Source organism: Ursus americanus, chromosome 4 (genome assembly GCF_024610735.1).
Source record: "Ursus americanus isolate L20-20 chromosome 4, mUrsAme1.1.p, whole genome shotgun sequence".
In the NCBI taxonomy this organism is placed as follows: Eukaryota; Metazoa; Chordata; class Mammalia; order Carnivora; family Ursidae; genus Ursus; species Ursus americanus.
In genome coordinates, this window is record NC_142130.1 from 5,974,974 (window position 1) to 6,047,062 (window position 72,089).

The window sequence follows — 72,089 nt, forward strand, 5'->3', positions numbered from 1 at the left end:
CTGATAAGAAAACATATTTGTGAAATATTCCCTTATTCTATTTTATTTTTTCCAGTTTCATTGAGATATAATTATTATATAATTTTTTTATTTTAATTTTTTTATTATATTATGTTAGTCACCATACAGTACATCCGTGGTTTCCGATGTAAAGCTCGATGCTTCATTAGTTGCGTATAACACCCAGTACACCATGCAACACGTACCCTCCTCACTACCCATCACCAGTCCATCCCATTCCCCCAGACCCCTCCCCTCTGAAGCCCTCAGTTTGTTTCTCAGGGTCCATGGTCTCTCATGCTTCATTCCCCCTTCTGATTACCCCCCGTTTCTTTATCTGTTTCATCCCCTACTGACCTTCCTAGTTCTTATGTTCCATAGATGAGAGAAATCATATGATAATTTTCTTTGCTTGGATTATTTCACTTAGCATTATCTCCTCCATAGCTGTCCATGTTGCAGCAAATGTTGAGAACTCGTTCTTTCTGATAGCTGAGTAATATTCCATTGTATATATGGACCACAACTTCTTAATCCAGTCATCTGTTGAAGGGCATCTCGGTTGTTTCCACGATTTGGCTATTGTGTACAATGCTGCTATGAACATTAGGGTGCATATGGCCCTTCTCTTCACTACGTCTGTATCTTTGGGGTAAATACCCAGTAGTGCAATGGCTGGGTCATAGGGTAGCTCAATTTTTAACTTTTTAGGGGACCTCCACACTGTTTTCCAGAGTGGCTGTACCAACTTGCATTCCCACCAACAATGTAGGAGGGATTCCCTTTCTCCATATCCTCTCAAGCAATTGTTGTTTCTTGCCTTGTCAATTTTTGCCATTCTAACTGGCGTAAGGTGGTATCTCAATGTGATTTTGATTTGAATTTCCCTGATGGCTAATGATGTTGAACATTTTTTCATGTCTATTGGCCATTTGTATGTCCTCATTGGAAAAGTGTCTGTTCATATCTTCTGCCCATTTTATGATTTGTTTATTTGTTTCTCACGTATTGAGTTGAGAATTTCTTTGTAGATCCTTGGATACCAGTCTTTTATATGTAGCATCATTTGCAAATATATTCTCCCATTCCGTGGGCTGCCTCTTAGTTTTTTTGTCTGTTTCCTTGGCTGTGCAGAAGCTTTTTATCTTGATGAAGTCCCACAAGTTCATTTTATCTTTTGTTTCTCTTGCCTTTGGAGATGTGTCATGAAAAAGGTTGCTGTGTCCGATGTCATAGAGGTTGCTGCCTATGCTCTCCTCTAGGATTTTGATGGATTCCTGTCTCATATCGAGGTCTTTCATCCGTTTGGAGTTTATCTTTGTGTATGGCGTGAGAGAGCAGTCAAGTTTCATTCTTTTGCATGTAGCTGTCCAATTTTCCCAGCACCATTTATTGAAGAGATTGTCTTTTTTCCACCAGATGTTTTTTCCTGCTTTATCAAGGATTAGTTGCCCAAAGAGCCGAGGGTCCATTTCTGGGGTCTCTATTCTGTTGCATTGGTCGATGTGTCTGTTTTTGTGCCAGTACCATGCTGTCTTTGTGATTACAGGTTTGTAGTACAGCTCGAAATCTGGCATTGTGATGCCCCTAGCTTTGTTTTTCGTTTTCAACGATTCTTGGAAATTTGGAGCCTTTTCTGGTTCCATACAAATTTAAGGACTATCTGTTAAAGTTCTTTGAAAAATGTCCTCGGTATTTTGATCGGGATAGCATTGAAAGTGTAGATTGCTCTGGGTAGCATGGACATTTTAACTATGTTAATTCTACCAATCCATGAGCATGGAATATTTTTCCATCTTTTTGTGTCTTCCTCAATGTCTTTCTAGAGTGATTTATAGTTTCTAGAATAAAGATCCTTTGCGTCTCTGGTTAAGTTAATTCCAAGGTAAGGTATGTTTTTTGGTGCTGTTGTAAATGGGATGGATTCCCTAATTTCTCTTTCTTCAGTCTCATTATTTGTGTATAGAAATGCAACTGATGGGGCGTCTGGGTAGCGTAGTTGTTAAAGCATCTGCCTTCGGCTCAGGGCGTGATCCTGGCGTTCTGGGATCGAGTCCCACATCAGGCTCCTCTGCTATGAGCCTGCTCCTTCCTCTCCCACTCCCCCTGCTGTGTTCCCTCTCTCACTGGCTGTCTCTCTGTCACATAAATAAATAAAATCTTAAAAAAAAAAAAAGAAATGCAACTGATTTCTGAGCATTGATTTTCTATCCCGCCACATTACTGAATTGCTCTATAACTTCTAATAGTTTGGGCATGGATTCTTTTGGGTTTTCCACATAGAGTATCATGTCATCTGCGAAGAGAGTCATTTTGATTCTTCGTGGCTGATTTGAATACCTTTTATCCCTTTTTGTTGTCTGATTGCTCTTGCAAGGACTTCTAGTACTATGTTGAATAATAGTGGCGAGAGTGGGCATCCTTGTCGTGTTCCTGATCTAAAGGGAAAGGCTTCGGGCTTTTCCCCATTGAGAATTATATTTGCCGTAGGCTTTTCATAGATGGTTTTTATGAGATTGAGAAAACTACCGTCTATCCCTACACTCTGAAGGGTTTTAATCAGGAAAGGATGCTGTATTTTGTCAAATGATTTTTCTGCATCAATTGAGAGGATCATATGGTTCCTGAGTCTTTTCTTGGTGATATGATGTATCACAATGATCGATATGTGAATGTTGAACCACGCTTCCATCCCAGGTATGAATCCCACTTGGTCATGATGGATAATCCTTTTAATGTACTGTTGGATTCTATTAGCCAAGATCTTGTTGACGATTTTGGCGTCCATATTCATTAGGGAAATCGGTCTGTAATTCTCATTTTTGATGGGGTCTTTGCCTGGTTTGGGGATCAAGGTAATATTGGCCTCATAGAATGAGTTTGGTAGCTTTCCTTCTGTTTTTATTTTTTGAAATAGCTTTAGGAGAATAGGTATTATTTCTTCTTTGAATGTTTGGTAAAATTCCCCAGGAAAACTGTCCGGGCCTGGAGTTTTGTTATTTGGAAGGTTGTTTATCACTGACTCAATCTCTTCATAATTAATTGGCCTGTTTAAGAAATCAATTTCTTCCTGTTTCAGTCTTGGTAGTTTATAGGTTTCCAGGAAGGATTCCATCTCTTCCAGATTGCTTAATTTATTGGCATATAGCTGTTGATAAAAGTTTCTAATAATCCTTCCAATTTCATTGGTGTTTGCTGTGACCCCTCCCTTTTCATTCATAATTTTATTAATTTGGGTCCTTTCTCTATTCTTTGGATAAGTTTTGCCAGCATTATGTCAATTTTAGTGATTCTCTCAAAGAACCAGCTTTTAGTCCTGTCGATCTGCTCTACTGTGCTTCTGGTTTCTGCTTGATTGATTTCAGCTCTAATCTGGTCAGCTGCTTCGTGCGTGGATTAGGCCTGTCCCTCTGTTACTGCTCCAGCTTCTTGAGGTGAGAATATAAAAACTGCATTTTAGATTTTTCTATTCTTTGAGTGAGGCTTGGATGGCTATGTATTTACCCCTTAGGACTGCCTTTGCAGTATCCCATAGGTTTTGGACCGTTGTGTTTTCATTCTCGTTGGTCTCCATAAATTGTTTAAATTGATTTTTGATTTCCTTGTTTATCGAGTCATTCCTGAGCAGGATGGTTCTTAGTCTCCAAGTCTTTGAGTTTCTTCCAAATTTTTCCTTGTGGTTGAGTTCCAATTTCAGAGCGTTGTGGTCTGAGAATATGCAGGGAATAATTTCTGGTTTTTGGTATCAGTTGAGACCTGTTTTGTGACCCAGAACATGGTCTATTCTTGAGAATGTTCCATGGGCATTAGAATAGAATGAGTATTCTTTGGTTCTGGGGTGTAGTGTTCTATATATATATATATGAAGTCCAACTCGTTGAGTATCGCATTCAAAGCTCTTGTTTCTTTGCTGATTTCTTGCTTAGGTGATCTGTCTATTGCTGATAGTGGAGTGTTGAGGTCTCCTACTATTAGTGCATTTTTGTCTATATGTCTCTTTATTGTGGTTAAGAGTTGGCTTGTGTATCTTGCTCCTCCCCTGTTGGGGGCATATGTATTTATAATTGTCATATCCACTTGTTGGATACATCCTTTAAGAATAATATAGTGCCCTTCTGTGTCTCTAACTATAGTCTTATTTTAAAATCCAATCTATCTGATATGAGAATTGCTACCCCAGCTTTCTTTTGAGGTCCATTGGTGTGAAAGATGGTACTCCATCCCTTTACTTTCAGTCTGGATGTATCTTTAGGTTCAAAATGAGTCTCTTGTAGATGGCAAATGAATGGCTCATGTCTTCTTATCCAATCTGCAACCCTGTGGTGTTTTATGGGAGCATTTAGGCCATTTACGTTGAGACTGATTTTTGAGAGATATGATTTTAATGATGCCATGTTGCCAGTAAAGTCTTTGTTTCTATAGATTGTGACTTTCTGTTCTGTATCACTCTTGGGGCCTTTTTACCTTTATAGAACCCCCCTTAATAACTCCTGTAGGGCTGGTTTCACGGTTACAAAATTGGTCAATGACTGGCAATTCTGGAAGGTCTTTATTTCTCCATCCATTCTGAATGACAGCCTTGCTGGATAGAGGATCTTTGGCTGCATGTTTTTCTCTGAAAGAGCTTTAAAAATGCCCCCCAACCCTTTCTCTCATTCCAGGTCTGTGTAGACAGGTCTGATGTAATTCTGATACCTTTGCCTTGGTATATGAGAAATTTCTTTGATCTGGCCACTTTCAATACTGTATCCTTGGATCTAATATTTGCGAATTGCACTATGACGTGACATGGGGTAGGTTTGTTGTGGTTGAGCTTGGGAGGGGTCCTCTCTGCCTCTTGGTCACTAATGTTTGTTTCCCTTGCTAGATTAGGGAAGTTTTCAGCTACAATTTGTTCAAATATCTCTTCTAGACCTCTGTTTTTCTACAGCCCCTCGGGGATGTCGATGATTCTGACATTGGAATGTTTCATTGAATCAGTAATCTCCCATAATGTACATTCCTGAGCGTGGATTTTTTTGAGTCCAGATTCTATTTTACCTTTTTCTTCTACTAACCCATCCTCCAATTTGCTGATACATTCTTCTGCCTCATTCACCCTGGCCATCAGAGCCTCTAGTTTTGACTGCATTTGGCTCATAGCATTTTTAATTTCTGCCAGATTCACTCTCATTTCCGCCCTTAGAGAATCTATATTTTCATTAACATTTTCATTAATACTTTTTTCAAGTCTACACATCATCTTGACCATTGTTACTCTGAATTCCATTTCTGATAATTTGGTTATATTCATATCCATTAGTTCTGTCGCAGAGGGCACAGACTCATTGTCTTTTCTTTGCTGGGGGCAATTACTCCTTCTCGTCATTCTGATGAGGAGAGGTTGCGGGGTTGTCCAGAGGCCAAATGATTGACCGGGACCCAGGCCGTGCACCCTTGTTTTATACGAATCTTAGGGATGTGGTCTTCTTTTCTTCTTCTTCTTTTTTTTTAAGATTTTGTTTATTTACGTGACAGAGAGACAGCCAGGGAGAGAGGGAACACAAGCAGGGGAGTGGGAGAGGAAGAAGCAGGCTCCCAGTGGAGGAGCCCGATGCAGGACTCGATCCCAGAACACCAGGATCCCAGAACACCAGGATCCTGAGCAGAAGGCAGACGCTTAATGACTGCACCACCCAGGAGCCCTGGGATGTGGGCTTCTTGATTTTTCAGCCTGCCTTCTGTGGGAGGAGCCTGCCACGCCGATACTCAGGCAACCCTGTTTGGGTAGAGTCTCCGTGTCCCCTGCGAGGGGGGATGGGGATGGGCACACTGTGAGCCAGTATTTCCAGGATTTTGTTCTCTGGCGACTTTCCCTGGCGGTTTGCTATGCCTCTTCTGAGATTCAGAGCAGCAGTGGCAGAATCTCATCCTGTCTCAGAACAGAGGGATTGCGGACCGTTCTCCACTGATGTTCTGGCCACTCTAACTCTGTTATTGTTGGTGCTGCTCAACCCTGCAGCATCCCGGCATGTGCGCCCCACACCCGGTGTCCCAGCCCTCACTTCCAGGGCTGTCATGTCTCTGTCCTTTGTGTTTCTAATACCTCCAGCTGCCAGCCTCCAGCCACCCCCACGCGCTCGATGCTCTGGCCCTCAGTCTGGTCGCGCGCGTTCCCCCGGCTCACGGTCTCAGTCTCCTCTCTCGCGGGTGCCGGTCCGCGAGTCCGCCCTCTCCCCCGTGCAGGTGGCTACTGCTTCTCAGCGCCTGAACATGGCAGCTTCCTCCCCCTTCTGTTTATCTTCCAATATCTGTGGGCAGTTTCACGGCTCCCTGCTTCATACCTCAATACTCAGTGCTGGAGATGTTCATTTGTAGAGATCCAGATGTATCTTCCTGCATCTCAGGCTGATTCCGTGGATGTTCAGGCTGGTGTGGTACCTATCCAACTCGATTCAGGGGACCGGCTGAAAAAGGGGTCCCCTACTCCTCCGCCATCTTAACTCCTCCCCTAATTATTATATAAATTTAAGTTGTAAAACATAATGATTTGATATATGTATATATGGCAAAATGATTACTACTAAATTTAATTTATAGCCATGACTACACATAGTTACAAAATTTTCTTTCTCTTGTGTTGGAAACTTTTAAGATCTATTTTCTTAGCAACTTTTGAATATGCAATTATAATATATGGTTAAGTATAGTCACCATGCTGTATTTTAGATCCCTAGAGCTTCTTTATCTTATAACTTGGAAGTTTGCATATGTTGACCACCTTTACCCATTTTCTCCATTCTTTATCTCTGATAACCACCAATCTGTTTTGTGTTTTTATGGGTTGAGGTTTTTTGGATTCTACATGTCAGTGAGAACATACAATATTTGTTGTTCTCTGTCTGATTTATTACACTCAGCATAATGCCTTCACTATTCAAGGATGTCACAAATTTCCTCTTCAGTATTTCCTTCTTTTTGATGGCTGAATAATATTCTATAATAATACACATAAAACATGCATAGTAGAATATATAACATGTATTTTAAATATGTTTAAATATATATAATTAATATTACTGTATAATATATATATTTATATATTCTATTACTGCATAACATAAATCCTACATAACCTATTATATATTAGAAACATATATGTGTATATATACACATATATATATTTCACCTACATATATTGATTTGTGTATGTTGAATCTTCCCAGCATCCTGGGGAAAAGTCCCTTGATCATGGTGTATGATTCTTTTAATGTGCTGTTGAATTACATCTGTTAGTATTTTGTTGAGAAAATTTGCTTTTATAGTCATCAAACATATTGGCTTATAGTTTCACAGCAGTTTAAATAGTATTTATCTGGGTTCACATGTATGGGTATTTATTAAGCATTTTATTCCTTGAGATTCTTGGATCTGTCATTTGGTGACTGCTACTAATTTTCAAAAATTTTTGAAATATTTTGGAAAGTCTTCAAATATTTCTTCTTCCTTGAGCAAACAGAATGAGATGACATCCATGGAATGATAACAGAATCCGCAGAAATAAATGGTTGGATGGGTGGTAGTGTTCTAGTTCATATTTCTTTTCAGGTTCGAATATTGACTATTCCACTTTCCTGTCTGGAACAGGGAGAAGAATAAAATAATTTTGAGTCTAAGTCTACTCTTACTATCTTCTGTATCATATTATTGTAAAAAATAATGTTCACCCAAACAGGGAGAGGACCGAGTGGCAGCAAGCCCTGCAAAGTGAAGATGCAGGGCAGCTCACTCTGTCATTGCTAGCTCAAAGAGCAATTATAAGCAGAATGTGAATTCTGTCTTTTTTTTCCTTCTTGGGGAATCATTTTGTAGTTGAGAAGGAGACAGCTCTAGAGTAGTTGTTCCTCCCATTCGGCACCTGCCTCTTCAGGAGACTTGGTCTTAAGAATGATTACTGTGAAGTGTCCCCAGGAAGTCTGTAATTTTGAATAAATTTCCTTTGCTCTAAGTTTCATCATCTTTAAAGTGGTAATAGTGTTTACTTAATATGGTTGAGATGAAGATTAAATGAGTTTATTTCTAAAGCAGATAAATTTATATATAAAGCCTGACATATTTTTAATACAAAGTAAGCATTTCCTATTATTACTGAGAAAGAGAAAAATATAGTGCAGAGAACCAGTGCCTGAGTGCTATACTGTAGTGTTCCCCACTAAGCCTAAGTATCTGCATAAAGTATCAGATAAGGTTACTCCGTGACTATGGTGGATTAAGACTAACCAACATCATTTTGTAATCAGATGTGAAGAGAGACAAAGACAAGGGCCCTCTAAAAACCACAAAAATAACTGAACGTCACCTTCTCCCCACTTGTGTGAGTGACTCCTGCTTCTTTACTGTTGACAACTCCAGTCTTGCTTAATTCCCCCCACCTTCTAGGTAAAAATACCTAAGATGCCAATCACTAAATTGCTCACTTTCTGACAGCAGCTTATCTAAAACAGATTCCCATTTTGGTGAACTTTCCCTCAAATCACATAAAGCTCAAATCTTATAAAACCTCTCCAGGTTCTTACTGAGATGTCCTGTGGTTCATTTGGGATATTCTCCCTTGCTGCAGCAAACTATAAAAATGATTACTACTGCTATCATTATTATCAGTAATATCTTCTTAAGATACACTCATCATCTTTACTGTAGCCTACAAGATCTACATATTCCAGGCTCTGGCTACCTTAATGATCTTATTCTCATTCACTCCAAGCCAGTCGCACAGGAAATGTACCTTGAACATGCTAGTTTTGCTCCACCTTGAGGGTCTATGTGCTAGATATCTTTTTCTGCCTGGAATATTCTTCTTCCAGGTATTCATATATCTTGGTTCCTTGCTTCATTCACTTCTAATCTCCATCTCTTTCAAGGAGACTTATTGATCACCTTGTTTGAAATACACATCAACCGCTTCCCTTTCCTTATTCTATTTTGTTTGTATCACTTAACAGTAAATGGAATTCTGTACCTCTTTATTGTCATTCTCTTGTCCTCTCCAGAGCATAAGCTCTATGAGAACAAAGGTTTTGTCTTGTGCCTTTATTCACTTCTCTATTGCCAACACCTAGAATAATTCCTGGCAAAAAGGAAGACTGTAATAGAAAATTGTCGAAATGGTGAAAGAATTCATTCTTCATGTCTTAGGAGGCAAGAATAAGAATAAAGCATAGAATCTGTTCTCAGCAACAACATGATGAAAACTGTAGGTGAGATTGGTGTAGGGTGACAGCAAAATTAAAGGGATCACCCAAAGTAAAGGGATCATGAGAATGGGTATCTTCATAATTCTCTGGTCACTCTTCCTTAGTTGACACTCTGTTCTCTTATATTGTAGAACTCAAGTGCTTTAAGTTTGCTTTCTGCCTATATTACTATGGGACTGATTCTATTTTTTTATGTCTTCCTTTGAGTTGTTTTCCTAGAATATATGTGCACATATCTTCTGCTTATTTTTCAATATATAACTCAAATGTCATGACCTTTATATTACATTTTATATTCACCCTTACAGGCAGAATTGGCTATGGCTTTGCTTCTATGATATTATTCAAACAGTTTGACTACGTAACATTCAAGTCATTATATAACTCATACTCTTGTACTGTAAGAGGTTAGAAATTTAGAAAGGGACTTCCAGAATGGAAGAGTAAGGGCCTTCAAAAACCCACTCCTTCAAAAAAGCATCAAGCAAGGATTATCAAAACAAGTTTTGTCATAACTCTGGAAAGTAACTAAAGGCTTGCAACAATTCAAGAATATTTTTTTTCAATAAATCAGCTGAATTTTGGTAAGAAGAGTTAAATTTGTGGCATTTTAACTGGCGTTATTCTCACTCTCCCCACTTTCCCAACAGCCTTAAAAGCCAGTAGCCTTAAACCATGGAATCTGTGAAAACCAATAGACTAGCAGCCACTAGAGAGGGAAGAATAGGTTTGGAACTCCTCAAAAAACCCCATCACCAAAGAACTCTCACTGTTTGGCCCATCTTACAGCTCCCTGGAAAAACCCTATGTGTAGTACTCATTATTTGGCTTGAAGCAGAGTTCGATCAGTGGGAAAAGCCCTATCCCAGGATATTTTTTAATATAGTGAAGGTAGTTGTTCAACATTACAGCTGTTTGGAGCAGTGCTATTAGCTGGGACAAATGGGAAGCTGGAAAGGAAAAATAACCTTATAAAGTAGCTCTAGGGACTGAGATGTCTATAGCGATCTTTTAAATATCTCAGTGTATTCCTGGGGATCTAGAAGGTCACACATATGTGAAGGACTATGCACTTTTCCAAAGAAGATTTAAGAAGGCCACAATGTTTTACTTGAGGCTGCATATGAGGCCCCACACAAATAGGAAATGAGAGTTAAAGCAGAGTTATAAACTCCTGGAACACTGAAGTTTTGTCCTCACACAGAGTCCCTCTGCAAAGAGAGGATAACCTTTTGGTTAAAGGCATTAAAGGAAATCTCTGTGCAATTATGATCTGACCACTAAGCTAACCAAACAGAGACTTTAGGAGCTACAAATAACAGGTGATACAGACTTTATAGAATTATCAAAAAGAAAAAGTCATTGAAGAAACAAACAACATCATCAGCTGCAAGAACAACCACATGGAACAAGAGCAACACCTGGAAGAGTGGGGGAAATTTGATTTTCAGAGTTGCCACATTATGTTATTTAAAATATCCAGTTTTAGATGAAAAAAAAAGGACATGCAAAGAAACAGAAAACTATGGCCCATAGATGTGATGAGCACTGGGTGTTATATGCAAATAATGAATCATTGAACATTATACCAAAAACTAATGATGTACTATACATTCAATAATTGAATTTAAACAATAATAATAATAAGAGCAGTCAATAGAAACTATCCCACATGTGGGACTTACTAGGCAAAGAGTTTAAATAAGTTTTTATAAACAACTCCAAGGATTTGAAGAAAATTATATCTAAAGAATTAAAGGGGAGGCACCTGGGTGGCTCAGTCGTTAAGCGTCTGACTTCGGCTCAGGTCGTGATCTTGGGGTCCTGGGATCGAGCCCCGCATCGGGCTCCCTGCTCGGCAGGAGGCCTGCTTCTCCCTCTCCTGCTCCCCCTGCTTGTGTTCCCTCTCTCACTGTGTCTCTGTCAAATAAAGAAAATCTTTAAAAAATTAAAAAAATAAAGAATTAAAGGAAATAATGAGAATGATATCTCACCAAGTAGAGAATATTAAAAAAGATGCAAATTATCAAAAAGAACCAGATGGAAACTCTTTGTTGAAAAGTACAGTGACAAAAATATTTAATAGAGGGGTTCAAAAGAATATTTGAGTATGCAGAAGAAGGAATCAGTAAATTTGAAAATAGATTGAGATTATCCAAACTAGAAATTAAAAGAAAGACAAATGAAGAAAAATGAACAGTTTGAGAGAACTGTAGGGTACTGTTGGGCATACCAACGTCTAATGGGAATCCAAGAACAAGAAAAGAGATAAAAAGGGGGAGGAAAGTACTTGAAGAAATAATATACCCCAAATTTGATGAAAAATATGAATTAACACATAGTAGAAGTTTAATAAATTTCAGCTGGATAAATTCAAAGAGATCCATGTCTAAACACATCAGGGTCAAAATCTTGAAAGAAGAAGACAGAGAAAATTTTGAAAACAGCAAAAGAAAAACAACTCATCACATAGAAGTGATCCTAAATAAGATTAACAGCTGATCTCATTCAAAACCATGGAAAGCAAAATGGACTAAATTGACATTTTCAAATAGACTGAAAGAGAAAGATTGTCAACCAGTAACCTTATATCTAGTAAACCTATATTTTACAGAAGAAGGAAAAAATGAAGACCTCCTCAAACAAAAATGGAGATAATTTGTTGCTAGCAAACTTGCATTACAAACAATACTAAAAGAAGTCCTTTAGGTAGACAAGAAAGGACTAGACTTGAATCTGTGTTAAAAAGTAAAGATAAAGAAGATGTGGTCCATATATACAATGGAATATTACTCAGTCATCAGAAAAGATGAATACCCACCATTTGCATTGACATGGATGGAACTTGAGGGGATTATGCTAAGTGAAATAAGTCAAGCAGAGAGACAATGATCATATAGTTTCACTCCTATGTGAAACATAAGGAAAGATGGGGAGGACCGCAGGGGAAGGGAGGGAAAACTGAAGGGGAAGAAATCAGAGAGGGAGACAAACCATGAAAGACTCTGGACTCCGGGAAACAAACTGAGGGTTACAGAAGGGAGAGGGGTGGGGGATGGGGGTTACACTGATGGGTATTAAGGAGGACATATGTTGGGATGAGTGCTGGGTATTATACACAACTAATGAATCGTTGAACACTACAAAAAGAACTTATGATGTACTATATGCTGGTTAACTGAACATAACAAAAAGTAAAGAACACCAATAAAGATAACAATGAAGGTAAATATAAAATACAGTATAAATGTATTTTACTTGTAACTCTTTTCCTCTTCTGATTCAAAAAACAACTGCATAAAGAAATAATTATAAAACTGTGTCAGTGGGTTTATAATGTATAAAGATGTCATCTGTATGACAACAAAAGCAGAAAGGAGGGAAAGGAGGTACACTGAAGCCAGGTTTTTTTTTTATCCTATTGAAATTAAGTTGAAACTAATCCACATAGATTGTTTTAAGATGGAACCACTGAAAAAATATCTCTAAAAATGCACCAAAAAAAAAACAAAAAAAAAAACGAAAGGGCAATTAAGGTGGTATACTAAGAAATATATATTTAACACAAAAGGAGGTAATAATGGAGGAAGAGAATTTCAAAAATAAAGGAGAGGAAGTCATCTTTCTCACTCATTTTATGAGGCCAGTATTACTCTGAGACCCAAACCAGACAAAGTTGTCACAAGTAAATAGAACTACAGACCAATACCCCTTATGAGCTAGACAAAAAATATGTCAAAAAAATACTAGCAAAACAAATCGAGTAATATATAAGAAGGTTACTATGTCATGACCACATGGAATCTATCACAGGAATGCAAAGTTATTTCACTTTGAAAATCATTTAGTGTTATTTACCATATGAATAGAATAGGGACAAAAATATATGATCATTTCAATAGATACCAAAAAAGCATTTCACAAATTTCAACATTCTTTCATTATAAAAATCCTTAAAAAAAAAAGAAAGAAAGAAAGACCGACTGACCGACCAACCTAGAATAGGAGGGAACTTCCTGAATCTGGTAAAGGGCATCTATAAAATATCCATGACTAACCTTACATTTAATGGTGAAATACTCAAGGCTTACCCACTATCATGAGGAACAAGTCAAGGATAAATGTTCTTGTCGCTTATATTTAACATTGTACTGGAAGTTCTAAGCCTCAGCAACAAAAAGAAATATAAGGCATCCTGATTCTATTTACAATAACATCAAAAAGAATGAAAATCTGACAGATTAATTTAGCAAAAAAAAAAAAAAGAGCAAGACTTGAATACTGACTAGAACTACAAAGCTTTGTTGCAAGAAGTTACTATAAATCTAAATAAATAAAGATCCCACAATAGGATTGGAAGATTTAATACCCTTAAGTGGCAATACTCCCTGAGTTATCTTCAACAGAAATTAAAGACTTGACCTCCATCTTTTTTCAAGTTCTGATGGCTCATTTCTTTTTGTTACTGAAAAATATTCCAGTGTATAGGTGTATCAGAGTTCGTTGTCCATGCCCCTACCGAAGGCCTTCTTTGTTGCTTCCAGATTTTGGTAATTACGAATAAAGCTACTATAGGTATTTGTGTGCAGGTCTTCTTCGTAGGCATATGTTTTTGAATCAGCTTGTGGTGAATGGTTGGAAGTGCAATTGCTGGATAGTATGGTATAATTAAGTTTAGTTTGGAGGAGACTGCCAGATTGTCTTCCAGGGTGGCTGGATCATTTTGCATTCCCAGCGAATAGCCAGTGAATGGCAGTTCTTGTTGCTTGGCATCTTTGTCAGCAGTTGTTATCCTCAGTTTTTGGCTTTTGGCCATTCTTCTTAATGGCTTGTAATGGTATCTCATTATGTTGATTTATAATTCCTTAATGATGAGTGATGGGGAGCAACTTTTCATGTGCTTATTTTCCACCTGTACCTCTCCCTTTGTTGTAATGCCTTTATCTGGATTTGGGAATAGGATGATAGTATAATGGTGAGCCCATAGAAGGAATTAGGAAATGTTCCCTCTGTTTTTATTTTCTTAAATATATTGAGGAAAGTTGGTATCATTTATTTGTTAATTCACGAGTAAAATCATCTGACCTTGTTGATAACGTTTTTAAAAGTTTATTATTGTACTTTTTAAATAGACATATAGTAATAGATACTAGATGTATACATATAGATATATTCAGATTGTTTCTCCTTGTGTGAATTATAGTTTGTGTCTTTTGAGGAATTTGTTCATTTCATCTAAATTATTAAATTTGCAGACATAAACTTATAGTTTCTTTACTATTCTTTTAATGTCCATCTATGTCTTCTTGCTCCTTTTTTTTTTTTTAACTTACTTAGCCTGGCTAGAGGTTTACTAATTTTTAATAATATTTTCAAAGAATTAATTTTTGTTTCATTGATTTTATCTTTTTTTTGTTTCCAATTCAATTGATTTCTGCTTTGAATTTTATTAATTTTTTCTGCTTGTCTTAGCTTAAATTGTTCTTTCTCTAGATTTCCTAAGGTAGAATATTATGTAATTAATTTTATATATTTTTTTCTTTTCTAATAGATGCAATAAATGCTATAAACCTTCCTCTAAATACTGATTTTGCTGCATCTCTCAAGTTTTGATGGGATATGTTTTCATTTTCAGTCAGTTTAAAATGGTTTCAAATCTCTTGAAATGGCTTCGTTGCCACATGTGTAGAAGAGAAGTATGTTAAGTTCCAAATATTTGGGAATTTTCCAGTTATCTTTCTGTTATTGATTTCTACTTGAATTTCAATGTGGTCTGATAACATACTTTGTATTATTTCTATTCTTTTAAGCTTTGTTAAGGTGTGTTTTATGGCCCTGAATATGGTCTATCTTGGCAAATAATGTTCTATGCACGTTCGGGAAGAATGTGTATTCTGTTGTTGGATGGAATATTTTATAAATGTCAAGTAGATTTGGTTTATTAATAGTGCTATTCAGGTAAATGTTGTCTTTACCGATTTTCTGCCTGCCTAATCTATCAGTTACTGAAAAAGAGATGTTTAACTTAACTATAATAGTGGATTTCTTTCTTTCTCCCTCCTTGCAATTCTCTAAGTTTTTACTTCATGTGTTCTTAGGCCCAAGCACATTAATATTGCTATTTTAAAGTTTGGCAAGCATAACTTTAGAAAATTATATAAAGTTATAAAATATTATAAGTGTGAAAAAATTAATGGAAATGCATAAAGTGCATCATTTGTTTTACCTAAAAAAATAGAAATTAATGACTTGACTTTAAAATTCATATGGAAATGCGAAGTTGGAGGACTCTCACTTCCTGATTTCAAAGCTTACTACAAAGATACAATAATCTTGTACTAGCTTGTGGTGGTACTAGCATAATAGACATATATACTTAGAATTGAGCATCCAGAAATAAATCCTTATATTTATTGTTTATTATTCCACAAGAGTGCTGAGATAAGTCCCTAGGTTGTTGGGGTGGGTATAGTCTAAACAATGGTGCTGGGACAACTGGGTATCCATATGCAAAAGAATGAAGTTGGACCCCTATCTCTCACCATATACAAAAATTATTTCAAGATGGTCCATAGGCTTAAATGTAAGAGATAAAGCTGTAAAACTCTCTGAGAAAAAAAGGCATAAATACTTGTGATGTTGGGTTAGGCAGTGGCTTCTTAGATATGACACCAAAAGAACAAGAGACAGACACAAATAAATTGGACTTCATTAAAATAAAAACTTCTATGCTGCAAATAACACTGTCAAGAAAAGTGAAAAGCAACCCACAGAATGGGAGAGAATTTTTGCGAATCTTTTATCTGATAAGACACTTATAATGAGAGTATTTAAAAAACTCTTAATACTCAACAGCAGTAAAAATTAAGAACTAAGCCAATTAAAAATGGAGCAAAGGATTTGAATTGACATTTCTTCAAAGAAGATTCATGAATGGTCAATAGTTACATGAAAGGAGGTTTAATATAAGTGATTAGGAAAATGCAAATCAAAACCATAGTGAGATACTACTTCATAATGTCTAGGTCAGAAAAAAAAAAGAAAAAAGAGGACATGAGGAAGGGAGGGAATAACAAGTGTGGCTGAGATGTGGAGAATTTGAGACTCTTAATAATTGCTGGTGGCATTATAAAATAGTATAGCAATTTTGGAGTCCAGAAATTCTTCAAAAGAGTCATCATATGATATAATAGTTTTACTTAGGTATCATTATGGACTGAATTGTGTCCTTCCAAAATTCATATTTGAAGCCCTGATCTCCAATGCAACTGTATTTGTATATAGGGACTTTAAGGAGGTAAAGTTAAATGACGTCAAAAGGGTAGGACCTTAATCTGATAAGACTGCAGTACTTACAAGAAAAGGAAGAGACACAGAAGTGCCGCTCCTACCTCTGTGCATGTACAGAGGAAAGGGCATTTGAAGATACAGTAAGAAGGTGGTTGTCTGTGAGCCGAGGAAAGAGGCCTTACCAAATACCAACTCTGCTAGCACCTTGATCTTAGACTTCCAGTCTCTGGAACTATGATAAAATAAATTTCCACTGTTTAAGCCACCCAGCCTGTGGTATTTTGTCATGGCAGCCTACATGGGCTAGTATATATCCAGGAGAAATGAATATATATGTTCACATAAAATTGTGTACATGGATATTCCTAACATCATTATTCATATTAACAAAAAAGTAGGAACAGCTTAGATGTCCATCAGTTGATTAATGTGTAAACAAAATGTGGTATATCCATACAGTAGGATATTGTTTTACAATAAAAAGCAGTAAAGTACTCACACATGCTATAACATGGATGAGTTGTTTGTGGATACACATTATGCTAAGGGAAAGAAGCCAGCCACAAAAGGCCACACAGTGCATGATCCCACTTTTTTGAAATGCCCAGAATAGGTAAAATCCATAGGGACAGAAAGTAGATTAGCAGTTTCCAGGGCTGAAGGAAGAGGGGAGTAGGGAATGCCTGTTAATGGGTATGGGGTTTCTTTTTGAGGTTATGAAAATATTGTAAAATTTGTTAGTGGTGATAGTTGCACAATTATGTGAATAAACTAAAAACACTGAATTGTCCACTTTTAAAAAGGTGAATTTTATGGTATGTAAACTGTTTTTAATCAAGCTATTATAAAATAAGAAGGTTAGAAAACTTTCTTTCCATCACTGGGGTGTAGTCTCTCAGAGGACAGGAAAGAAATATTGCTAACTTGGGTTATTCCAAAGGCCAGTACTGTGCCAGGACAGTATTTCATATTCTCCATTCTTTTTAATATACATATCTCCCAAATGTAAATGTGTAGAAGTATTCAAAAGAGACTTATCTATCTGGAATATAAAATTTTTTTAGTGAAGTGATTATTTTACTTGTGTTATGACATGTCTTATTGTTATCTCATATTCAATTTGGTTGATTTGCGCTAAGGGGGCTTTTAAAAGAAAAGGAATATGGATGGATGTGGTCTCTTTTGGTGTTATTGTGGAGTTTAGAAGTCCTTAATATTTTTTTAAGAGTAAGTGAGGGAGGTGCAGAGGGAAACAGAGAATCTTTAAGCAGGCTCCACGCCCAGTGTGGAGCCTGACACAGGGCTTGATCTCACAACACTGAGATCATGACCTGAGCTGAAATCAAGAGCTGGATGCTCAACCAACTGAGCCACCCAGGTGCCCCACAGAAGTCCCTAAATTTGAATGCATGGATTCCCAACCCTCTCTCTGTATTACAATTTCTTAGGGAGATTTTCAGAATACCGTGCCTACACACCACCCCCAAATCTGAGTAAATTAGTTGAGAACCACTGCTTGAGTGGAAGTAGCTGTCTTTAGAACTATATGTGGTTGTGATTGCTGTGAGCCAACAGAAAATCTGTAAATCAGAGGTTTTCCAAATGTAGTATTATAACCATGAGAATAAATGCAGATCCTACTTCAATAGCCCTGAGGTGGGCCCTGAGATCCTTCTACCTTCTAAGAAGATCCTCAGTGATGCCCAGCAAATGATCCCAAACCACATTTTCAGTGGTAAGAGTTGTATATTTTCAAATGTGCAGGAGTGAAAGCATGGTTAGTAAGAAGAAAATGAAATAAAGCAGTTGCATTATTAGACAAAGGGATTGATGAAGAGCAGGAAGCAGGTAATTTCTTAAGACAGTAACTTTCATCTTTGTGAGGCTCCTCCACTGATTTGATTATCATTTAATCATTGGTCCAACCACTTTAGGTTGACCTCACATTTTTCTAGAAGTTCATTCATTTCATCCATAGGACATATAAAATATAGATTGTTAGGGAGTTCTCATAATTTCTTTAGATATGGTCCTGACTGTTGAAAGGATGACAAGGATGATAGACTCTAGTGAGGAAATAAGAACAAATTTATTTTCTTTATTTAAATTGACATTATTGACATTTTTGTCCTAGGTGTGACATTGGGTTCTGGAGTTGCAGAAATTAATAAAACATAGGCCCTGCTCTTAAAAAATTGAGAGTCTGTTAAAGATGGGGAGACATGTAGGACTGATTTATGGACAGCTAACTAAAACACAAGAAGAAAATGAAGGACATGTTCAATAGAAGTCCACACAATGTGCTATGGAAGAGGGAGTTAATTTCACCTGGGGAAAGGCTTCATTGATAACCCGGTATTTAGAATTTTGAAATGCCTCCTTCAAAATATTCACATCTATTTGCCAGTTTCTTAATTGTTCACTGACAGGAAGCTCACTGTCTGAACTCATCTGGGAATAAGACACTAACATCGCAGATCAGTTTTAGGAACCTCCTAGAACTTTCTTCAAGGCATCCTTCATTTCTTTATTCTGGAGGCTGTAGATCATGGGGTTGAAAAAGGGGGTCAAAACTGAGTAGAATAGAGTTGTGAACTTCTGCATTCCCTCTGCTTGTCCTGACCCTGGGCTCACATACGTTATCATGACAGAACCGTAGAAGAGAAACACAACAGCCAGATGTGAGGAGCAGGTAGAAAAGGCCTTCTTCCGGCCAGCATGTGAGGGCACCTGCACTACAGCCCTCAGCACCAGGGTATAGGAACCCATAATGTAGAAGAAGGTGGCGAAGATGAGGAGGGAACTCACGGTGCCACATATGAGAACTGTCCCTGGGATTGGGACACAGGCTGAAGCCAAGGCCAGGAGAGGACCCAGGTCACACAGAAAGTCATCAATTACATTCGGGCCACAAAACGGTAGCTGGGTAACGAGTATCACTGGGATCAGAAACCAGAGGAAACCGGCGGCAGATTGCCAGGAACCGGTCATAGGCCATGATGGACAGAAAGAAACATTCAGTTGTGCCCAGTGAGAGGAAGAAGTACAACTGGAGGAGGCACTGAGCGAAGGAGATGGTTTTGGTCTGGGCGAGGAAGTTGGCCAGCAAGTTGGGCACATCAGAGTTGACATAGCAGATTTCCAGAAAGGAGAAGTTGGCCAGCAGAATGTACATTGGGGTGTGGAGCCTGCAGTCCCAGAGCACTGCACACACGATGGCCATGTTTCCAAGGAGCGTCAGGATATAAGTCACAAAGAATATGGAAAAGAGGAGGAACTGCATTTCCCAGCGGCAAGGGAAGCCCAAGAGGATGAATTCACTCACCGTGTGAGAAATATTTCTGGACTCTGAAGTTATTTCCTTCTATCCTGTGAGGATTATAAGCAGAGGTTACATGTACAAAGGGAATTACGCCCCCTGACTCCTCCCCAGGAGACAGCACATTCTCCAGATTATAGGGGAGGGGCCTGGACCAAGGGTTCCTATTTTTGAGGGGGTGCTCCTACAATACAGTTGTTGAGTATACTCTTCTATAAATGACTCTTCACTTTATGCAGACCACTGTCAATCAATATGCTAAATGTGGGTGAATATTTTGAAAAAAAAAGTTTTCTTTAAGTTAAAAGAGAAATTCAGGTATTTCCTGTCTGCATCTCCCATTGGGTTGCCAGGTGTCCCCAAGTTTGGAGAACATTCTCTATTGTCTAGACAGTGCAAATAGGTGGCTGACCTAGGCCAAATTGAGATATAAACGTTGACATTGGCAATTCAACTACAAAAAAAAATTAGGATTGTTAGCGTTACTGGACAAAACAGTACTATCAGATAAATGACATAAAGGAGAGAACATGAGGCTTGGAAGCCAGCTATGAAAATAATCTTTAAGTGACTTTAAGAAAGTTCCAATTTAGCTACATTAAGTGACCATTTATAGGCCATTAGTATCTATCCTCTATCTGCAGGATGCTGCATTACATGGGCTCCAGGCTTTGATATTATTAGAACCATATGAGGGAGCCTTTGAAAGGTGTAGATTCCTGGGCTCCACCTGGGTTTGGGATCCACTGGTGTGGCAGAGCACGAACCTTGGAGACATTACAGTTCTTGGCTTTGCCACTGCCTGAGGAGTATTTTCTTAGGAAATAACTTAAGCTCTGAGACTATGTTTCTTTCTCCATAAAATATGAATAATGATACCTCCACAGCAAGGATGACATGAAAATTGCATAAAGTAATGTATGCAGGGGCACCTGGATGGCTCAGTCATTAAGCCTCTGCCTTCGGCTCAGGGTGTGATCCCGGAGTTCTGGGATCAAGCCCCACATCAGGCTCCTCTGCTGGGAGCCTTCTTCTTCCTCTCCCACTCCCCCTGCTTGTGCTTCCTCTCTCGCTGGCTGTCTCGCTCTCTGTCAAATAAATACAATCTTTAAAAAAAAAAAGGTATGCAAAAACAGTTTAAAAATTGTAAAATGCTACGGAAATATAAACTATTCTAAACCGTTCAGTGTTTGTTAGGCTAGATGTTACACTCCTTTGTTAATCTTGTAAATTAAACTGATTTTAAAGTGCAAAAGAATGTTTTTCCACGTGGAATTTTAGCCATGTGACATGCTAAGTACGTGTCGTATGTGTCTTGTGCTCACGCGCGAGTACATGTGCATGTGTGTGAATAGGGGAAGCTTCTCAGGCCTCTCAGACCACACCGAATGCAACTCCCTCAAAGCTTCTTTTGAAGACCATTTTTACCCATCGGACACACCAGAGGCTCTTTTTTTTCTTAATAGACTGTCTTCCTTGGCACAGTTACCATTGCGGTCTTAAATGATAGGACCATTTTCCCGATGGCTACACCGTAGTGTGTGTTGAGGCCACCTACTTTTGAGCCGACAGAACTGCCTGGGTGATTCTTCCCCCACTGCCCCTCACCCATGCCTGGCCCTTCTATGGGAATTCCTGGGAAATGAGGATCAGACCATATGCAAATGATCATAACAGAGGAGCACCAACAAATACTATTTCAGAAGAGGCAGATTTATGGAAATCAGGGTCCTTTTCTCCTCTGGTATTCCTGGATTTTGTGGTTTATTCAGCCCTGGAAAAAGCCTGGCTCTTCTTTTGGATACAGGGGAATAGAGAGAAGCTTATCTAAATTTTAGGTGTTGACCTAGGTCAAGTTAAACTCAGAAATTTGGTATATGGTGTATCATCTGTTTCACCATTTTCCTCCTTTCCCATTTTAGAAGCTCAGAAGTCAAATGCTCCATTCACCTTTTCTTAACAATACCAGTTCTCTGGGTGGGGGGAGGGGAATCCACTAAGCTCATGCATAAGCTGAACCCCCAGCATCTGTGAAGACTTTAGCAGTTTTCATTTTCCATGTTATGTACACGAGGGCACCTGACCCGGTGGCGCACACACCGGATGTAATGGAGCAGCATTTACTGGGGGAAACTTGTAGCCCCAGGTTCAGTCACAGGCATGCAGGTCCCTTTTATTTTGCTCATTATAACCACAGTGGCATACCGAAATCTAGGGATTACATTCTAAGAAGGCACCTCAACCCTTAAGCTGTGAGGTTTCGTTGTTGTTGTTGTAGTTGTGTTGTTTTGTTTTTAGCAATAGGATTAGGGAGGTACTAATCCCTCCACCAATGTGATTACAGCCAGGATATAACATCAACATGAGGAACTAAACTTGGTTTAGTCTTATTTCTAGACTCAGAGTTTGGGGCTGGGGGAGAGGGGTGCCAGCGTTTCTCCTAGTGCGCTGGGGTTTGCGGTTCAAGCTTTGAAATTGCAGCTTTAGGATATGACAGGCTAACAGCAGGACTCTTCCCCTCAGCCATGTGAAGGAGAAAGTCATTATGCACCAGGCAGTAGATGCTTCATTTCTGCGGAACTTCGTAGGATGCAACTTGCTCTTTGGGAGGGTGGCTTGAAAGGGATTCTTTTGAACAAGTTAACCCTTATGTCTAGCATGTATCTTTTCTTCAGGGGGTCTTCTTAATTACTCTATAGGAAGCCACAGCAAGGATTATTGCTTCCATTTCATAGATGAGGAGATAAAGGCTCAAAGAGATTAAATGCCTGAGATCCCAAAACAGTAGGTGACGGTCAGGACAGGAGTCCGTGCTTTCTGGCTCCTATTTTACTGTCATTCTTTTAACAGAAGATCAGGGTGGATGTGTCCAGAATGTCTCCCATTCCAGAGAAAAAGTGCATCAAATTAATAAAACAAAGAACTGGTGGTGCTGTAGACATCACCACGTCATCTGAGGGGAGGGAGGTGGCGTCTCCCAAACTTCCCTCAAATTATACCGCTTTGGTGGAATTGTGTTTTTTTCCTTTTATTTTTCATTTTACATAGCTATCTCTCTCTCTTTTTTTTTTTAATTTTTATATTTTTATGTTAGTCACCATACAGTACATCCTTAGTTTTTGATGCACTTGTTTGCACAATGATTCATTGTTTGCGTAAAACACCCAGTGCTCCATGCAACACGTGCCCTTGATACTCATCACCGGTCTAGCACATCCCCCTACCCCCAACCCCTCTGAAACGCTCAGTTTGTTCCCCAGAATCCATAGTCTCTCATGGGTTTTTTTTTTTTGTAATAAGAAGTTAAAAGGCACAAAAATACTATCCTGAGTATGGTAGATATTTTACTCTTACCTGACTTTTCTGCTGTGCAGTGTTAGCTGCTCTGTTGTGAGGAGGCAGGTCACCTCTTACCCATTTCTGCAAAATTAAGATAAATAATTAAAGAAGAAACGAAAATTTTTTTTCTTTTTTAAAGAGAGGGTATTAAGAAGGTATGATAGGACACGTAAGGGGGCTACATGCACACTTCTTTGCAGTTTGGGGTGTATAGTTCTATTTGTTGCAGCCTTTGATTTATAAAAGGCCTTTTATTATTTACACTTTCTTCACCGCTTAGATAATGTTATTGCATTTCCACACTGCTTGCCTGAGTCTCTGTTTTCCAGTTGTTCTTGTAGCATGAAGGACAACTGGTTCAGTGTGCTGTGTCCTAGGGACTCACTTAAGTGAGTAGTTGGATTCCATTCTTTGTACTCTGGAGGAGATAAGCTGTCAAGTTGGACCTTCTATTTCTTGGGAAAATGTATTGCTCGTAGTCACTGGCCTCAGAGATATCATGGGTTAGAATGGGGTCTACAAAGTCACATTTTCCTATTGATCCGACCTTACTGAATCTGGGAGCAGGAAGAGACTTTGGGATTCTGTTGTCTCTCTTCCTGCCAGCAGTAAGAGCCCCTCTCTTCTGCTTTCCTGCTGAGTGGTCATCTAGCTTCTGCTGGAATAATCCATGACAAAGAGCGCAATGAATGGCAGAACAGCTTTCATTTTTAGAAGTTGTAATGAACTTCCTTGTTCTCTCTCACATTCTTGAGTCACATGGCCATCTCGATGTGTCCTCTTGGTCTTGCTTACATCTGCCTCGGGGAAGGAAGGTTAACACTTACTATGCGCCTACCATATGCACACAGTCTGTCAGGATTTTGACTGTGCATTATCCTTCTTGACCTTCCAACAACTACAGAAGTAATAATTGAGTCACAAGAAGGCCGTCAGTGCCGGTCCCGAGCAGATTTGTAGTCTTTCATTACATTATACTGATGCTCAAAATAGGTCTACCCAGCAGCACTTAACAATATTTGAGGAAGGGAGTCATGTCCTCTTTGAATCTTCTGTTTATACTAAGCACTCTTGGTTTCTTTAACTGAATTTGACATAATTTCCAGGGTGCCTTCTTTTGGTTGTTCATACCTCTCGGAAGATGTGATCTTTCTAAAACTGAGTACAGGACCCCTCATACTGTGTGACTGACACAGAGCACACTGTGCCTTAATCTCTTTTGCTCTAGAAACTCAAGCAGACCTGAGTTGACATTAGATTTTTTAGACAGTAACTTTGTACTTTTGCCTTTTATTGAATTTTTATTTTGCCAAAGTCTTGAGAGTTTGTTCACAAGACCTTCTTTAAAACAAGATTGGTCTTCTCTGGTGCTTGTGTCATTGAGTTTTCGAAGTGAGGGAGGTTAATTACTGAATTTCACCATGTTTCAGTCAATTAAGATCTTAAGACTATCAAAGACTTGCTTTCTTTTCTATTTTTATTGCCTATAAATTTGATAAAATTTCTCATGTTTCACCTATGCCTGATGAAAATATTATGTAGAACATGAGAAAATGCTTTTTCATGTCACTTAAAACTTTTCCTAGGTTAGCATTTATTATTACCAACAGTTGTTAATAGATGGCTAAGCTCAAAACATGTAAGTAGTATAAAGGTGGTGAAAATGACATTATAATCCTGGAAGACATTCTGGCATATATTATTAAAAGGATGGTTTATGAAAAAAATTTAGAAGCAAATTTTGGGCTTTAAACTGGTACCCTTACTCGCTTTCAGTGTTTTAAAATTTTTCTTTCATTCTCCAGAATCCTGGAGAGACACCAGTCGTGGTTTTGAAATCACATCTGTAAATTCTCTCTGCATCTGGGGATATAATTTATCTAGGTTTGAGAATTTAAGCTTATTTATAATTACTGAGTGCTGTTTTACTCAATTTTCCCATCAGTTCTCTCTTACACATGTGTTCTCCATGCTTTGCAAAGAAGATCATTTTTTGGAGCTGTCCATATTTTAATTTGGATTGATGGGTGCCATGCCTTTCTCTCCAGAAAGCAGGAGATGGCCCAGTCCTTTTTTTTTTTTTTAATCTCATAAACCTCGCAAGCAAAGAGACCCTCTCTCTCGATGCTATCAGCTAGCGTTGGAAAGACCGTCTCATTTAGGTCTTTGTCCAGTGAAAAGCTCACTAAATTCCTTAGAGAGACTCATGCTTTCTTTATAATCACTTTATTTTACTGGTCTCTCTGTATTTGTTTCTGTCTCTTTCTTTCTCTCTCCCCATTTATTACTTTTTTTTTCCATAGAGTTACTTCTAAGATGACAATATGATTTGGGATTTCTGACCCTGGAAAATTTAAGAACCGGCTGTAATACTACCCATCTTCTAGAGTTTCAGTACTTGTATAATTAAAGAAAAATATTTCATACCATTTTCAGTAAAATATTTTTTAAACAGCAGCATTAACTTCTTGACTGCTGTCTATCATGCACTTTAGTTCATTTTCTATTAACCATTTTGCCACCATTTATTGAACATTTATGTGCTGGTACAACCCTTTCTGGCTTATTTTCTAAACTTCATTTGGTTTTATAGCTAATCACTGACCTAAATGATTTCAAAAATACAACACAATTTTACTAAGTGCTGACTGAATTCTTGTATAATTTTCAATGCGAAGAATGTTTTGGGACATGTATTTATATTCTGGCGTGGTTAAATGTCTTAAAAATTGGAAATATTCTTTTCAATAAAATTAAGGGGCATTTAAAGAAGTGACTATGAAATAGTGTAAAAGTTGTAGAAGTTAACGTCCCACATTTCTAAATAAAGGTTGGTAACTTAAAGTTGAAAAAGATAATTTTTCTTTTGCTTTTCAAATTAGGTAATCATTATACCGGTGTTGGTGAAGGTGCAATAAAATGACACTCAGAAGAAGTTGGAGGGAATATAAACTTGTAAATTTTTTTTTCCTGGCAGGCAACCTGGAAATACCCAGAGATTTTAAAATCTCTATACTCATTAAATAAAAATCAGAAATGTAGAAAAAAAATCAATGATAAGCAAGTTCATCAAAGCAGTACAGAAGAATTTCTGGGGATCATGTTAAAATACAGATTCTGACTCAAAAGGAATGGATGGGGCTTGGGATTCTAAATTTTTAATAACATATAGAGATTTTAAATCACTGTTTTGTATACCTGACACCAATATAACATTGTATAACTAATGTAACATAAGGTAATAGTGTTGACTATACAGAAATGAAAAAAATTTTTAAGAAGGCAATAAGGTAATGCTGATCCTTTGAGCAGTAAAGGTTTACGAAGTTCTTTATAGAGCTTTGTGTAGCAAGGTTTATGTAGTTCTTTATATACATTTCTGTAAAGAAAGTAAATAATACAAAGGAATAGAAAAGTTCCTGTAAAGAAATAAAAATAGTGGCAATTTTTTCAAGGTCAAATGATAGGTTATGTAATTTTTTTAATACATGTCTATATTTCTTAAAATTTCTATGAATATCATATATCACTTATAATCTCAAAAATAATTATAAAATATTGCTTTTGGTGGTATTTACCCTTCTGGATCTTCTACCATCTTTGAGCACTTTTTATGAACTTTATTCCTGGGACATTCCAAGATTCTAGGAAGCCCGTGATCTGTATCATGTTTGACTGGCCGTGTAGGGTCTCATCCCCCTTCACTTGCCACTTGGATTTAAATCCAGTGAAGTCAGCCTCTGTGCCAGGGTTGAGGAGAAAGGGATGATTCCCAGCAGGGCATCCGAAGGCTGCATTTTACTTTTGGGTGACCGGTACCATCTCATAAACCTAGAGCAGAGATTAGAAGTTAAGATAAAAAACATCAAGTGAAATCAACTTCTGGAGAGGATTTGTGTTGTTACTCCTCTCTCATTAGAAAGAGTCGTAGCTTATCCTCAGTCTGCTTTTCCTCTGTAAAAGAAACAAAAAGGAAATTGAAATGAGTTTCCATTTTGGGTTTTCCTTTTCTTCAGTAAATTTTATGGAGAATGCTGTAGATAAAGGGCACAGAAACCGCGACAATAGAACAGAGCAAATGAAGGCAATAAAATTACCTTTATTCTTTTGGCTTTCCAGTTGACAACCCTTGAAAGTAATGGATTCTTCTTCAATTAGAAGGGTAGAAGGGTACTTTCTCAGACTCAGATTTTCACACTCAAAATATATTTTTTCTGTCCCACATTCATGTAATATGGGCACCTGCCCTTTGTTGAAGGAGTTGATTCAAGAATGATGGAGAATAGGAAATAGGGACTGCAGATAAACCTTTCCCTTGGCTCTGAGTTCTATCCCTCGTGCCTTCACTTTCAATGCATTTGTGGAATTTTTTTTTTTTTTGGAAGTTGAAAAAGATGTGTTTGTTTTTTTTCCCCTTCTAGCAGTGATAACAATGAAAACTTAGATTCTCCACTTGTCCCTTTGAAACTCTTGCTGGGCCAAAGCCAGCTTCCCTAAAGGGATTCTTTGCTGAGATTCCCTCAGCTGGATGCACATGACCCCAAGGACTCATGTTTGGATGATTTTTTTTTTTTCAAGCATCTGATACTCCTTTTCTCATACTGGACCAGTGAGTCTACTCCGTCTGTTGACACTGTCCATTTGACATGCAATTCTGAGCCGCTTTCTGGGTTTAAAGGGACACCTGTTTTGATTACTTCATTTTAAATTCATTCCATAAATCCAAAAGTCAGTCCATGCCCATAGCCGCCCTTTTACTTTGACATACAAACACTAGCAGTTAATATTTATTGAAAGCTTGCTTTGTTATAGGCAATAAAATGTGTACTTTTTTGATTAATTTCATTTAACTCCCATAATAATCCAACATGATAAATATTACTATTACTTTTATTTTATAGGTGAAGTCATTGAAGATTAGATAAATTAATTTATTCAAGGTTTCACATCTAATAAATGGGAATGCCAATATCTGAATTTAGTTCTCTCTGAGAGCAGAACCTGAATTCTTAAATACTGAACTATTTACCCTGTTTACTTGGCAACGAAGGAAAACAGTGCTTACTGATAACTCATCTCATGTCAGGCACTGTGACAAATTCTTACATATAAGTTATTTAATCGTTGGAACATACTGTGTGCCAGGTATCACTGTTGCAATTTTTAAAAGTTCTGATTATCAAAGTAATATATGATTAAACAAAAATTTGGAAGATTCAGAAAAGCTGAGTGTTGAGAAATTACTGGTAATTTTATCAAGTAGACATAAATTCAGGAAGAGCTTGGCATATTTTCTTTGTTCTATTTTGTTCTAACAATTTTTCTTTGTACGTGAGGTCGTAAAGCATTTACAATTTAGTATCCTGCTTATGTAAGCATTTTTTCCATGTAATTAAAACTCTTCAATGCTACATAATAGTGAGTGTTATATTTATAATACTTCCCTAGTGTACTCAGGCTATTTTGAATTTTCCAATCTTAAAATAGTGCAATAAAAATATTTGGGTTTAAATGTTTGTTTAATTTTAGAACATTTCCCTGAAATAGATTGTTTGAAAGAAAATGATAATGTCAAAAGATATATATACATAAAAAACGTGTATTTTAAAGATATATATAACTTAATGCTCATAATATATATTGCCAAAATGCTTTCTAAAATAAATTCTCAAAAGATGTGTTGATGGGAGCGCCTGGGTGGTGCAGTTGTTAAGCCTCTGCCTTCGGCTCAGGGCGTGATCCCAGCGTTCTGGGATCCAGCCCCACATCAGGCTCCTTCGCTGGGAGCCTGCTTCTTCCTCTCCCACTCCCCCTGCTTGTGTTCCCTCCCTCACTGGCTGTCTCTCTCTCTCTGTCAAATAAATAAATAAAAATCTTAAAAAAAAAAAAAGATGTGTTGATGAAGATGCCATCTTATGATATCCTTATAGGTATATGGATGGTATTTAAAAATATTTCTCTTTATATTTATAGAAGTAAAACATTCGTGTCTCATTTTTATAGTTGCATTATTTTGTTACTAATAATGCATTTTTCTCCAGTTTTATTGAGATATAATTGACATACACTACTGTATAAGTTTATGATACACAGCATAATGATCTGATTTATATATATATATATATATATATATATATATATATATATATATATATATGTTGTGAAATGATTACCACAATAAGTTTAGTTAGCATCCATCATCATCTCATATAGATATGGAAAAAAAAGGAAAAATTTTCCTTGCTATGTGACCTCTTAGGATTTACTCTCTTAACAACTTTTATATATATTGTAGAACAGTGATAGCTATAGTTATCATGTTGTACATTGTATCCCTAGTATTTGTCTTATAACTGGTAGTTTGTACCTTATGACCACCTTTATACAATTTCCTCTTCCCCTACCCCCTGCCTATGGTAATCACAAATCTGATCACTTTTTCCAAGTTACTTTTTTTTTAAAGTTTCTACCTAAAACTAAGATGATGCACTATTTGTCTTTATCTGACTTATTTCACTTAGCATAATGTCCTCAAGGTCCATCCATGCTGCTGCAAATGACAGGATTCCCTTCTTTTAAATAGTTGAATAATATTCCATTGTGCATATATGCACAACATACTTTATCCATTTATCCAATGATGGACACTTGGGTTGTTGCCATGTTTTGGCTATTGTAAATAATGCTGCTTTGAACAGGGGTGTGCAGATATCTCTATGAGATAGTGTTTTTGTTTCCTTCAGCTATATTCCCAGAAGTGACATTGCTGGATCATATGATAGTTTTGTTTTTAATTTTTTGAGGAAACTCCATACTGTTTTCCACACTGGCTATACCATATTACAGTTCCACCACCAGTGCACAAAGGTTCCCTTTTCTCTAAATCTTTGTCAGCATTTTGCTGCTGGCCATCCTGACCGGTGTCCCATTGTAGTTCTGATATGTATTTCCCTAATGATGAGCGGTATTGAGCATCTTATCATGTGTCTATTGGCCATTGTATGTGTTCTTCGGGAAAATGTCTATTCTGGTTTTTTGCTGTAGAGTTGTAGGAATTCTTTATATATATGTATATATATATATATATATATATATATATATATATATATATATATATATATATATCAGGTATTAACCTCTTATCAGAAATATGTTTTGCAAACATTTTCCCATTCTATAGGTTGTTTTTTCATTATGTTATTTCTTTTACTGTGAAGAAGCTTTTTAGTTTGATATAGTCTCACTTGTTTATTTTTTATTTTGTTGCCTGTGTTTTATGTGTTTATTCAAAAAGTCATTGCCAAGATCCATGTCAAAGAGCATCTTTCCTATTTTTTAAGGACTTTTATAGTTTCAGGTCTTACATTTAAGTCTTAACTCTATTTCAAGTTAATTTTTGTGAGTGATTTAAGATAGGGGTCTGGTTTCATTCTTTTATGTATGAATATCCAATTTTCCCAGCACCATTTATTGAAGACCTTTCTTTTCTCCATTTAGTATTCTTGGCTCCCTTGTCAAATATTAGTGAACTGTACATGCATGGGTCTCTTTCTGGCTCCTGACTTGTTCCATTGGTCTATGTGTCTGTTTTTATGGCAGTACATTACTATTTTTATTACTACAGTTTTATAATGTAGTTTGAAACCAGAAAGTCTGATGCCTCCAGATTTGTTCTTCTTTCTCAACATTGCTTTGCTGTCTTTTGTGTTTCCATACAAGTTTTAGAATTGTTTTCTCTGTGAAAAATACCATTGGAATTTTGATAAGGATCTTATTAAATTTATAAACTACTTTGGGTAGTATGGACATTTTAACAATAGTAATTCTTACAATCGATGAACATATAATATCTTTCCATTTATTTGTATCTTATTCAGTTTCTTTCATCAATGTCTTATACAACAATCATTATTCTAAAGTCTAAAATAATGGAAACAGCCATGGTACCATTATATTTATTTCATTCTGAAAATTACCAACCAGTTAAGTTGCTCAAGAAAAGGAAGAAAAGAAGGGCAGCAGTTATGACATATACTGTTTATGTCTTTGTAACTTATCTGTTGTGATAATAATTAAAAAGGATAATAATTGAAAAGAGGGAAATTGATCTGACCAAATTGTATCTGTTCTTATCCGAAACAATGGTTCTTAAAGAAGCTTCCACAATGGATAGAGTGAAACTTTTTAGGGTCTGAATATCCCTCAGAAGTCTGAGAAGATAACAGATACACTTCCAGGAAGTCAGAGGTTGTGCATCCAAGTCGTCTCCTTCTCATAACTCAATTAAAAAAAAAAGTGTGCCCTAGAGGGCAATTAAGACGTCTCCCAGTGTTCCTTTTGGGTGGGTCCTCAGGATAAAGCAAACAAACTGAAGGGAGGGGAGACAAAGGAGGTATCTTTTCCTTAAATAAAATCCTGTCAGAGCCAGAAGTACTTGAATGCTAGAAACTGATACTTCTCCTGGAGACAGGTCGCTTGGATTTCACTGGAGGTTAGATGTATCTCACTAGTGAGAATGAATGAGTCCATTTTATTCTATCTTCCACACAAAAGATGGCAAATATATGTGTGCTAAATGAATGAATAGATGTCTTTAGGAAGTCACTTAGTTGAGAATTTAACCACATGGTGTATCACCTTTGCAAAGTGGCCAGATGGAGAGAGTCCCCATGAGTTTTCCCTTGATAAAATTCCCATGAGAATGAACATTACTCGGAAAACTGACGTACAAGGAAATGAATCTTGGTGAAATTTTTCACATGACTCAAACGGTCTTATTGTCTCTTAAAAATTTCTAAACCAGTTTTAGTCATTTGTATCATGAAAGACTCAGACTCAGGTCTCATATTTTTAATATCTCCTCTGATTGTATAATTATTCTCCTGGTAACAGAGCTTCAATATGTTACCTTTCTTTTCATCCTTCCCCTCCACAGTCTTTCCAAATTGCTTCCCACCTTCTCCAAATCAGCTTGCTGTTCACAATCACCTAAGTGATCAAGGTCTTTTGTATTATGTAGTGCCCTGCCCTGCTTATTGTTAGCTTTGCTTAAAACAAGCTCATCCAGGTGGACGCTGAAAATGATGCTGAGATGGGAGAGGGTGGGGGTGGGGGATATTCCATGTTCCTAGCTACTAGTCATGCTGGGCTGGCAGGAGAGGGGAGACAGGAGGGGATATAGTATCCTATAGCAGGCAGAAGTGGGGACAGACCTCCTGAATATTACTTTTTGATTAAGCTCTCTCTATGCTTCTTTAAGCTAGCAATCTATTTGGGTTAGATTGATTATGAACTCTGGAATCATCCAAACCTGGGCTCATGACTTGTTTGTCTGGTTTACTAACCTATGACATGGGAAGCTATTGAATATTTCTAAAACCTGTCATTCCAGTAGCTTACTTGAAGTTTGTCTCTGGGTAAGAAAGAACTTTTGTCAGTCTAGACCTAGGGACTCTACTTCACTTCTGCCCTCCCAGCTTTAACGTAAGCAAGGCAGTAGAGGAGAGAGCTGTGCCTGGACTCATAAGTTTTAACTAAAATGGATTTTTTTCCCACAGAAAGAATTTTCCTAATAATGGTTCATTTCAGGAAATACACAGAAATCTATAACAAAATCTGTAGTTGAAGTACTTACAGTGCGAAAGGGAATGAAAACAGAATAGAAGCCAACAGGTTGGAATCAGAGAGAAAGGAAAATTGTATAGGATAATGTCAAAAGGGGCTCAATTCAAGGGGTAAGGAATAATTAAAGTAACTGCAATATTGGGCTTCTCTGAGCCACTCTGGAAAGCAGCTATAATGTTTTTATTGAGATATTTATTCTGAGTTTCATATGTGATTTTGTTTTTTTATTTTTATTATTTTTTTAACGATTTTATTTATATAGAGAGAGAACAGGAGCAGGAAAAGAGGCAGAGGGAGAAGCAGATTCCCAACACGGGGCTCAATCCCAGGACCCTGGGATCATGACCTGAGCTGAAGGAAGACGCAGGCACCCCTCCATATGTGCTTTTAGGACATGTTTTCAAATGTTAGTGGCATAGAAGTGCATTAAGTTCATATCATTCCTAGGATTGAATGTGCAAAGATCAGATTGTATATAGAAGCTGAATATTCTTCTTTTAGGTTCAAACAACTACTTTTTAGGAAGAACCTGCTCATATTTTGCTTATGGTAATTACGGCAATAAAATGAGCCCTGTCCCCCCCAAACATTTACTTTATGCTAGGTACAATGCTAGGTGATTTATAAACGTTATATTTAATGCTTTGTTAACACTGCACAGTAGGTATTATTCTTATTTTGCAGATAAAGAAATTGAAAGAGAGAGAAAGAGTCACTTGTCCCAGGTTATAAATCTTACATTAAAAAGGGCTAGGATTTCAGGTTTGGGTCTTTCTGAATTTTGACTCTTTTTCTTAAAACTAAAAAAAATTTGTGATTATGATAAAACCTACACCTCATTCTTAAACAGTCACTTTGACTTTGTACTGAGCCTGGGTGGCTCAGTCGTTAAGTGTCTGCCTTGGCTCAGGGCATGATTCCCAGAGTCCTGGAATCAAGCCCCACATCAGGCTGCTCTGCTGGAAGCCTGATTCTTCCTCTCCTACTCCTCCTGCTTGTGTTCTCTCTCTTGCTGGCTGTCTCCCTCTGTCAAATAAATAAATAAAATCTTAAAAAAAATAAAATGAAAATTGAGGGAAAATGGTACAAAATACATAGAAAATAAAAATGAGCAGGTGGAAAACCTGTTCTAACTAAAAAGTAAAGTATGTGATGCCATTTAAAAAAATAATAAACTGGCAAATTTTGCAAAGGAACTGAAATGCTAATGCAAATGAAGGGGATTCATAGAGGATGATTTGAATCAAATTAAAATAATTTAAATATTTTTAAAGCACATGTTACATTCCTTAGTTTAGACTGGGATTTGCTGAATTATCATTCAGTTATTTATGAACTCTTTTATTTTATGTATTTGTGCTTCTAACTCCAGTGTAGGCTCCATATTTTACTTTCATTGCTGTCAATTCGCATCTTTTGAAACAACCCTCCCTGAGTTCAAACTTCTGTGGCGCACATATGGTATAATAGTAGTTCTCAAAAATCAGGCACTGTCTTTGTCACACTAGAATCATCTGGGGATGTAAGTCTTTAATAGACATTCGTTAATGAACTAGTGTATTTATTTATGGACGTGCCTTCTTATTAGGACCTGCTAAGCTTCTATAATAATGTAGTGAAATAGGGAAAATGTGTGGACCTCGTGATGCTGACTGAAATGATAATGTAGGCAGTAAAATATTTCAGTGCAGTTTAATGGTGTAAACTCTTTCCTGAAGCTTATTAGCTGTGCTAGGGTTAAAGGTGAGCATTTAAGGTGTGTAATGATTCATTTCTATCTCTTTCTCATAGGCTAAAGTAAGAAGAAAAAGCTCTGGAGAAAATATTTAAAATAAAATAATTATACTTAAAGTAATGTTACCAGTGGTGTTTTTCTTTTTTTTTTTTTTTTTTAAAGATTTTATTTATTTATTTAACAGAGAGACAGCCAGCGAGAGAGGGAACACAGCAGGGGGAGTGGGAGAGGAAGAAGCAGGCTCATAGCGGAGGAGCCCGATGTGGGACTCGATCCCGGTACGCCGGGATCACGCCCTGAGCCGAAGGCAGACGCTTTAACGACTGCGCTACCCAGGCGCCCCCAGTGGTGTTTTTCTATTTGTCTTCCAACAGAGCTATTTTGAAAAAAATTCTTCATGTTGACTGAATATTAATATTTCATTTTATTCTCTACTTCTAATACCGCCTAGTTCTGATGAGAAATTGAGGTATTATGGAGGGCTGGATAAAATAGGAGACTCTCAATATGTGGTTCTGATTATGTCTGTGTACATGTTAGGTTAGAGAGAAATGCATGTTTTGCCTAACAATAATGGCACTGCTATCATTCATGAATTCATCCTCCTGGGTTTCCTATGTAGTCAAGAGGTGGAAATTCTCCTTTTTGTTTTGTTCTCCATCATCTACATCTTGACTTTGTTGGGCAACAGTGCTATCATCTGCGCTGTGTGGTGGAACCAGCAACTCCACACTCCTATGTATACTTTATTGTCCAACTTCTCTTTCCTGGAGATCTGCTACATCAATTCAATGTGCCCAACATGTTCAACTTCCTATCCAAGACCAAGACCATCTCCTATAATGGCTGTGTCTTACAGTTCTACATCTTCCTCTCTCTTTATGCCACAGAACTCTTCTTCCTGGCCCTCATGGCACTTGATAGGTATGTTGCCATCTGCCATCCACTGCATTATTCCACCATAATGACCAGGAAAGTCTGTGGAACGCTTGTGTCTGCTTGCTGGGTGGGTGGCTTCCTCTGGTGACCTCTGGTAACCCCAGCCATCCTTATCTCCCAAGTTCCGTTTTGTGGTTCAAATGTCATTGATCACTACCTCTGTGATCTTGGGGCAATTCTGGCCATATCATGTGTACCTGTGCCCAAGACAATGCTGACTTGTAGCGTTTTTAGTGCTGTGATAACATCTATCACTTTGTTCTACATCCTTGTGTCCTACATCCTGGTCCTTCGAGCTGTGGTACAGGTTCCCAAAGGTTCAAGTAGGAAAAAGGCCTTCTCCACATGTGCCTCCCACCTGATGGTGGTGTCCCTGTTTTATGGCTCAGTCATGGTGATGTATGTAAGCCCAGGGGCAGCCAATCAGCCTGGTATGCAGAAGTTCTTGACAATGTTCTACTCAATTGCAACTCCACTTTTAAACCCTCTGATCTACAGCCTCAGGAATAAGGAGATGAAGATTGTCCTCAGGAAAGTTATGTGTAAAGTTAGAAATAATTCCTGAATGGGAGATGGTTTGGTGAGATAAAATTCCTTTTGAGTCCTGTTGTAAAGAATCTAGAAAAATTATACTTAAAACTAAGAAAAGGTGCTAGATCTAGAATAAATGTGTCCACATGAGAATTCTTAAAATTCAAAGCTTGTCTCTATTCTGTATTGATTGAGTGACTAAGGGTAAGTTACTCAAATTGTTATTTGTCTATTTTCCCAATTTTAACTGAAGACGATCTTAATATTCATGTCTGCATCATAGAGTGTTAGGGATTAAATGAGTTAATATTTGGAACCATTTAAAATAGTGCTTGTCACTCAATAAATAATATATAATGTAATATAATATATTACTATTGATAATATTTGCATCAAATTTACTGTCATTAGCTATTGTTGCTAAGTTATGAGCTTCAGCAGTTTCTCTTTTCCAAACTTTTAAATGATCCTATCATATTTATATAAAGGGGAAAAGTGCCTATTTCTAAGGAAAACAACGTTTTGATTCTTGAAAGAAGTCTATGTAAATGCAAATCAAAACAAGAATGGTTTCTGCCCCACCCCCCTACATTTCTTTGTATTATGAAAATGATGACAATGATTTGTTAGAGGAAAATTGATGAGGACCCTGTTCTGGTTCCACCTCAACAAATCAAAACTTTCATTCCCAGTTTTTAAAAAGGACATTTTGGGGTTTTGTAATGTGGATCAAATGAGCAATTGTATATAAAAGTATTTGTAGGGGCGCCCGGGTGGCGCAGTCCTTAAGCATCTGCCTTCGGCTCAGGGCATGATCCCGGCGTTATGGGATCGAGTCCCACATCAGGTTCCGCCGCTGGGAGCCTGCTTCTTCCTCTCCCACTCCCCCTGCTTGTGTTCCCTCTCTCATTGGCTGTCTCTATCTCTGTCAAATAAATAAATAAAATCTTTAAAAAAAAGTATTTGTAAAATGCAAACTACAGCCAAAAGTTGGAAGCGGTTCAAATACACTTCAACAGATGAACGGATCAACAAAATTTGATGTATACACACAATGTAATATTATCCAGCCTTACAAAGAAAGGAAATTCTGAAACATGGATGAACCAGCTTGTCACAAAACGACAAATACTGTATGATCTCACTTTTGTAAAGTCCTCAAATTCACAGAGACAGAAAGTGGAATGGTGGTTGCCAGGGGCTGGGGGAGGGGGAGGGGGAATTATTGGTCAATGGATACATATTTTCTGCTTGGGAAGATGAAAATTTTCTGGAGATGGATGGTCGTGATGATTGCTCAACAATGTGAATGTACTTAATGCCACTTCAAAAATTGTTAAGATTTGTTTAATGTCAAGTTACGTGTATTTTACCACAATTAAAATAATTTTAACATGTAAAGCATACTACCAATGCCAGTTATTTTTTATTTGGATTGTTATCATGTTAACATTTCCTGGCACTGGAGGAGATAATGCTAAGTGAAATAAATCAAGCAGAGAAAGACAATTATCATATGGTTTCTCTCATCTACGGAACATAAGAACTAGGAAGATCAGTAGGAGAAGAAAGGGATAAAGAAAGGGGGGGTAATCAGGGGGGGAGTGAAGCATGAGAGACTATGGACTCTGAGAAACAAACTGAGGGCTTCGGAGGGGAGGGGAGTGGGGGAATGGGATAGACTGGTGATGGGTAGTAAGGAGGGCACGTATTGCATGGCGCACTGGGTGTTACATGCAAGTAATGAATCATGGAACTTTACATCAAAAACCAGGGATGTACTGTATGGTGACTGACATAATATAATAAAAAATATGATTATAAAAAAAACATTTCCAGTAACCCCTGCTGCTGCAATCTTGTCTGTGTGTGTGTTTTCTTTTCCTCTGTGATGTTGCTGTGATAGTTTTTTTCTCAGTAATTAAAACTACAGATGGGGTAGGATCTTTCCCTTCAAGTCACCAATACTTCTCCACTCCCCAACTGCAGCAGCGCTCTGCACTCCCAGGTGCCCCTTTGCTTTGCTCTTTGAGGACACAGAGAGGTCACAAGGAGGCAGCAACTCCCCTTCCTCCAAGGCTGCCTGCCACCTCAGGGAATTTCTTCCACCCTAGAGCGCATGATTGTTAGAAACTGCATTATCACTAGGGATAAAATTAAAGAAAGGAATAATTTTGGTTCTGGGATGCAAGATCAAGCCCCCTGAGGTGTGCAAACTCTTGGCACATGAAGGAATTTGCTCTTGAGGCTGCCTGGTGTTGCCCACTTTTTAGGTCTCACAGGCAGAGCCTCTCCTGTTCTAACATATAATCAATATAAAATTATTAACCAGACATTTAGTTTTAATTTTTTATACTAAGTCTTGAAAACTGGGCTGAATTTTATACTTACAGCACATCTCAGTTTGGGCCAGTCATGTTTTGAGTGTCAGTAGCCACAGGTAGCTAGTGGTTACCGAAACGGACAGTGCAACTCTATGGCTTCTTACGTTCTCCTTGGTAATGAGCGTGGGTGTGGATGGGGTGAATTAGGTTTAGGAGATCAGAAACTTTCAATTAGTGACCTTAGATAAATGACTTACTGTGTTTTCTTTGTGCCATGTCCCTTCCCTTGTCCTCTTCCTCTAAATGGAGATTGAACTTTATTTTTTTATTTTCGGGGGAGATTGAACTTTAAAGCACTGTTTAGAGAGGAGGGAGCAATAAAAACCTGGAAGCAGCAAAAGAGACAAGAAAGACTCTCTTTTTGTTACTAGTGGAGTCAGATCAGGGCCGTTTTGGGAAAAGGAGCACAGTGGAATTTGTACTGATGCTCTCTCTCCATAGCAGCTGGTATAGAAAGGTTGATGGGGAGGGAGAAGAGGGTGAAGTTACTAGAAGACAGCAGAGCCTTGGCGTTCCTCTCTAGTCTTGCTGATGGTGGTACATGGGCCAGAGGATGTGTGGTCTTACACATGGAACTCTGGGGCCTGCAAAAACTTCTTCTTTTTTCAATTTTTTGACAATGCAGGAAAGAATATCCAATGGAAAAAAGACATTATCTTTAACACATGGTGTTGGGAAAATTGGACAGCCACATGCAGAAGAATGAAATTAGACCATTTTCTCACACCATAGACAAAAATAAACTCTAAATGGATGAAAGACCTAAATGTGAGACAGGAATCCATCAAAATCCTAGAGGAGAATACAGGCAGCAACCTCTTTGACCTCAGCTGCACCAACTTCTTGCTAGACATGTCTACAAGGCAAGGGAAACAAAGGCAAAGATGAACTATTGGCACTTTATCAAGATAAAAAGCTTTTGCATAGCAAAAGAAACAGTCAACAAAACCAAATGACAACCGACAGAATGGGAGAATGTATTTGCCAATTACATATCAGGTAAAGGCTTTGTATCTAAAATCTATTAACAACTTATCAAACTCAACACCCAAAGAACAAATAATCCAAGAAATGGGCAGAAGACATGAAGAGACATTTCTGCAAAGAAGACAAAGAAATGGCCAACAGACACATGAAAAAGTGTTCAACATCACTGGGCATCAGGGAAATACTAATCAAAACCACAATGAGATACCACCTCACACCAGTCAGAATAGCTAAAATTAACAAGCCAGGAAACAACAGATGTTGGTGAGGATGCGGAAAAAGGATGCATATGATAGGATGCTTGTTCTTAAGGAATTCTTGACCTATGTGGGCACAATCCAAGAAACAAAACAAAAACAAACAAACAAAAAAAAAACTGCAAAGAGAGAGGAATGCATAGGGTGCCAGAAGAACAAAAAAGAGTGTTGGACTAAGAGTATAGGTTAGGGAGGGGTTCACAGAGAAGTTGACAAATCAGCTGGATCTTGAATGACAAGCAGGAAGTTTTCTAGATAGAAAGGAAGGAGGAGGGTGGATGATGGCATTAAAAGCAGAAGGAGTAGCATATTCGACATATATGACTGAGTGTAGAGTGCATGGATGTGGTGTCCTGAAAGGAGATGAACTTAGGGAGGCAGGAACTTAGAGACACTAATGAGGTTGAACTTGATCCTGTAGAGGAGAAGGAGGTATTTAAGGATTGAAAGCAAGGAAATGACACAATCATATTTGCACTTTTGAAAATCTGGCCTCTGTTTAGATTCTGTGTCATTCAGTGCCACAGGATAGCTCCTTCTCTTATCAAAGGTAGTGTAGGCCATCCAATTAACTTGACGAAGAAGATGAATTCAGATTAATGGTATTGACTCAATCTTTTTTTTTTTAAGATTTTATTTTTATTTGACAGAGACAGCAAGAGAGGGAACACAAGCAAGGGGAGTGGGAGAGGGAGAGGCAGGTTTCCTCCTGAGCAGGGAGCCCCATGCAGGGCTTAATCCCAGAATCCTGGGATCATGACGTGAGCCGAAGGCAGACACTTAAAGATTGAGCCACCCAGGTGCCCTGACTCAATATTTTGAGAATTTCAGATTCCTCTTGAAAACAGCTGACATCTCAGAGTCTTACAGAGTCAAGGTGGGAAATCTGTTTTACATTAATATTGTCAGTTTAAGGTTTAGTAGCTTGATATTCAGTTGGGTAGCTGTTCAATTAAAATCATATTTTGGGGGCACCTGGGTGGCTCAGTCATTAAGCATCAGGTCCTGGGATCGAGCCCCGTGTTGGGTTCCCTGCTCAGTGGGGAGTCTGCTTCTCCCTCTCCCACTCTTCCTGCTTGTGCTCTCTCACTATCTTTGTCACTCTCTCTCTCAAATAAATAAATAAATAAAATCTTAAAAAAATAAAAACATACTTCATTTCTAATTGAACATGTCCAAATGGAAATTCTGAGCTTTTCATTCACCTTAGGCTCCAAACAGTGCAATAATTCCTGGGCACAACCGTGTATTTGGGATCTGAGAACAATTTAAAAAGTAATAATGACAATGATAATAACAACAGCATCTCCTTCACATTACCTCGAGCCCTCTGTTTGTAGCATATTTCCAAGGGGCCTTTTTGCTGTTGCATATAGAATGTATGGTAAAGTCTGTGTTAAGGGTTATACAGCTCTCATGAGCCACTGAAAACTACTCTGTGTAAAGAGGTCAAAAGCCATGTGCTAGAAATCTGAAACCCATCTTTAGAGATCAGAATATAAAAAATTCTCTAACATATGTGTGATTTGTAAGATGTGTAAGAGTTCTAAGGGTAATAACCTGGCTTAGTAACAGATCTAGAGAGTTCTAAAGAATCCTGTATCCCTCAGATGTGCTATTAAAACAGCAGGAGAGCTAGGTTGGTCCTCTAATGGCTTGTGGGTAGTTAATACAGTTCTGCAGTTATTTATTTAGTGTGGTCATTAGCTTTGTGTTCTTGGGGATATAGATTTTAGGTCTGAAGGGTCAACATTGGGTCACCTTGGATGAAGAGTCTTAAGAATATATTCCATGTTCTTTCGGTTGACACTGACAGACATCATCATAATGGAGCCATAAAATAGCGTTGCTATATGTCTAGTTTGCAGAACGAGACCAGCAGCACAGTATGAAAAGCTGGGCCTTGCTGCTAAGGACAGAGAGACAAGTAACAGCGATGAAGAAAGCTCTGAAATGTCTTCGGAGGGAAATGTAGCTGCATTGACCTAAATTTAGGATGCAGTCACTCTATGACTCACAGTTTTTATTTCTCAGAATATATCCTTCACAAACACTGTTTTTTAATTTTTCTTTGCTGTTTTGGATTTGAAAATTGGAGGGAATAAGCTCACAAATATATACATTTTAATATAGTCACCCACAGATTGTTTTCTTCTTTTTTTTTTAATGATTTTTTATTATATTATGTTAGTAACCAAACAGTACATCCCCGGTTTCCGATGTAAGGCTCGATGATTCATTAGTTGTGTATAACACCCAGTGCACCATGCAATACGTGCCCTCCTTACTACCCATCACCAGTCTATCCCATTCCCCCACCCCCTCCCCTCTGAGGTCCTCAGTTTGTTTCTCATAGTCCATAGTCTCTCATGTTTCATTCCCCCTTCTGATTACCCCCCCTTTCTTTATCCCTTTCTTCCCCTACCAATCATCCTAGTTCTTATGTTCCATAGATGAGAGAAATCATATGATAGTTGTCTTTCTCTGCTTGACTTATTTCACTTAGCATTATCTCCTCCAGTGCCGTCCATGTTGTAGCAAATGTTGAGAACTCGTTCTTTCGGATAGTTGAGTAATATTCCATTGTATATGTGGACCGCAACTTCTTAATCCAGTCATCTGTTGAAGGGCATCTTGGCTCCTTCCACGATTTAGCTATTGTGGACATTGCTGCTATGAACATTGGTGTGCATATGGCCCTTCTCTTCACTACGTCTATATCGTTGGGGTAAACACCCAGTAGTGCAATGGCTGGATCATAGGGTAGCTCAATTTTTAACTTTTTAAGGGACCTCCATACTGTTTTCCAGAGTGGCTGTACCAACTTGCATTCCCACCAACAATGTAGGAGGAATCCCCTTTCTCCACATCCTCTTCAACAATTGTTGTTTCTTGCCTTGTCTATTTTTGCCATTCTAACTGGTATAAGGTGGTATGTCAGTGTGGTTTTGATTTGAATTTCCTTGATGGCTAATGATTTTGAACATTTTTTCATGTGTCTGTTAGCCATTTGTATGTCTTCATTGGAAAAGTGTCTGTTCATATCTTCTGCCCATTTTTTGATTTGTTTATTTGTTTCTCGTGTATTGAGTTTGAGAAGTTCTTTGTAGATCTTGGATACCAGTTCTTTATCTGTAGTGTCATTTGCAAATATATTCTCCCATTCCGTGGGCCTCCTCTTAGTTTTTCTGACTGTTTCCTTGGCTGTGCAGAAACTTTTAATTTTGATGAAGCCCCATAAATTAATTTTATCTTTTGTTTCTCTTGTCTTTGGGGATGTATCATGAAAAAGGTTGCTTTGGCCGATGTCGTAGAGGTTGCTGCCTATGTTCTCCTCTAGAATTTTGATGGATTCCTGTCTCACATCGAGATCTTTCATCCATTTGGAGTTTATTTTTGTGTATGGTGTGAGAGAGTGGTCAAGTTTCATTCTTTTGCATGTAGCTGTCCAATTTTCCCAGCACCATTTATTGAAGAGACTGTCTTTTTCCCACCGGATGTTTTTTCCTGCTTTATCAAATATTAGTTGCCTGAAGAGCCGAGGGTCCATTTCTGGGCTCTCTATTCTGTTCCATTGGTCTATGTGTCTGTTTTTGTGCCAGTACCATGCTGTCTTTGTGATCACAGCTTTGTAGTACAGCTTGAAATCTGGCATTGTGATGCCCCCAGCTTTGTTTTCCTTTTCAACAGTTCCTTGGAGATTCGGGGTCTTTTCTGGTTCCATACAAATTTAAGGACTATTTGTTCCAGTTCTTTGAAAAATGTCCTCGGTATTTTGATCGGGATAGCATTGAAAGTGTAGATTGCTCTGGGTAGCATGGACATTTTAACTATGTTAATTCTTCCGATCCATGAGCATGGAATATCTTTCCATCTTTTTATGTCTTCCACAATGTCTTTCAAGAGTGATTTATAGTTTCTAGAATATAGGTCCTTTACGTCTCTGGTTAATTCCAAGGTAACGTATGGTTTTTGGTGCTATTGTAAATGGGATGGATTCCCTAATTTCTCTTTCTTCGTTCTCGTTATTCGTGTACAGAAATTCAACTGATTTCTGAGCATTGATTTTGTATCCCGCCACGTTACTGAATTGCTCTATAACTTCTAATAGTTTGGGAGTGGCTTCTTTGGGTTTTCCATATAGAGTATCATGTCATCTGCGAAGAGAGACATTTTGACTTCTTCTTTGCCGATTTGAATACCTTTGATCCCTTTTTGTCGTCTGATTGCTGTTGCAAGGACTTCTAGTACTATGTTGAATAATAGTGGTGAGAGTGGGCATCCTTGTCGAGTTCCTGATCTTAGGGAAAGGCTTCCAGCTTTTCCCCATTGAGAATAATATTTGCAGTAGGCTTTTCATAGATGGCTTTTATGAGATTGAGAAATGTACCTTCTATTCCTACACTCTGAAGGGTTTTAATCAGGAAAGGATGCTGTATTTTGTCAAATGCTTTTTCGGCATTGATTGAGAGGATCATATGGTTCCTGAGTCTTTTCTTGTTGATATGATGTATCACGCTGATTGATTTGTGAATATTGAACCACGCTTGCATCCCAGGTATGAATCCCACTTGATCGTGATGGATAATCCTTCTAATGTACTGTTGGATTCTACTGGCAAGTATCTTGTTGAGGATTTTGGCGTCCATATTCATTAGGGAAATCGGTCTGTAATTCTCCTTTTTGAGGGTGTCTTTGCGTGGTTTGGGGATCAAGGTAATATTGGCCTCATAGAATGAGTTTCGTAGCTTTCCTTATGTTTCTATTTTTTGAAATGGCTTTAGGAGAATAGGTATTATTTCTTCTTTGAATGTTTGGTAGAATTCCCCAGGAAAACCGCTGGGGCCTGGAGTTTTGTTATTTGGAAGGTTGTTTATCACTGACTCAATTTCTTCATAATTAATTGGCCTGTTTTAGGAATCGATTTCTTCCGGTTTAATCTTGGTAGTTTATAGGTTTCCAGAAAGGCCTCCATCTCTTCCGGATTGCTTAGTTTATTGGCATATAGCTGTTGATAAAAATTTCTAATAATCCTTCCAATTTCAATGGTGTTCGTCGTGACCTCTCCTTTTTCATTCATAATTTTAATAATCTGTGTCCTTTCTCTTTTCTTTTGGATAAGTCTTGCCAGTGGTCTGTCAATTTTATTGATTCTCTCAAAGAACCAGCTTCTAGTCCTGTTGATCTGCTCTACTGTACTTTTGGTTTCTGCTTGACTGATTTCAGCTCTAATTTTGGTCAACTGCTTCCTCGTGCGTGGATTAGGCCTGTCCCTCTGTTGCTGTTCCAGCTTCTTGAGGTGAGAATATAAAAACTGCATTTTAGATTTTTCTATTCTTTTGAGTGAGGCTTGGATGGCTATGTATTTCCCCCTTAGGACTGACTTTGCAGTATCCCATAGGTTTTGGACCCTTGTGTTTTCATTCTCATTGGTCTCCATAAATTGTTTAATTTGATTTTTGATTTCCTGGTTTATCGAATCATTCCTGAGCAGGATGGTTCTTAGTCTCCAAGTGATTGAGTTTCTTCCAAATTTTTCCTTGTGGTTGAGTTCCAATTTCAGAGCGTTGTGGTCTGAGAATATGCAGGGGATAATTTCAATCTTTTGGTATCGGTTGAGACCTGTTTTGTGTCCCAGAACATGGTCTATTCTTGAGAATGTTCCATGGGCATTAGAATAGAATGAGTATTCTTTGGTTCTGGGGTGTAGTGTTCTATATATATCTATGAGGTCCAACTCGTCGAGTATGGCATTCAAAGCCTTTGATTCTTTGCTTAGTTTTTGCCAGGGTGTTCTGTCTATTTCTTATAGTGGAGTGTTGAGGTCCCCTACTATTAACGTATTTTTATTTATATGTCTCTTTATTCTGGTTAAGAGTTGGCTTGTGTATTTTGCTGCTCCCCTGTTGGGGGCATATATATTTATAATTGTCATATCCACTTGTTGAATACTTCCCTTAAGGATAATATAGTGCCCTTCTGCATCTCTAACTATAGTCTGTAGTTTAAAATCCAATTTATCTGATATTAGAATTGCTACCCCAGCTTTCTTTTGAGGTCCATTTGCGTGAAAGATGGTACTCCATCCACTTACTCTCAGTGTGAATGCATCTTTGGGTTCGAAATGAGTCTCTTTTAGACAACAAATGGATGGGTCATTTCTTTTTATCCAATCTGCAACCCTGTGGCGTTTATGGGAGAATTCAAGCCATTAACATTAAGACTGAGTACTGAGAGATATGATTTTAATGATGCCATGTTGCCAGTAAAGTCTTTGTTTGTATTGGCTGTGACTTTCTGTTCTGTATCACTCTTGGGGCCTTTTTACTTTTATAGAACCCCCCGTAATATGTCCTGTAGGGGTGGTTTCATGGTTATGAAATTGGTTAGTGACTGGCGATTTTTAAATGTCTTTATTTCTCCATCAATTCTAAATGACAGCCTTGCTGGATAAAGGATCCCTGGCTGCATGTTTTTCTCTGAAAGAGCTTTAAATATGCTCCCCCAGCCCTTTCTCTCATTCCAGGTCTGTGTAGACAGGTCGGATGTAATTCTGATGCCTTTGCCTTGGTATGTGAGAAATTTCTTTGCCCTGGCCGCTTTTAATACTGTATCCTTGCATCTAATATTTGCGAATTGCACTATGATGTGACGTGGCATAGGTTTGTTTTGGTTGAGCTTGGGAGGGGTCCTCTCTGCCTCTTGGACACGAATGTTTGTTTCCCTCGCCAGATTAGGGAAGTTTTCAGCTACAATTTGTTCAAATATCTCTTCTGGACCTCCGTTTTCTCCACCCCCTCGGGGATGCCGATGATTCTAACATTGGATTGTTTCATTGAGTCAGTAATCTCCCATAACCTACATTTGTGGGTGTGGATTTTTTTAAGACCATCTTCTATTTTCATTTTTTCCTCTATTAACCCATCCTCCAATTCACTAACCCATTCCTCTGCTTCTGTGACCCTGGCCATCAGAGCCTCTAGTTTTGCCTGCATTTGGCTCATAGAATTTTTAATTTCTGTCAGATTCGCTCTCATTTCTGTCCTTAGGGATTCTATATTCTCAGTAACCTTTTCGTTAATAGTTTTTTCAATTCTACTAATCATTTTGGCCATCGTTATTCTGAATTCCATTTCTGATACTTTGGTTACATCCATATCTATTATTTCTGTGGCAGAGGCCACAGACTCACTGTCTTTTCTTTGCTGGGGGGGGGCTTCTCCTTCTTGTCATTCTGATGAGGAGAGGTTGCGGGGTTGTCCAGAGCCCAAATTATTGACTGGGTCCCAGGCCGTACCCCTTGTTTTATACGGATCTTAGGGATGTGGGCTTCTTCTTTAAAGATTTTATTTATTTATTTATGTGGCAGCCAACCAGCGAGAGAGGGAACAGAAGCAGGGGAGTGGGAGAGGAAGAAGCAGGCTCCCAGCGGAGGAGCCCGATGAGGGACTCCTTTCTGGAACTCCGGGATCACGCCCTAAGCCGGAGACAGGCGCTCAATGACTGCACCACCCAGACGCCCGGGTTGTGGGCTTCTTGATTTTTTAGCCTGCCTTCTGTGTTCTGGGGGAGGGGCCTGCCACGCCGATACTCAGGCAACCCTGTTTGGGTAGAGTCCCCTGCAAGGGGGGATGGGGATGGGCACTCTCTGAGATGGTATTTCCAGGCTTTTGTTCTCTGGTGGCTTTCCCTGGTGGTTTGCTGTGCCTCTTCTGAGAGTCAGAGCAGCAGCGGCTGAATTTCAGCGTCTGTCACAGAACAGAGGGTTTGCGGCCCGTTCTCTACTAATGTTCTGGCCACTTTAACTCTGTTACTGTTGTTGCTGCTCAACCCTGCAGCGTCCCGGAATGTGCACCCCACACCCGGCATCCCAGCCTTCACTTCCAGGGCCGGCGTGTCTCTGTCTTTTGTGTTTCTAATGCTGCCAGCCGCCAGCCACCCCGCGCTCCGGAAGCTCCCGGTCTCAGTCTGGATCCAGTGAGCGCACCGGGATTCTGGTGTTCTGGGAGATGGCTGGTGGCGAGCGCACCCAGCTCAAGGTCTCAGTCTGCTGTTTTGCGGGTGCCGTCCTGCGAGCCCCGCCCGCTCTCCCGTGCAAGTGGCTACCGCTTCCCGGCGCCCAAACGCGGCGGCTCCCTCCCCCTTCCGTTTATCTTCTGATCTCTGTGCATGGTTTCATGGCTCTCCGCTTTGTACCTCAATACTCAGCGCTGGAGATGTTCATTTGTAGAGATCCAGTCGCATCTTCCTGCATCTCAGGCTGGTTCCGTGGTTGTTTAGGCTGGTCTGGTACCTATCCAGCTCGACTCGGGGGACTGACTGAAAAAGGTGTCTCCTACTCCTCCGCCATCTTAACTCCTCATCCCACAGATTGTTTTCTTCATACATTTATCAAAAGGTAAATATTTGATTCAATTAGTCACATTATTATTCTCCAAACAACCTTCTTTTTTTGGTGGATCAAATATTAAAGGTGTTTACTGCTTACTTAAAGTCCAAATGGGTGTTCCTGATTGACAGGCAATTGTTTTTCAAATGATGATTCTGGAACTCAGGCTGTTTTCCATCCTTGGTGTCATCATCTTCCAAACTAACTTCCTAGTCAACATACTTAATTATATCAGAGATCATCAAGGACCATGCCTGGGTGAAGCGTAAAGTATTGCACATCAGTTTTAATTACATTCTGCTGACTAGGACACAGTCACATGAGCACGCCTATCTACAAGGAAGGCTTAGAAAACATGTATCATTGAGTTGAAGAAGAGGAAATGAATTTGTCTCCATCATTCAATCAGTGTCTTAACTTCTTAGTTGGCCAACATCTACTCTATTCGATATACATGTGGAATTAAGGAGTTTGAAAAGAATGGAAATTGGTAGCTCTGTGGATGTCTAAGAATAAGCTCATTCTCTATATAGTGGACAAGATCTTTAAACTGCCGTTTGGACAACAGGAATGGGAGACTCTTTCTAACAAAGCTTGAAAGTAATGCGCATATCATTTCAAAAAGTTTTGTTAGCTAAAAAGTAATTTGTTAAGTTTAGGAGAGGGAACTCTGGAGGGAATAATACTGTGATGGTTTAGAATGTGTGTATGCGTGTGCGTGTGTGTGTGTGTGATTGCACAGATGAGTGTGTGCACATTCATGTAGTTTTCATCTCCAATATGATAATCACTGAAGATGAAACATGCCCCAGTTTGTATGATGCACAATAATTGCTTCCATTGCTCCTGGGGTTGGGGTCTCTGGAGATAGGCTTCACAGTCTGGAAGGGATAAGTAATGGGGGAGGGGTAGATTTGTGCCTTGCTCTATTCTCTGAGTGAAACCTGAAAGGGGTCTTTGTAAAAAAGGTACCAAAAAATGTTCTACCAAGGAGCTGACACCCTGACTTCTGGGCTGCATTGGGATAAGTACGTCTGGGCACATGGAACAGTGACTTCTTTCCTGTCTCAGTGTCCATTTTGTTGTATATATTGCAATGAAAAAGGGCAAAAAATTTCATGATTATTTTCCTTTATAAATACCATTTCTATTATATAAACCATATTAGACATGGGATTAGGGAAACGTTTTTGTCAAATTATCAACTTGTCTTTGCAGCTCTTCTTCAAAAGAACTGTATTCTTAGCTGATAGGAAAATGGGAACATTTTTCTTTGACACTGTGTCAATAATTTAGACAACTCTCTTGTTTACTATGCTCTTTCACACAGGTGACAACAGCAAATCAACACCCATTGTGTGTGGCTTGTAGGAGGAGAAAACTTTGTAAGTGGAAGCTAATTTAGTTAATGAAATACAATAGTCAAGGATAATCAGAAGAGAGCTGAAGAGTATGACGGGCAAATGGAATAGGCAGTCTCTCTTTTCTGTGTCTTTTTGGGTCCTTGAGCAGCATTTAATTGCCTCTGTGGATTTTAAGACCACGAGCTTAGGTTTCTACCATTGCACATCTCTTGAATCCATTCTTGCTATCTCTTTGCTTCTATAGTACCCTAGTTCAGACTCTTCACGCTTTTTCCTTGGTCTACTGAAATAGCTTTCTAGTAGTTTCCTGCTAAATTCTTTACCTTCTAATTGAGAACTTGTCTTACAAGTGTAGCTTCCATAAACCTTTGATCCTTTTACTCTTCTACTAGACTAGCTCCAGTTGTTTTCCACTGACTAGGAAATTAAGCCTGAACTAGACCTTGGCCACATGGCCCCATCTTTGAAATTTTTATCTCACTATTCCTTTACAAGTATTCTAATTTCCACTCTCTTGGACTTTTCTTTAAATATAACTTCTTGTATCCAAATCTTTTCACATTATTATTATATGCTATTAAGCTTCTGCCTCCATTGCTACTCTTTTGCTAAGGTCCATGTCTCTTTTCAAAAGCCTTTCCTTATTTTTTCTAACTGAGTATAATCATGTCTTACGTGACAAGAAATTATTTTGTTTTGATTTGTCATATGCTGTTGTTACTGTGTGAGTGGCAGCACCATGATATAGGTGGAGGGATGCTAACATCACTCCATGTTCTGTATCAACTCTCCAAGAAGTTGCCACAAATGGACGTACAATCTAAGTAAAAACAGTTTCCTTTTTATGCAAATGAGGTTCCAAGGTAAATCTCCTTAGCTCTCTTCCAATCAGATTGAAGCTCCTAAAGTCCCTTTATGTAGAAATTCTGGAGCCACACATGTATTGTTTGAAGTTGCTTTGAACAAAAGATATTTGACATAAGTTCCAAAGAACAGGTACTTTACATTTTTATTTATCGTCTTCTTCCTATCTCCTAGAAGAATGCCTGGCAAGAATATATGCAAAATAAATGTTTATTGAATAAATAAGGGAGGAAGGAAATGAAGAGGAAAGAACAAGTCACACTTCCAAAGGGAAGATAGTAATATCACAAGCCTGAATTGAGGAAAATAAACATGTATCGCTTTACCAGGAAGAAGAAAAATAGTGTAAATATTTCTGTGGTTCTTACTGTCTCTGTCACTTCCACAGGTCAGACTAATGAGGACCTTGGAGACTACTAACATCTCTGGGTCTGTGAGTGAGTTCATCCTCTTGGGATTTCCCTGTCGCAGAGACACCCAGGTCCTCCTCTTTGTCATCTTCTCCCTCATCTACCTTCTGACTCTCATGGGGAACATATCCATCATCTGTGCTGTGTGGTCAAGCCAGAAAATCCACACGCCCATGTAGATCCTCCTGGCCAAGTTCTCTTTCCTGGAGATCTGCTATGTCAGTTCTGATGTGCCCAAAATGTTGGCCAACATTATCTCCCAGACCAAGAGCATCTCCTATGCTGGCTGCCTGCTCCAGTTCTACTTCTTCTTCTCCATGTGTGCTGCTGAGGGCTTATTTCTGTCAGTGATGTCTTTTGATTGATTTCTTGCCATTTGTAGACCTTTGCACTATCCCACCATAATGACCCACCGCCTATGTGCTTGGTTAGTGGTCTTCTGCTGGGCAGGGGGCTTTCTCTGGTTACTGACTCCTTTGTCGCTAATATCTCAGGTGCCTTTCTGTGGTCCAAACACCATCGACCATTTTCTCTGTGATCTTGCACCTCTGCTGGCATTATCCTGTGCTTCAGTATCTGGAATTACTCTGATCTGTGGTATCATTAGCTCTCTCATCATCTTTCTCACCTTCCTATACATCCTTGGCACTTACATCTGTGTCCTGAGTGTGGTGCTGGAAGTACCCCCAGGCTCAGGAAGGCATAAGGCTTTCTCTACTTGTGTCTCCCACCTTGCTGTGGTGTGTCTGTTCTATGGCTCAGTCATGGTCATGTATGTTAGCCCAGGTTCTGGGGACTATCCTGGGATGCAGAAATTTGTGACCTTGTTCTATGCTTTGGCAACCCCATTCTTTAATCCCCTGATTTACAACTTCCAAAACAAAGATATGAAGGAGGCATTGAAGAAAATTATGAATGTGTTATTGTGGGAAATGTCTAAAAGATTCAAAAGTTGAATTTAATATACTGCATCATTAATGTTTTAGGAGGATGGAACATAACAAAACAAATGAGATTATGCTTTTTTCCCTTCATTTGATTTTATCTTCATATATTGGGACGATTATTTTTAAAAATTCATCACACTCATGTTTTGAATCTTAGGAAGTTGTTGCTGCTATGTTCCAGATATGTCTGTACCTTAGATAGACTTTATTTTGAAATACAACTTAGTAAGATTTTCATGTATTTCTTTATGACTCAGTTTCTAGTTTATCTTTTGGTTTTCATTACAAACTACTTGATGTATTTCAAAATTTTCAAATTCTGCTTTCATCAGAGCCATTTTTTGTTTTTGTTTTTTAGAGCATAGCAAATGTTGAATGTGTTGCAAACACATGCATAATTAACCAATAATCACACATAGTTAACCAGATTTTTTTTAAAAAAACCTTCAACATCAGTGACAATTTTAAAGCACTGCTTTGGTATATTCCATAATTCCAAGTATGGTTTTGGACACCAACTAGGGTACCTAGTAAGGTTATATTGACTTGATTGACTCTCACATTTTGCCAATGCTTTCACTTTAAGAGGTAGGTCTAATCCTCCATATGCAGATATATGGAAGTTACTTAATACTCCACGTAGGCCAAAGAGCTATAGACTTTGTGAGATCACTACCATCCAGGTCTAAGGTTCACTTACATTCATAGTTCTCTGTAAAATTCTGGATAAATATTATCCAGAGATGATTTTTATTCTCTAATTTCTTATTTTTTGGAGTAGTCATTTAACTTAAAGTATTGCACCTCATGAGGAGACCTTGGGCTAAAACTTTCTCCTAGGATAACGCCAATACTGGCTTTACTTCAATCCTAGTCACATAACTGCAACCTTCTGCTGGATATTTTTTTCATGAAAATCTACTTCAAATTCAAATGTCTGATCCTAAATTTGATGACCTCCTTTTAAATTAGCTCTAGCTGTACTTATTTGCCAATGGCTCCACTGATCTACAACCTGAACCTAAATTTTTAGCAATCCTATTGTCATTAAATTCTGTGGCATCTTCCCTGTGATCCTTTGTCACCTTCACTGATCATTTTTGTCCAGGTCCTAGCACTCCATACCTGTAAAGGGAAACCTAACCCTCCTTTCCATAAGTCCATCAATCCTTATCTTCTCTCTACTTACACAGATTTTTGGGGATAAATCCTAAATTCTTTTTTTGTTTTGTTTTGTTTGTTGGATACATGTCATTATAAATTTGTTCAAACCCATAGGATGGACAACACCAAGAGTGAACCCTAATGTAAACTATGGACTCTGGGTGATTATGTGTCAATGTGGGTTCATCACTTATAACAAATGTATCACTCTGGTGGGGGATGCTGATAATAGGAAAGGTAATGCATGTGTGGAGTTAGGGGGCATATGGAAAATTGCTGTGAACCTAAGACAACTGCTCTAAAAAATAAAGTTTCAAACAAATATGTGTACACACACACACACACACACACACACATTATTTATATACCACTCTGTGTTGGATCTATGCTTATAAATCCTCATTCTCATATTTGTTACTCATGGTTACAAGATGGCTGCTAAACATCCAGGCATTTCCCCATTCCAGGTTAGGGGAACTTGAAACTGCTATTTCAACTTCCAGGAAAGCAAAAGCCTCACTAGAAACCCCCAGTCCTCATTGGCGAGAACTATGCCATATGACCAAACTAGCTGCAAGAAAGCTGAAGAAGTGAATGTTTTTAGCAGGACTCATTCCTACTCTGAACAAATCAGGTTTCCTGTGCTAAGGAAAGGTGGATGCACTTTGGGTGGGCAACAGCAGTCCCTGCCATAAGAGGGATCTGGAGTGTTTCTCTAATCATCTTAGACTTAATGACACTCAACAACTGAAACCATTGACCTTTGAAAAGTATGCAAAAGCTAAGGAAGAAAAGCACACAAACTTTCCAGAAGCTACTAGATTTATAAATCTGACTGGAGGTGAATAAGATAGAACTGTTTGTTGACTAAGCACTTGAAATTAATTTTTTTGATTATAATGAATATTTTGGTAAACAAATTACAATTAAATTTGAATAATAATGAGCTTTTCTGATGATCATAATAATATTGAGCAAATAGCATTTTACCATAAGAAGGCACTTATGAGTTCAATGGTGAGGAAAACATCGGAAGAGAAAAGACTAAAGAGAAAAAACTGTTTTGAGTCCTGGTTTTCTGTGAACACAGTTTTCCAAATGGCATCACTAACTAATTTAACTGTCCTCCTGCAAAGAATATATAAATAATCATTTTCAGTCTGATTAGAAAGGCATCTGTTGATCATAGAGACCACAGATACTGTCAGTCTATCTAGAGGCAATGAATCACCCCACCAGTTATTCATTTTGAGGCTTTATGAAATGTGTCCCTAGAAATGGAATGGGATAAAGTAGGATAGAAATTCATTATTTATTAATCCAGTCATCTGTAGAAGGGCATCTTGGCTCCTTCCACAATTTGGCTATTGTGGACAATGCCGCTATGAACATTGGGGTGCGAATAGCCCCTCTCTTCACTATGTCTGTATCTTTGGGGTAAATACCCAGTAGTGCAATTGCTGGATCATAGGGTAGCTCAATTTTTAACTTTTTAAGGGACCTCCACGCTGTTTTCCAAAGTGGCTGTACCAACTTGGTCCATATATACAATGGAATATTAGCCATCAAAAAGAACGGTTTCACAACATTTGCAGCAAGATGGATGGGACTGGAGGAGATAATGCTAAGTGAAATAAGTCAAGCAGAGAAAGACAATTATATGGTTTCACTCATTTATGGAACATAAGAAGTAGGAAGATCGGTAGGAGAAGAAAGGGAAGAAGGAAGGGGGAGGTAAAAAGAAGGGGGAATGAACCATGAGAGACTATGGACTCTGGGAAACAAACTGAGGGCTTCAGAGGGGAGGAGGGTGGGGGAATGGGATAGGTTGATGATGGGTATTGAGGAGAGCACATATTGCATGGTGCACTGGGTGTTATACGCAAGTATGAATCATGGAACTTTACATCAAAAACTTGGGATGTACTATATGGTGACTAACATAACATAATAAAAAATTTTATAAAAAAAGAAATGCAGTATTTGTGATAAGGATGGTGTTGTTTTAAGAAATTTCTGTTTTAGTTGTATATGAATGTGTGTACTGGGCACAATTTTGGATGAATTTATTCCCGTGGGTTTGTTCAAAACGTTTGAAAAACCATTGTCTTAGCAGTTTTAGAACACCTAAAAGCAGCCATTAGCTTAGGTCACCAAAAATAAAACTTGACCTTAAAAACAGCATAAGAACTCAAAACAAGAAAAGCACCCAAGAAAATTAAAGTCAAATGTGGAATAATGAGACTTCAGACCTGTGGAATGCATAGAAAATAGGAATAGTAATAACAGATGACTATAAAAAGAGTGGCAAATATTTATCCTGTTTAATGATCTTATTGCACGGTGAGTTGGAGAAGATAAGACAGTTGAGAACAAGAAACAAAAACCAAGTGGCACTGAAGAAGAGAACAATACCAATGTGAAAGGACTTCTGAAAAGTCTGAAGACAGTGATTTGAGCAGCCACCTGTGGGAGGTGGTACCCTAGAGTGAAAGGGTCAGCAGTTAGACAAGATTATGCTAGCAGAAGTTGCATGTGATTAGTCATGTCCAAATTCTTTAGTTTGTATGTAATTCAAGGTTCCTCTTAAGTTGTCCTCAAACTAGAACCTTATTAAAAATATGTCCAATTACTACTGTCGATTCACTTTCCCTGATTAATGTAGTAGTACAATCTTAGTTTTACAATCCGAGCTTAAAATAGATTTAATAATAACTTGCCCATTTTTAGGCACCATCATGCTGTCCTTGAAATTTTGTTGCCCACTATAACTCATCATAATACTCTTTTCTAAAGTCATAGCATTTTTGAGTTTCGCCAGATATTTACTTATAATCAGACTGCCTTTTGGGTATTTGTTACAGCATCATTGTGTTATTTTTTTTCACTTTCCTATCAGCTATATTGTAAGTTTCCTGAAAGCAGGGAATATAAGTTATACTATCTTTTCACTGTTCCAGAATGGCTTCTTCTATAGTAGGAAATCAAATAATTGTTTATTTCATTAACAAGTCCTTTTAACAAACATTTATTGAGCTCCTGCTGTGTGTTAGGCATTTCTCTGGGCATTGAGGATATAGTAATGATAGCTAGCTCTCATGAAGTTCATGTTCTAGTATGAGGAGCCAGAAATAAAGATATAGAGAAAGAAGTATCTAGAATACAATATATTTCTTTTAATTAATTTATTTAAGTAATCTCTGCCCCCAACGTGGAGCTCAAACTCACAGTCCTAAGATCAAAAGTCACATGCTTCACTGACTGAGGCAGCCAGGTGCCCCTAGAATACAATATAATTCTGATGGTGATAAATACTTGGAAGAAAAATAAAGCAGGTGAAGGGAACAGATAATAATGGGAGTGGAGGGCTGCTCTTTTAAATAGTATAGTTTGGGAAGACTTCTTTTAATCTGAATTTTGGGAAGAACCCCAAAGGAATTAAAGGGTTTCTGTTTTGGCTATTTCACATTTTAGGTGAGCTAAAGAGCAAGACAATTGAGTGTGGGGACATTCTAATAAGCATGATTAGAGAACTAAATTAAAATAGTTGCATTAAGAAAGGCAAGAAGATTTTGGTTTAGAAGTATACCTCGAGATATACTATTGAAAAGTATGACAGGCTCAAGACTGATTCAAATCTCCATTGGCTGTTTGAATTGAAGATGTGTCAGACCTCACAATTCTCTTACATGGGTGTGATAAGAAGTAAGACATTACCTGGGGGAAGGACAAACCAGTGTATTACTCTGATAATCTTGAAAAATATGTCCTTGGAGCACAAATGACCTTTACTGACATTAAGAAAATGGTAGAAATGACAGGCTTTATAACTTATCTCAAGAAAGAGCTAACATTAATTACTTTCCACTGCCTTTTTTGTTAAAAGATGGAAATCTCTCATATAATTTTTAAATTATGTTCCCATATTTAAATTGATCTCATAGACAAAGTTAGATTTGCCTAGTAATACCCAAATTTTCAGTGAAGGCAGCTATTTCCATATGAAAACCTAGAAGGAATTAAAATATAAAAATGTATATATGTTGTTAGTAAATATACCAGGGAAATCTACTTATTGTCTTGTAACAGAGTAAGACTAACCTGCATTTGAATTATGCACATTAGCCAGAATTTCTTATCCTATGTCAAGACAAGCACTGATATTGGTCCACTGAAATAAAAGACAGGAATATACACTTAAAAATCGAAAAGTAAGTGTCCAAGTGGAGGTTCAGGTAGGCCATTGGAGATGCAATTCTGGAGATCTGAGATAAGGTTGGGAGTGGAGATAAAAACCTGAGAATTATCAACATATTAATGGTATTTAAAGCTATTAGATTCTTTGAGGTCAGTCTTAATCAGTGTAATCTAATAAGAAATAATGTGAGCCACAAATGTGAGCCACATATATAATTTTAAATATTCTAGTAGCCACGTTAATAATGGTAAAAAGAAATAGGTGAAATTACTTTTAGTAATATATTTTATTTGACTCAGTTTATCCAAAATAGTATTATTTCAACATGTACTCAACATAAACATTATTAATGAGATATTTACATTCTTTTATTATACTAAGCCTTCAAAATCAGTATGTAATTTTACACTTATCACACTTCTCAATTAGAACTGGTCACATTTCTTTTTTTTTTCTTCAAATTTTTATTTAAATTCTAGTCAGTTAATATATAGTGTAATATTGGTTTCAGGAGTAGAATTTAGTAATTATTTGGTATGATTAAATTTGAATAATAATACTTATTCCCTCTAGACAAAGGAACTGTATTCTGAAAAAACAAAGACAATTCAGTTATTTGTTTAACTTCAACCTTTTTAAGTTCTATATTTAGTCCTCAGACTTCTCGAACTATACCTGCACTATCCAACACAATAGCCATGACTGTCACGTGGCTACTGATCACTTGAAATGTGACCAGTTGTTGTAGCCATTCTGGAAAACCGTATGGAGGCTCCTCAAAAAGTTAAAAATAGAACAATTGCAATTGCCTTACTAGGTATTTACACAAAGGATACAAAAATACAGGTTCAAAGGGGCACCTGCACCCTGATATTCACAGGTTTTCCTCATTTTAATCCTGATTTGGTGGCAGAAGAATCTCCTGAGTACACTATGTCATGGAAGTAGTGTTCTCGCACATCCATGAACTACATCTTAGGAATGAGTCTTTCCTGGAAGTCTTCAGCTTCATTGTCCTAATGTGTTCCAGACCAGTAGTCAGAAGCTCCCTCAGAAGCTGGATGAAATTTCCTTCTCAGACATTGCTTTTTAGATGAAAGTAGGGGGTGGTGTGAGGGCCAGTCAGTCATAGAGCAATTTTCAAGTACAATCCAATTTATATAGCCATTCAAAATCCAGAATTTATATTTTTATATATAAACACACAGAAAAAGGCCTAGAAGTATACCCACCCAAACTGAACACATTGCTAAAGAGACAGGTATGTGGAAGTATGGAGATATGAGGATTTTCATTATTTTTTCCTATTTGGTCTTTTACAATGAAATTGTAAAATGTATTACTTGCATAATTAAAAAGAATATAGAGAACGTAGAATATTATTCATCTCAATGTAGTTAAGCAAGCCCTGGTTATTGAAAATTCTATGTGTATAACATTTAGACCAAAACAAAAAAAATATTTAATTTTAAAATGTGAATATCTTTTTCAGACACGGAAATAAAAATATCATTTATTTGGTTAATTGTGGTCCATTTACTCCCAGGCAAAAAAAAAAAAAAAAATTCTGACTCAGAGTAAAAGAGTAAGTGAAGAATCTTTCTTATCCTCTCTCCACCAGTTCTAGGAAAGGTGAGTGGGCAGCATTAAATTTCACTGCAGCTAATGAGTCTTTCCTAGAAGGTGGATGATTTTTTTCCCCTTTAGTTGAATTTCTGATTCTCAGAATTGCAGATAATGTAGCAATAACTTATCAGAATCAGAGTATGTTCTACCAGCACTCATCATGCGATAGATAAGCCCTCAGCTACCCATAGGGAAGTCTATTTCCCCTTTCTCATCCTGCTTCTACTTCACTGCTATTAATATGGATCATTTAGTTAAGTCCTACCTTGTGTAACTTCTAGAGGGAATATGGCCCAGGGATATGATAGGGAGTCCAAATAAATGGGTTGTTAGAGTTGGCATTTTTCTTTTGTTTTGGCTGCCTAGTGTCTCAGTACTTTTTTATGGCTGGGAGAATCCCAATATTAGCAGGCTTGGAGCTTATCTTTGGATAATTGGATTTTTTTTTATTGCCAGGTATTAACTCTTCTAGCCTTTCCTATAGCTACAGCACAGGGATGTACTCTTGGTTCCACCAAGCAGATACAGCTACAGCAGATTTTGATTCAGGGGCTAGTGATTCAAGAAGCAGAAGTGGGGTGGAGGGCAGCAATGTTGAAATATTGGCATTAAAAATAGCAATGAAGCAGGTAGTGCAGTTATTGCAGGAAAGACACAGAATTGACAGTGGTTGAAACTCTGGCACCTGCTGGCCCATAGCAGCAGGTGTGGCTCTAGTGATGGTGATTTTTCATCAGACCAGTTCCGCAGAATAATTTGTACATTGGTCATTGAATCTGAGCCTCAACTCTGGTTTTTTAGCTTTCATTTATTCTGTGAAATTCCTGATATCCTATCAATAAATCTTTTACATTCTCATGCTTAATCAGCCAGAGTCAGCTTCTGTTGTATACAAGTAAGATCCCTGTGATGATTACGTAAGAGCAGAGTTACCTCTGGTAGGTGCAGTCCCAGTAATCTGCCGAGGACAAGGAGAAACTGATTCTTCAGTATTGTAGGTTGTCCTGAATTTTCCTCCGGTGGTCTAGGAAGCCTTGTCATTTAGCATATTCTATTACAGAAAATACCCCCAAAGCCAAAATAACTTGGAGGAAGGCTTTAAGATATCTATTTTTACATAGAAAACTAAATTGAGGTTTGGTCCGGGTTGGATGTTGTCAGTCAAATCATTAGCTTTTTTTTCCAGCATGTAGGAGACGACTTCACAAACCAGCCCTTCTCCCAGAAAAGGAAATTTTGTGCCCCAGTCTAAAATATGAATATTTCCAAGTAGAGGCAGATGATCAGGCCAAGTCAAAAAATTTATAATAAATGCCGATTGCCTGTAAGTATCCTATCCTTTGTTTGACAGTTTATTCCCTGGTTTCTCATGCCTATTTTCTGCAACAGTAAATGTTCCTCTACTCAAAGCTTAGAAGGTGCTGAAACCCAGGTCTGGGTAAGGAATACTTAATGATTTGGCATATGTAAATGTGTGCATGCCTTTCTATGTATCCTCTTCAAAATTGGACTAAGAATTTTCTGTAAGAAGCATCCATATCATTTCCCGTTTTCGTTTGCTGCACACCCTGGACATTTTACCAATGCTTGGTAGTAAAGGAAACACAAGTGAAAAACACTACTGTTTCAGTGACAGATACTGGGTCCTTGATCTTATAAATAAAGCAATTGAATTTTTGTTAGTGCAATGAGTAGATAGTATATTTCATTATAGAAAAATCAATAGTTGGAAAGGAAAAATAGTGATAAATTTGAAACACAAAAAATAGTAGTAGGATAAAAGCCAATATACAAGTCTTAGCTTCATACATATCATCTTGATTACATTAGCCGTCAGACTTCAAATAATGACCAAAACAGAGACATGACACATTGATGAATGAAAACTGTACAGAACTTTCCATAATAGACCTTTAAGACTGTGGGTATTTGCTTTTGAGACAGGATGAGGGTTCTTCATGTGTAATGAGTCACACTTTCACGAGAGTAAGGAATTAAACACTCAGACGTGCCCAGAAGATATTTTTTATCTCTAGTGAGAGAAATTCGGTATTCCTGAGAGAATGATAGGACAACTTATTTCTCTGTATTTTTAGAAATTTCTTTTGGTGGTGCTCCCAGGACTTTCTTGAGTGCATCTTTCATATCCTTGTTCTGAAGGTTGTAAATCAGAGAATTAAAGAATGGGGTTGCCATGCAGTAAAACAAGGTCACAAATTTCTGTGTCCCAGGATGGCTCCTGGAGCCTGGACTCACATACATCACCATAAGTGAGCCATAGAACAGGGAACCCACCAAAAAATGAGAGGCACATGTAGAAAAAGCTTTGTTCCTACCTGAGCCAGCTGGGACCCGAAGGACGGCATGCAAAACTAAGGTATAGGACCCAAGGATGTAAAGGAAGGTGATGAAGATAATAAGAGAGCTTACAGTAGCACAAGTTAGAGTAGTCTTGGGAACTGGAGTACAGGACAGAGCCAGCAGTGGTCCCAGGTCACAGAAAAAATGGTCAATGATGTTAGGGCCACAGAAGGGCACCTGGGTCATAAGAATTTCAGTATCAGTATGGATAGAAAGCACATAGATGGTGAGTCATGATGGTGGGGTAATGCAGAGGTCAACAGATAGCAAGGAACTGATCAAAGGACATTGCAGACAGAAAGTAGCCCTCAGCAGCACACATGGAGAAGAAGAAGTAGAACTGGAGCAGGCAGCCAGCATAGGAGATGCTCTTGGTCTGGGAGATAATGTTGGCCAACATTTTGGGCACATCAGAACTGGCATAGCAGATCTCCAGGAAAGAGAAGTTGGCCAGGAGGATCTACATGGGCGTGTGGATTTTCTGGCTTGACCACACAGCACAGATGATGGATGTGTTCCCCCATGAGAGTCAGAAGGTAGATGAGGGAGAAGATGACAAAGAGGAGGATCTGGATCTCCCTGCCACATGGGAAGCCCAGGAGAATGAACTCAGTCACAGACCCAGAGATAGTGTTGGTTTCTAAGATATTCATTCTCCTAATCTATGAAGAAATGAGCAATAAGGATCATTATCTTAATCATATTTTGTCCCTTTAAATGGGATAGACTGGTGATGGGTAGTAAGGAGGGCACATATTGCATGGTGCACTGGGTGTTATACGCAACTAATGAATCATCGAACTTTACATCAGAAACAGGGATGTACTATATGATGACTAACATAATATAATAAAAAAACATTAAAATATTTTTTAAGTTATTTTTATTTCTTCTGACTCCTATATACTCCTTTAATGCACTTTTGTAAAAAGGCTCTATATGGTTCTGAATTCAATAATTCCCTTCCCAGGATCTGGTTTAGCCCAATGAGATCAGGGTTCTGGGAGAACCTGGTATGCTCCCACAGCCCCCACTCAGTCTTCATTTTCACAGTGTAAGTTTCACTGGCATCATGTAACCAAGTCCAAACCGTTTTTCTCCATTTGCATTTAAGTTAATTCTATTTTGATATATAGTTTCATAATATACACACTCATATATTTATATACCTGATTTCTTTTTGCTGAAAAGAAAATTTTGTATAGTATTTTGGAAAATTTTAAGACAAATCAAAGTTCAAATATAACCTGAAATGGAATGAGGTCAGTACAAAAAGAACATCTTACTATGTTGTCAGTAACATAATATTGTCAGGAGATCTGTCCTGAGTAACTGCTGACTGAAGCAGGGTGCTGAAGTCACTGCCACAAATTCCATTCTAGCAAGTACCTATTAGCTTTTATTAAAAAAGTTTTTATTTTAATTCCAGTTAGTTAACATACCTACTAGCTTCTTACACCTGTATTTAACCTCTACTTGCTGAGCAACAGCTAATTTGATACCAAAAGGACCCAAATTGGCTTCACTCCTTTATTAGGAGATCCTGGTTCTCAAATAGAATCTGGAGGCCGATGAAAGAACACCAGCTTCTCAGTTCTGATGCCTCATTATCTTGTTACTACCTGGTGATGAATTGTCTTATATAAAAAGACAATAAAAAAGGAAGAAAAGCTCTTATTTAATTCTAAAACTGTGGGAGAAATACACCAGTGTAGAATGTTAGTGTCAAAAGGGATCTCTGAGATTATCAAGTTCAATCATAGAAACTAAAACCAGAGACGTTAAACTAATCCAAGGTCGTGCTGATTTTTGATGGAAGAAACACATCTAAAACTTAGGTGTTTGGACATTAGTTCAGACCTTTTCCCATAAACTTTGTTATTATGGGCCCTATTTTTCTCAGATGGCTGCAAAACTATATTGTGCATGTATTATCGCTTTCTCTCCTTTGAACCAGATTCATTATTATAAATAATAAGGACTTTAATAAGGCTGTTAGCCAAAGCTGGAATTCACTGTCTTAAATCCTCCATTCCTCTTTGACCTGCACTGTGTCCTAATTCTTGGTACTGTTTATGACATGAACCCACTTTGGGACACTTTCTTTGAAGCACAGTTGACTTCTAAAATAAATGTAATAACAACCACTGTCATGCATTAAATATTTATTGTGACAGTCACTTAATGTTCATTATGCCATTAAATTCTGCTCTCTCCAGTTCTAGAGCCTTAAAACAAACAAGTACTTTCACATTTCTAAGCGTAGCATTGAATTTTATTGTCCCTCTGAGTATGTTGACTCTAAAACCTAACCTTTTTTTCTACATGACTGTCAGCTATGGATATATTAGCTGCATTTCCTTATTGTTTTTGATGCAGTGTGTTCACATGCAACTTGCTTGTATCAAATTTACACTTGTGTCTGTGGAGGGTTAGCCCCAGGAAGGCTGTGTGAAGAACTGAGGCCGTATACCACAGGGAAGATTATTTATGTCATTCTCATAGTCTCTCTCTCTCTAGTTCACATGAGGTATGTCAGCTATGACGGTGAGGCAGGTATCTTCCAGGACAGCAGTTTCCACTAAATACCAAAGGGAGACCAAATATGAGATTATTGTGCTCCTGCAGAGAGCAAACATGGCCTACAAATAGACTGGTGAACTGAAATGGGAAAAACTAACTCCCAAGATTGTGGGCTCACTGAAGGAGGCCGCGGGCTGGAAATTCAGTGATTGTAAGGGATGGTGTGATGCTTTAACCCAGAACTAGACAACCTAAATTTTCTGTATTTGAAATTTAACTGAAGTATATAATATGTGCCCCCACACTCTTTAGTGTGACCATAATTTTACTTATACAGTGAAACTGACAATGGTGGGTAAGACTGCATGTAAACAGGGCAAAGAAACATCATAAGAACAAGAGTGGAAGGAAGGTGTGTTTTGGGGTGGTTTTATTTGAATGAGTTAGAATTAGTGTAAACTCAACTCACAATTAAGGAAAGAATATGGAGCCCTTGAGGAGAAGCCTTAAATGTTTTTTGAAGGTTGCTCTTAAATTGCTAATCAAAGTTTGAAGGAAGAGGAAAGAAAATATCCAAAAAGAGAAGGAAAGTTTTCTTTTAAATTCTTATGTGTAATAAAACTTGGAGCTGTTGGGAGTGCTCTTCCTTTCTTTCTCAATTCAGGAGCAGACTTCTTTGTCTTTGAGAATCCCTCTATTCCTGCCTCACTATTCTAAGTCCTTCTCTCCCTGCCTTGGGTCATTATAGGATCTTTCTTGGGACTACCTGTTGATTTTTCTTTTCACTGCAAATATAGGCATTCTTAAATCTTCATTATACTTTATGAAAATAAATATCCACTACTTACAAATACTTTATCTCCTCTGAAGTGATGTGAAACCCACTGCCTCTTGTCATCTTTTTATCTGCAAAATGGAAGTGGCAGCTCAGATTTTCCTGATGAGATTTTTAAACAAATATATTCTGGATAGACATTTGAGATGCCCTGCAGGGAAGAATGAAGGCTTTGTTAAAAAATTATATATTATTTTATATACTTTCTCTAAAATATAAAATATATTTATAGATAAAAATACAAAAGAAAATGCACAGCCCTTTTTTTTCCTGTAGCAGTATTACAGGTTTTTTTTTTTCTATAGCAGTATTTTCTGTAGCAGTCAAGGGGTTCACACTTGTATCCTAGAGGGCTGAGATGTGCAGCAGTTTGGATTCCTGATGGCACTCTCTCACAGTTTGAGCCTCACAAAGGATTCTCTTTATCTGTTATACAAAAAGGAGTAGACTGTCAGGAAACTCTCCATTTGTTTTATTATGCGTCTCTTTCTGGCCACATACTGTCCCTGGAGGCCTCCCCTCAGGAGCAGCAGGGACAATCACAGTGCTCAGTCAATCCCCAAGTGTGTTTTACTTCCAGCAATGAGCTTGAAGGTGGAAGGGCCTCACTGAACCCATCAGTGAGATTGTCACCTAATAATGGCCCTTCTGGTTTGCTGCTCACCTGACACCTCCAGACTGGTTCTGGATTTTAAAAACCAGCTTCAGATTGGATGTCACCAGTTGTCTCAAAGCTCCTGGAGTCCCTTTCCCTCATAGGTGCTTCTTCAGATGGCATTTAAGTTCACTTTAACAATCCCCAAATCCTGATTATCTCCCCAGTCATCCACTAGAAGAAACTTCCCTCCCCATCTTTATCACTGAGTGTAGTGCTGTGAGAATTGGTCTCTACTAGCCCTGCAGCCTCATGACCACATGAACTGAGGCCCACTGGAACCGTCCAGTGGCTTCCAGGCTTTGAGAGTAGGAAAACCTGGAGTTTCCCTTAACATTCAGAGCCTCCTCCTATGGCCTCAACCCCAAGGATTCTATGTCTCTTTAGAGTTTAAAATTATCTTCCTCCTGCCCCAACGGATATAAACATTCTACCTAGCTTTATAGCATGCCTAGATGATAGTTTTCAGTACCTGCTATGTGCTGATCACTGTGTCAACAGATTTCACATGCATTACCTAATATAAATACTCAAAATTATTTTGAAGACAGTCTTACTAGTTAAAACAATTAAACAGAAACCCACAGGGTGTAAGAGTTTATAGTTGACTGTATTTCAACTTGGTTTATTCTCTTTCCATGAATAGGATGCGTGTAGTGAAAATTATATTTAATCTGCCTATAGCTTCAAACTGTTACTCTTTCTTCATCATTGTTATGCTTTTAACCACCATGGAAAACTGCTATTCACATTATTATTATTGGGACATCAAGGTGGCTCAGTCAGTTAAGTGTCCAACTCTTGGTTTCTTCTCAGGTCGTGATGTCATGGGTCATGGGATCATCAGACTCTGTGCTCAGCAGGGGGTCTGCTTGAAGATTCTCTCCCTCTGCCCTCCCCCCACTTGCTTGTGTGTGCATTCTCTCTCTCTCTCAAATAAATGTCTTTTTAAAAATTATTACTATTATTATTTGCTTCTTTTCTTGTACAAACATTTTTACTTCAAACACTAACTTGACCAGGTCGTTCAGAACCTGCTGTCTATGGTTTAACTTGCTGTTTATCTTGGTACAGGGAATTTCATTGAAAGACAAATGCCCATTGTGAATAAAGATTTATTCAAAATAATCATTGCCCACAAAGAGCTTTCAGGGTAATGAGCTAGTTTGGCAAAAGTTCCAGCAAGGAACCCTGTGCAAGGGGAACACTTTATATCCTTTTCATTTTTTGCTGCTTAAGCAGATACATGGTCGTCCCACACTGACAATTGGGTGCATTTGACTTCCTGGGCATGGTTCATAGGAAAGTGGGAGTCAGGCCAGTTTCAGATCTCACCTTCTTCTGTTAGACATTCTGTAGCTTGTGTTAGGCAACTTCTCTCTTCTCTAAGATTTTGTCATTTTAGCACACAGGTATGAGGTGGCAGAAACTGGCCAGAATGTCTGTAATCCAAGCTGAGAAAGGCAGCAAGAGTAGAAATATCCCACTCAACTCTGTTCAGTGTTCAACAGTCCCTGCAGAAAGTAACTTGGGGAAATATTTCTGAGTAGCATTAATTGTTGGCCTTAGTTCTTCTTTCTTCTCCTGGTGCTAACTTAAGGATACTCTAATTATTCCATTTTGGAAGTACCACTGATGTATCTGGAAGTCTTCAACCCACAAATGCTTTCATATTGCACTTGGAGACTCCTTTTTAACCTCCTCCCTCAATGACTTGGCTTTTCTTTTGAGTCTTTGTCACCTTGATGATGGATCTCTAAACTCCTTGGTGTAATCTTTATTTTTCATTTATTTTGTTATTATTTTTGTGTGTGTGCAACAAGTTTTTATTAAAGAACTAATGACATAAAGGAAAAACGGGAGGAGAGAAATCTTTTACTGCTACATGGGGCCAGCCTGACCCACAATCAGTTCATTATACCTGTATAATGATCTGAAAAATCCCCCCCCAATTTTTTTCAACTTTTTATTTAAATTCCAATTAGTTAATGTATGGTGTAAAATTAGTTTCAGGAGTGGAATTTAGTGATTTATCACTTACACACAACACCCAGTGCTCATCACAAGTGTCCTCACCCATTTAACCCATCCCCCTGCTCACCTCCCCTCCAGCAATCATCAGTGTGTTCTCTATAGTTAAGAGTCTGTTTTATCGGGGAGGAGTTAAGATGGCGGAGGAGTAGGAGACAACTTTTCCAGCCGGTCCCCCGAGTCGAGCTGGATAGGTACCAGACAAGCCTAAACAACCACGGAACTAGCCTGAGATGCAGGAAGATGCACCTGGATCTCTACAAATGAACATCTCCAGCACTGAGTATTGAGGTACGAAGCGGGGAGCCATGAAACCTTGCAGATATCGGAAGATAAACGGAAGGGGGAGGGAGCAGCCGCATTTGGGTGCTGGGAAGCGGTAGCCACCTGCACGGGGGAGCGGGCGGGCTCGTGGATGGCACCCACAAAACAGCAGACTGAGACTGTGAGCCGGGAGCACATGCCACCAGGATCTTGCAGAACTCTGGAATCACAGTGTGCTCACTGGAAATAGACTGAGACCGGGAGCTCCGGAAGCGCAGGCATGGCTGGCAGCTGGCGGCGTTAGAAACACAAAGGACAGAGACGCACTGGCCCTGGAAGTGAGGGCTGGGACACCGGGTGTGGGGCGCACATTTCGGGACGCTGCAGGGTTGAGCAGCACCAACAGTAACAGAGTTAAAGTGGCCAGAACATTAGTAGAGAACTGGCCGCAAACCCTCTGTTCTGTGACAGAGGCTAAAATTTGGCCGCTGCTGCTCTGACTCTCAGAAGAGGCACAGCAAACCACCAGGGAAAGCCACCAGAGAACAAAAGCCTGGAAATACCATCTCAGAGAGTGCCCATCCCCATCCCCCCTTGCAGGGGACTCTACCCAAACAGGGTTGCCTGAGTATCGGTGCGGCAGGCCCCTCCCCCAGAACACAGAAGGCAGGCTGAAAAATCAAGAAGCCCACAACCCAGGCGTCTGGGTGGTGCAGTCATTGAGCGCCTGTCTCCGGCTTAGGGCGTGATCCCAGAGTTCCGGAAAGGAGTCCCTCATCGGGCTCCACCGCTGGGAGCCTGCTTCTTCCTCTCCCACTCCCCTGCTTCTGTTCCCTCTCTCGCTGGTTGACTGCCACATAAATAAATAAATAAAATCTTTAAAGAAGAAGCCCACATCCCTAAGATCCGTATAAAACAAGGGGCACGGCCTGGGACCCAGTCAATAATTTGGGCTCTGGACAACCCCACAACCTCTCCTCATCAGAATGACAAGAAGGAGAAACCTCCCCCCCCCCCCAGCAAAGAAAAGACAGTGAGTCTGTGGCCTTTGCCACAGAAATAATGGATAAGGATGTAACCAAAGAATCAGAAACGGAATTCAGAGTAATGATGGTCAAAATGATGAGCAGAATTGAAAAAACTATTAACGAAAAGGTTACTGAGAATATAGAATCCCTAAGGACAGAAATGAGAGCGAATCTGACAGAAATTAAAAATTCCATGAGCCAAAGCAGGCAAAACTAGAGGCTCTGACGGCAAGGGTCACCGAAGCAGAGGAAAGGGTTAGTGAATTGGAGGATGGGTTAATAGAGGAAAAAATGAAAATAGAAGATGGTCTTAAAAAAATCCATGCCCATGAATGTAGGTTACGGGAGATTACTGACTCAATGAAACGATCCGATGTCAGAATCATTGGCATCCCCGAGGGGGTGGAGAAAAACGGAGGTCTAGAAGAGATATTTGAACAAATTGTAGCTGAAAACTTCCCTAATCTAGTGAGGGAAACAAACATTCGTGTCCAAGAGGCAGAGAGGACCCCTCCCAAGCTCAACCAGGACAAACCTACGCCACGTCACATCGTAGTGCAATTCGCAAATATTAGATCCAAGGATACAGTATTGAAAGCAGCCAGGGCAAAGAAATTTCTCATGTACCAAGGCAAAGGCATCAGAATTACATCCGACCTGTCTACACAGACCTGCAATGAGAGTAAGGGTTGGGGGAGCATATTTAAAGCTCTTTCAGAGAAAAACATGCAGACAAGGATCCTTTATCCAGCAAGGCTGTCATTCAGAATTGGTGGAGAAATAAAGACATTCCAGAATCGCCAGTCATTAAGCAATTTCATAACCATGAAACCAGCCCTACAGGACATATTAAGGGGGGTTCTATAAAAGTAAAAAGGCCCCAAGAGTGATACAGAACAGAAAGTCACAACCGATACAAACAAAGACTTTACTGGCAACATGGCATCATTAAAATTCTATCTCTCAGTTCTTAGTGTCAATGTAAATGGTTTAAATGCTCCCATAAAGTCACAGGGTTGCAGATTGGAGAAAAAGAAATGACCCATCCATTTGCTGTCTACAAGAGACTCAATTCAAACCCAAAGATGCATTCAGACTGAGAGTAAGGGGATGGAGTACCATCTTTCATGCAAATGGACCTCAAAAGAAAGCTGGGGTAGCAATTCTAATATCAGATAAATTGGATTTTAAATTAGAGACTATAGTTAGAGACGCAGAAGGACACTATATTATTCTTAAGGGAAGTATTCAACAAGTGGATATGACAATTATGAATATATATGCCCTCAACAGGGGAGCAGCAAGATACACAAGCCAACTCTTAACCAGAATAAAGAGACATATAGATAAAAATACATTAATAGTAGGGGACCTCAACACTCCACTATCAGAAATAGACAGAACACCCTGGCAAAAACTAAGCAAAGAATCAAAGGCTTTGAATGCCATACTTGACGAGTTGGACCTCATAGATATATATAGAACACTACACCCCAGAACCAAAGAATACTCATTCTATTCTAATGCCCATGGAACATTCTCAAGAATAGACCATGTTCTGGGACACAAAACAGGTCTCAACCGATACCAAAAGATTGAAATTATCCCCTGCATATTCTCAGACCGCAACACTCTGAAATTGGAACTCAACCACAAGGAAAAATTTGGAAGAAACTCAAACACTTGGAGACTAAGAACCATCCTGCTCAGGAATGACTCGATAAACCAGGAAATCAAAAATCAACTTAAACAATTTATGGAGACCAACGAGAATGAAAACACAAGGGTCGAAAGGGATACTGCAAAGGCAGTCCTAAGGGAGAAATACATAGCCATCCAAGCCTCACTCAAAAGAATAGAAAAATCTAAATTGCAGTTTTTATATTCTCACCTCAAGAAGCTGGAACAGCAACAGAGGGACAGGCCTAATCCACGCACGAGGAAGCAGTTGACCAAAATTAGAGCTGAAATCAGTCAAGCAGAAACCAAAAGTACAGTAGAGCAGATCAACAGGACTAGAAGCTCGTTCTTTGAGAGAATCAATAAAATTGACAGACCACTGGCAAGACTTATCCAAGAGAAAAGAGAAAGGATCCAAATTATTAAAATTATGAATGAAAAGGAGAGGTCATGACCAACACCAATGAAATAGGAAGGATTATTAGAAACTATTATCAACAGCTATATGCCAAAAAACTAAGCAATCTGGAAGAGATGGAGGCCTTCCTGGAAACCTATAAACTACCAAGACTGAAACAGGAAGAAATTGATTTCTTAAACAGGCCAATTAATTATGAAGAGATTGAGTCAGTGATAAACAACCTTCCAAATAACAAAACTCCAGACCCGGACGGTTTTCCTGGGGAATTTTACCAAGCATTCAAAGAAGAAATAATACCTATTCTCCTAAAGCTATTTCAAAAAATAGAAACAGAACGAAAGCTACCAAAGTCATTCTATGAGGCTAATATTACCTTGATCCCCAAACCAGGCAAAGACCCCATCAAAAAGGAGATTTACAGACCGATTTCCCTAATGAATATGGACGCCAAAATCCTCAACAAGATCCTTGCTAATAGAATCCAACAGTACATGAAAAGGATTATCCATCATGACGTAGTGGGATTCATACCTGGGATGCAAGCGTAGTTCAACATTCGCAAATCGATCAGCGTGATACATCATATCAACAAGAAAAGACTCAGGAACCATATGATCCTCTCAATTGATGCAGAAAAAGCGTTAATTAAAATCCTTTCCTGATTAAAACCCTTCAGAGTGTAGGAATAGAGGGTACATTTCTCAATCTCATAAAAGCCATCTATGAAAAGCCTAAATCAAATATTGTTCTCAATGGGGAAAAGCTGGAAGCCTTTCCCTTAAGATCAGGAACACGACAAGGATGCCCACTCTCGCCACTATTATTCAACATAGTACTAGAAGTCCTTGCAACAGCAATCAGACAACAAAAAGGGATAAAAGGTATCCAAATTGGAAGAGAAGAAGTCAAAATGTCTCTTTTCGCAGATGACATGATACTCTATATGAAAAACCCAAAAGAAGCCACTCCCAAACTATTAGAAGTTATAGAGCAATTCAGTAATGTGGTGGGATACAAAATCAATACTCAGAAATCAGTTGCATTTCTATACACGAATAATGAGACTGACGAAAGAGAAATTAGGGAATCCATCCCATTTACAACAGCACCAAAAACCATACATTACCTTGGAATTAACTTAACCAGAGATGTAAAGGATCTATATTTTAGAAACTATAAATCACTCTTGAAAGACATTGAGGAAGACATAAAAAGATGGAAAAATATTCCATGCTCATGGATCGGAAGAATTAACATAGTTAAAATGTCCATGCTACCCAGAGCAATCTACACTTTCAATGCTATCCCGATCAAAATACCGAGGACATTTTTCAAAGAACTGGAAAAAATAGTCCTTAAATTTGTATGGAAACAGAAAAGGCCCCGAATCTCCAAGGAACTGTTGAAAAGGAAAACAAAGCTGGGGGCATCACAATGCTGGATTTCAAGCTGTACTGCAAAGCTGATCACAAAGACAGCACGGTACTGGCACAAAAACAGACACATAGACCAATGGAACAGAACAGAGAACCCAGAAATGGACCCTCGGCTCTTTGGGCAACTAATCCTTGATAAAGCAAGAAAAAACATCTGGTGGGTAAAAGACAGTCTCTTTAATAAATGTTGCTGGGAAAATTGGACAGCTACATGCAAAAGAATGAAACTTGACCACTCTCTCACACTATACACAA

General features: G+C 38.4%; 1 protein-coding gene and 3 pseudogenes across 1 annotated transcript; 2 read left to right on the top strand and 2 right to left on the bottom strand.

Moving 5' to 3' along the window:
- Positions 1-19,007: 19,007 nt before the first annotated feature.
- LOC123786300 (olfactory receptor 11H6-like) lies at positions 19,008-24,056 on the bottom strand. The gene is given in 4 exon segments (XM_087861367.1): positions 19,008-19,488; positions 19,490-19,887; positions 23,197-23,262; positions 24,009-24,056. Coding segments are annotated over 4 exon segments (993 nt in total).
- An 11,035-nt stretch (positions 24,057-35,091) lies between these two features.
- LOC123786293 (olfactory receptor 11G2-like) lies at positions 35,092-36,044 on the top strand (annotated as a pseudogene).
- A 14,608-nt stretch (positions 36,045-50,652) lies between these two features.
- LOC123786292 (olfactory receptor 11G2-like) lies at positions 50,653-51,621 on the top strand (annotated as a pseudogene).
- A 9,055-nt stretch (positions 51,622-60,676) lies between these two features.
- Positions 60,677-61,614, bottom strand: LOC123786299 (olfactory receptor 11H6-like; annotated as a pseudogene).
- Between the last annotated feature and the right edge of the window lie 10,475 nt (positions 61,615-72,089).